This window comes from Panulirus ornatus, chromosome 32 (assembly GCF_036320965.1).
Source record: "Panulirus ornatus isolate Po-2019 chromosome 32, ASM3632096v1, whole genome shotgun sequence".
NCBI lineage: Eukaryota > Metazoa > Arthropoda > Malacostraca > Decapoda > Palinuridae > Panulirus > Panulirus ornatus.
Window position 1 is genome coordinate 18,524,040 of NC_092255.1, and position 72,089 is coordinate 18,596,128.

Below are 72,089 nucleotides of genomic sequence, written 5' to 3' on the forward strand. Positions count from 1 at the left end.
AAATGTATTTGCGTTGGAGTATTCGTTTCCGTCTCATGTCTCACAACAGCAAGGCAGCGATAATCAATTCATCATGGACGGAATACATTTAATTGGTTGAGAATTGTTGATTGCTCCTGACAATGGTTGATACGTGATGGTGCCTCCTCCATGCATGTTTGGTCCATCATCTCAGAGGCCCGCCCATGGAAAGAGTCCTTGTTATGCTTATTTGAGTGGCTACGGTTTGGCTAGGCTCGGCTCTATGTAAAACATTTTCTTCGAGCCGAGTTTTCTATACGATATCTATATCTTTACTGTTGCCTTCGAGGCATTCTCTTGTTCGTCTGGTGTGTGTGTGTGTGTGTGTGTGTGTGTGTGGCAGTGTAATCAATTTGTTTACCAAGTTCGTGTTTTCAGAATGTTTATATTTCTTGTTTAGGGTGGACTCTTGTCTCTGTTCTAGCTCTTCCTGCAGTGCGTATCGACAGATACAATGCTTTCCCATGTAGCACATTTAACAAATCTGTGCGGCAGGTTTAATAAACCTCTGTGAGGCAAGTTTGATAAACCTAACTCGTGTTTTCAGTCCACTTTGCCTCGGTATATCTAGTCTTGTGTTAGCACGAGCAAGGCTCTTGTCATAAGTCAGAGGACACCCTCTTAGGAGCCAGCAAACCACTCGAAGGTGATCCTCTAGGAAATCTAAGGCAAAGAGAGTTCTACGGGGACTTACGCATGTGACAATGAAATTGCCCGTCGCAATCCACTGTCCCTCCTCCCAACCACCAAGCCCATTAACCACCCTGTGCATACGAAGAGAGAAACACGAAGCCGATGGCAAAGGAGGGGCAGCCGTTTCATCTAATCCCTTCTTTGTCAGAAACTGAATTACACTAAAAACATCGACTTATTTGAATAATACGTAGATCTATATTCAATACACTGACTCCCACCTCCCATCAGGGTTAATGGCGTAGTTTCCTCCATCAATCCCTGTCTTAACGCAATGGCATACCTTCCTACGTGCTAACATTCATCTCAGCGAAGTATTCCTTCCATTCGTCCAACTCAACTTGTATTCTCCTTCCCACTCGTTACATTCTCTTTCTGTCATCCTTTCCCCGTCTCTCTTCAGCGTCAGAATTCCCCCGTTTTCTTTTACCCATTCCTTCGCCATCAGGATTCCTTACGTTTTCTTCTAACAGTTCCTTTGCCATCAGGATTCCTTAGGTTTTCTACTAACCATTACTTTGCCACGTCTTTATCTGATAACCAACGTTCTTGTTGTCCCATGATCTTGCCCTACAATTAAATCTTAAAATGGGTTCTTTAATGGCTTGTTCTCTCCCCTTATGCAATTCTATACTCAATCACTCCTGGTACTTCATGACACACAAATACAATATTTTTGGAACTACCATTTCTACAAACATACCCATTATTGCTCTCCGAGATAACGTTCTCTCCTTCCATAAATTCTTCATCGTTCCAAAAACCTTCGCCCCCTCCCCCACCCTATGACTCACTTCCACTTCCATGGCTCCATTCACTACTAAGTACACTCCTAAATATCTAAAACACTTTACTTCCTCCAATTTTTCTCCATTCAATCTCATATCCCAACTAATTTGTCCCTCAACCCTACTGAACCTAATAACTTTGCTCATATTCATATCTATTCTCAACTTTCTCTTTTCACACACTTTCCCAAACTCAGTCACCAACTTCTGCAGTTTCTCTCTTGAATCAGCCACCAGTGCTGTATCATCAGCGAACAACAACTGACTCACTTGACAAGCCTCTCCATCCCCAAACTGCAAACTCGCACCTCGCTCCAAAACTCTTGCATTTACCTCTCTAGCAACCAAATCCATAAACTAATTTAACAACCAAGGGAACGTCACTCACCCTTGCCGCAGACCGACCTTCACTGGGAACCAATTACTTACCTCTCTTCTTACTCGTACACATGACTTCCATCCTTGATAAAAACTTCTTACTGCTTCTAGCAGCTTACCTCCCATTCCATGTAATCTTAAGACCATCAACAAAGTATCTCAATCAACCGTATCATATGCCTTCTCCAGATCCATAAGCGATACATACAAATCCATGTTTTTCTAAGTATTTCGCAACACATTCTGTAAAGAAAACAACTGATCATAACATACTTTACCACTTCTGAAACGACACCGCTCCTCCCCATTCTGATGCTCTGTACATGCTTTCACCATCACAATCAATAACCCTTCACACACTTTCCCAAACTCAGTCACCAACTTCTGCAGTTTCTCTCTTGAATCAGCCACCAGTGCTGTATCATCAGCGAACAACAACTGACTCACTTGACAAGCCCTCTCATCCCCAAGACTGCAAACTCGCACCTCGCTCCAAAACTCTTGCATTTACCTCTCTAGCAACCAAATCCATAAACTAATTTAACAACCAAGGGAACGTCACTCACCCTTGCCGCAGACCGACCTTCACTGGGAACCAATTACTTACCTCTCTTCTTACTCGTACACATGACTTCCATCCTTGATAAAAACTTCTTACTGCTTCTAGCAGCTTACCTCCCATTCCATGTACTCTTAAGACCTTCAACAAAGTATCTCAATCAACCGTATCATATGCCTTCTCCAGATCCATAAGCGATACATACAAATCCATGTTTTTCTAAGTATTTCGCACACACATTCTGTAAAGAAAACAACTGATCATAACATACTTTACCACTTCTGAAACGACACCGCTCCTCCCCATTCTGATGCTCTGTACATGCTTTCACCATCACAATCAATAACCCTTCACACACTTTTCCCGGAATAATCAACAATCGTATGCTTCTGTAGTTTGATCATTCACCTTTATCCTCTTTGCTTATGTACAATGCCAATATACATGCATTCCAGCAATCCTCAGGAACTTCAGAATGATCCATTCATATAATGAATATCCTTACCAACCAATCAACAACACATTCATCACCTTTCTTAATGAATTCAAATACAATACCATCTACAACAGTCGCCTTGACGAATTTCATCTTCAGCAAGGCTCTCACCACCTCTTTTTTCTTCATTAAACCACTCTGTAAATCTCTCACTTCAAAATACTCACTCCGTCTCCTCACTTCATCACTACCTGTTATCACTTCCTTCCTTGTCCCCTTTACCGATATTCCCATTCATTCTCTTGTCTTACGCATATTGTCTAACCCGTTCCAAAACATCTTATTTTCCCAAAAAATTGATAATACTCTCACCTCAACTCTCATTTGCCCTCTTTTTCAACCTTTGCACCTTCTCCTTAATCTCCTGCTACTTTCTCTTATACATATCCCAATCATTGGCACTCATTCTTTGCAAGTATTATCAAAACGCCTCTGTTGTCTCTTTCACTAACAACCTTACTTCATCCCACCACTCAATATCCTTTCTAATCTGTCCCCTTCCACCTTTCTCGTGCCAAATGCATTTCTTGCACATGCCATCACCGATTCCCTAAATACATCCCATTCCTTACTCACTCCCCTCATGTCCTTTGCTCTCATCTTTTGCAATTCTATACTCAATCTCCCCTGGCACTTCCTCACACGCAACCATTTAATATTGTTGGAACTGCTATTCCTACAAACATACCCATTATTGCTCTCCGAGACAACGTTCTCTCTTTCCACAAATTCTTCACCCCTCTAAAACCCATCGCCCCCTCCCCCACCCTATGATTCACTTCCACTTCCATGGTTCCATTAGCTATTAAGTTCACTCCGAGATATTTAAAAGACTTCAGTCCTTAAAAGTTTCTCCATTCAAACACGTCCCAACTCACTTGTCCCTCATCCCTAGTGAACCTAATAACTTTGCTCATATTCACATTTACTCGCAACTTTCTCCTTTCACACACTTTTCCAAACTCAGTCATTAACTTCTGCAGTTTCTCACTTGAATCAGTCACTAGTGCTGTATCATCAGCGAACAACAACTGTCTCACTCCTTGAGCCCTCTCATCAGCAACAGACTGCAAACTCGTCCCTACCTCCAAAACCCATGCATTTACCTCCTTATCAACCCTATTTATAAACAAATTTAACAACCAAGGGGAACATCACATACCCCTATCGCCGACCGATCTTCACTGGGAACCAATCACTCTCCTCTCTTCCTACTCGTACACATACCTTAAATCCTTGATAAAGAAAAAAAAAAAAAACTTTGTTTCTAGCAGTTTACCTCCCACACCAAATACTCTTAAGACCTTCCACAAAGCATCTTTATCAACCCTATCAATACCAGTGTCTTGGGAACAACAGAGTGAGTGTCAGCAGTTTTGGTGCATGAGATCGGGTAATAGTGATGGGAGTTTAAATGCGGTGTGTAATGTGGCAGTTGAGTGTATAATTGGTGTACATGGGGTATTCACTGTGAATGGAAATGAAGAGCTTGGGGATTTGTGGGGTGAAAAAAGACTGATGTTTGGGAATACGTGATTTAAAAAGAAATATACTCAAATATATGTATGTGAGTAGGAGAGATGGTCAAAGGGCATTATTAGATTACGTGCTAATTGATAGGCGTGTAAAAGAGAGACTTTTGAATATAAATGTGCTGAGAGGGGAAGCTGGTGGGATGTCTAATCATTATCTTGTGGAGATGACGGTGAAGATTCGTAGAGGTTTTCAAAAAAGAAGCGAGAATGTCGGGGAGAAGAGAGTGGTGAGAGTAAGTGTGGTAAGGAGACTTGTGTGAGGAAGTAACAGAAGAGATTGAGCGTAGAATGGCAAAAGGTGAAATCAAATGACGTGAGGAGAGTGGGTGAGGAATGGGATGTATTTTGGGATGCAATGATGGCGATGGGTGGAGATGGAATTGGGCCGACCCCAGTTAGGATTTATATGGACCAATGAAGACTGAGTTACTTGCATTATGGATAGGAAATATACTACGGAATATACAAAATGAGGTGCCTCGCCACCTGGATACATTTAGAGGATATTGCAAAAAAGTCGTAACCCGTTATTACCGTGAATTATATGGGCTAGCAAGGTGGAGTACCTCAATTTACATGCAATACAAGCAGGTAAACCTAAACGTCAGCAGTAGTAACCCCTCCCAACCTAAACTATCCTTAATGTCAAACATATCCTAGAATCTAACGTTTTCACACTCCCGAGCTAGAACACCCATAAAGCACACCTCTTATGTACAACTCCACAGCATTTCTCTCGACTCATAAATCAACACTATAATGGTTTCACGTACTTACCACACTTAACGTATGTCTTCGGTGTAGAATGGATCGAGATCACACACGCAAATCCACTGAAGAAGTTGCACAACAGATCCTTACGCCAACACCACAAGAGATTTTTCCGTTACACTGTCATGGCATTCTCATGACGTCATGTTTCACCCCAATGGCGCCTTCTGATTGGCTACTGCCGGATTTGCCTTGGCGGCAAGACATTTTTTTAATTTATTCTACACCCAAAAGCCATGTTAGACTACTCTATTTCATAACATTTATATGTTACAATATTTTTGAAATATAATCCTTTTTTATGCGATATTTTTGTGAGCTTTGATGATGAATAACTTTGTACATACGAGATGAAGGGCATGTCACGTGACCTAACTGAAAGGCGGGTGGAGGGAAACAGCAACAACAGTGTGTTCTCCCTGATTTCGGGATATTTAGCGGTTTTCGGTGTGAAATCTTTCTCTTTACGTTTTTTTTAACGCAGTGAACAACTCTGTCGTTTTCGGAAGTGCCAATCGGAAGCCTACAAGTTCAAATTTGAGTTTAGTTGTCTGCTGAAATTAACACGAAAGAAGTATGCTTGGGTTGGCCGCCATCAACTGAAAATATTTTGAATCTGGCCCAGCCAGGGAAGTGAAAGTTTGCAGAATTCATTTCACCAGTGGTAAGTAGTTGATTTGATTAGTGTTTCTAGTTCAAGCTGTATGTTAAAGTTCTTGAAAATCAGGTTGTCAGATGTATGCTTAGGCCTCAATTCACATGGTCACCACTACATTATGGCCACAACTTAAATAGATTTTCTTGTACGTTAAAGTTTGGCATTTGCAACTCGGTTTAGAGATTTAACTTGGGAGTCCCTTCCCCCTAGACTCGGGGATTATGTATGCATAACATTCTTATTTCCTGCAGTGTTATTATAACCACCAACAACTTATATTATGAGTGAATAGGATTTAACATAGTATTCTAAGTGGGAACATCTCCAGCGTTTGTCCTAATTTGCCACAGTCACTTTGGATGGGTGGGCGGGTCAGCTGGCCTGTGGAGCTGAGCTCGGTTTTCGAGTGGCCTTTGCCTGGGGGTGTGGTTGGGGTAGGCCCGGGGCGGCGGGGAGAGGGGGTGACGCGGGCACCTCCCCTCGCTCAGTAGTAATGACGTATATTTTCATAATCATTTTAAGCCTTCTAGTCTTTCAAAAGAATATATATATATATATGTATATATATATATATATATATATATATATATTTTTTTTTTTTTTTTTTTATACTTTGTCGCTGTCTCCCGCGTTTGCGAGGTATATATATATATATATATATATATATATATATATATATATATATATATATATATATATATATATGGAAAGGATCACAGTTTTGTGCGTGATGAGGTATATTCCCAAGAGTCCACGGGGAAATGAAACATTTTCCCCGTGGACTCTTAGGAATATATATATATATATATATATATATATATATATATATATATATATATATATATATATATATATATATATATATATCCCTGGGGATAGGGGAAAAAGAATACTTCCCACGTATTCCCTGCGTGTCGTAGAAGGCGACTAAAAGGGAAGGGAGCGGGGGGCTGGAAATCCTTCCCTCTCGTTTTTTTTTAATTTTCCAAAAGAAGGAACAGAGAAGGGGGCCAGGTGAGGATATTCCCTCAAAGGCCCAGTCCTCTGTTCTTAACGCTACCTCGCTATCGCGGGAAATGGCGAATAGTATGAAAGAAAAAAATATATGTATATATATGATATATATATATATATATATATATATATATATATATATATATATATATATATATATATATATATATATATATATATATATATATGTTTTATGGTGGAAGTCGAGACTAGGACAAAAGTCCACTGTGAAAGCGGGCCTTAATTGAAAGGGCCACATTTATATCAAGTTTTTCATATCTTTATATTATCATGTATATTCATACCATGTATAATTTTATAAGGTATATTGTTACCATGTATATTGTCATGTATATTATGACCTCGTATATTATTATGAATGGTTCCCATATTCAAATGATACCAAGTATAATATTATCATGGGTAATGTTACCAAGTCTAATGTTATCATGTATATTATCACAGCATGTGTAGTGTTACCATGTATATGTATATGTGTAATGTTGCCACATATATCATATAATATTACGTATAATATTACCATGCATAATTGCGTCATGTATAATGTTACTATGTTACTATGTAACATTATCAGGCAGTTGTGGTATGAAAGAAGGGAATTCTCCTCCTCCCATACGAAACGAATTTACAATGGGGGACGCGTCTTGATCCCCGCTGCCGCCCCACCCCCTTCTCCACCCCCCCCCCCCCCTTCCTTTCCGGTTGATCAATACTGCTGGCAGTAAAGTTGGGACTTGATAAGCGTAAAGTTGATGGCAGGGATGATTGTGGAGGTGGGCTGACGGAGGAGGTCGGTGATGGCCGTGTGAGAGTGATGTACAAGCCCCCGGTCGGCGCCAGTGTCCAGGCTCTGAGTCTCTGGCCGCAGCAATCGATCTATCAAACACACGCTCACGTGGGAGACAGCGACAAAGTATAATAATAGATAGAATAATATATATATATATATATATATATATATATATATATATATATATATATATATATTATATATTTTTATATATGATAGTTATTGAATTTCCTGTACCTGGTGTTTTTGTAAATAACCCGTAATTGAATGTCTCGTAATTCGATACAGTTTTCCATTAGATCTTTTATCATAATGAGTATGAAACCCTCTCATAAGTGTTTAGGCCTAGAAATGTGAAACAACGGTTGGGGTGTGAGGCTGGAAGGTTGATAAGGAAATTTGCTTAGGATTGTGAGGGTAGATGGGGTCTAAGGACTCACCTTCTGTGGTCTAGTATTCCACTGTAAGAGTATCCCATTAATACCAAGCCTGAGAGTACCTTCATTATTAACCCAGTGCATAGATTATGGTAGGTGGATACCGGGATACGCTTATTGGCCCAAGTTAGTATTGAATTATGTGTCTGATGTCAGGTGATTAGTGTAATGTCTTTATTCCTCACTGCGGTCGAGTTTACCTTCATCCGGACCATAAGTAGATTAAAGACAAAGATATTTTGCACTTAGACACGAGACATCCAGACGGTCCACGAATAAATGCAAGACACCATGTGGTAAAGACGGGACGGTGTTGACAATGAAGACCTTACGCTTGCGGGATCTGTACAGACTTTAAACGTTAGAGAGGTTGAAAGCACAAGAGAGCCAGGGAATAGTGTAATATCCTTGTGGCTGTAGAACCAACAGTCAACCATTAACAAGCCATCAGTAACCTAGATCAGGACCCAGAATATTGCGAAAGGAGCAGATGTTAGTTCTGGTATATTCCCCATCACTAGAACTCGCACCCCCATGGGAAGACTTGCGTGAAAATTGACACGGTTAAACATGTGAAAAGAACCAATTTGTGTTTTTATCGTAGTGTAACACGAACCATTGTGCCATGCCGTTATTTTGGCCTCCTGTAAGAGCCCACGTCCCTAGGTGATTATGAATTACTTAAATCCACCATAGCTAGACTATCTTTTTTTTTTTTCTTGGTATCTACGATTTAACATATTTTGTGCTTAGTCTTGGTATCTATGATTTAACATATTTTGTGCTTAGTCTTGGTATCTATGACGTAACATATTTTGTGCTTAAGTCGTGGTATCTATGATTTAACATATTTTGTGCCTAGTCTTGGGATCTATGATTTAACATATTTTGTGACTAGTGTGTCCTAGAACTGTCAAGGGTGCATCGGCTACACCGTAACACTATGCTATCAACGATCACCCCTTTACAACATTACCGTTAAGTATTCACTTTTTTCCCCCCCTCAAGGACAATGACAGTTAGTTTTGTACATTGGATTGTCCTTGGCTTCTGGCTACTGCTGGTGTGGTTTGGTCATATATATATATATATATATATATATATATATATATATATATATATATGTGGTTACATCTTGCTCTCTCCTTGACGTGGATCCATCTTGCTGCCCTGACCTTGATATATTTCTGTTTTCTTATCTTTAGCTAGTATGTTCTGGTTTTATCTTGCATATGTGTACCCATACCTTGCATGTTATACCATTATCTTTAATTTGTATGTTTTGCATTATTTTCTCTATTATATCTTTGCCTTAGATGTCCTGCCATCTGTTTATATTATATGCTATGTTATCTCTCATGTCCTGCCATTTCACTATTTATTATACCATTATGTCTAAAGTTATTCTACATCATTGGATATTATACATTACCGTAAATGGCCTACTATTAGCCCGTATGTTTTGCCATTACCATGAAACTCCTTCCATGATCTTATGATATATCGGGACCTTATGTGATATACCAACATCTTGTATTATATACCATAAACTTGTATGATGTACCACCAAACTATGATATACCATGATCTTATATGGTTCAAGATCATCTTAGGTTGTACTGTTCTTCCGTGTTCCATCATTACCTTGTGTATATATTGTTATGCGTTAGCGCTATCTTGTACATTCTTATATAAATTAGTATACTTGACCATTACCGAGTTGCCATGTTCGACCTACCATTTTCTCGTGTATTTTACCATTGTTTTTGGTCTTTCCTTATACGGTCTACCGTTACCATGCATAAGCTGACGACACCGTCGTCAGTTGGCAGTGTCATGACTCCGAGCGAGAATGAGATTAACCTGAACAGACAAACTTAGAGATTAACTTGAACAGACAGAAACTTGATGAGATTACCCAGAACAGACCGTAAACTTAATGAGATTAACCTGGACAGACCAAACTTGGTGAGATTAACCTGAACAGACCAAACTTGGTGATATTAACCTGAACAGACCAAACTTGGTGATATTAACCTGAACAGACCAAACTTGAGATTAACCTGAATAGACCAAACTTGGTGAGATTAACCTGAACAGACAGAAACTGGAGTGATTTTCTAAACCGCCTGGTCGCTTCCCAAACTCGTGGCTAGACTTTGATGAAAATGTTGAAGTTCACAGCTGATTCGTATTTCACCCAACTTGGACTTGTTGTTTTTCTTCCTAGCGTTGACCTTGGCGTTTACCAGGCTTGGAGATAGGCTTTGTCTTGAACCCTGTTGTTCACTGGTTTGAATCCTGGCGTTACCTGGTTTGAACTTATTTATTTAGCTTGCTTCGAACCTTTATTATTCTCCACGAGCTACGCCTACTAGCGTTAACCCACGGGACTAAGATTGTAAATAGGATGCTTGGGCGTTAGGCTTCGGAGAATATGGTCGCCTGTATTGTATACCACAGCAGCGCACTTACTGACACTTTTCTTTGATGTTGTAGTTTCTTTTAACCATATCCACACCAGACAGTTTACGAGGTTAATGAATCAAACAAAAGGTTATTCAAATTCGGTTTATTGTGCCAAATCAACAGCATTACATATGTACACGTAAATAACAAGTGGATAAGACTTCGCCCTACAGGTTTGGGTCTAACAATCATAGTCGAGAAGTGTGTCAGAGGTCTACGCTTTACCAGGCAGGCCAAGATGGGACACGTGTAAGAGGAAGAACACCCACTTACTCAAAGAGGTTTTGACACGAGACTGAGCTTGCGCGTAGACAAACTGGAATCTCGTCAAGAGATTTTGCCATGAGGGAAGTTCAGTGCGCAGAGACCACGTAGCCTATTACAATCTCTACCCGTTCAGTCTCATGTGGTTCTTGCCTCGTACAGGAACTATAACAAGACACTATACACAGTGAGGATCCTTAACACTAGATGGGTGAAACTTGGGACACTAGTACTGGATGGGCTATAGCAGTTCGTCTAGCACTGCTATAAACCCACATTCTCATATGCGTTGATATATATATATATATATATATATATATATATATATATATATATATACGAAAGAAATGGCCCAACCCCCCCCCCCCCATACACATGTACATACAGACGTCCACACACGCAAATATTCATACCTACACAGCTTTCCATGGTTTACCCCAGACGCTTCACATGCCTTGATTCAATCCACTGACAGCACGTCAACCCCTGTATACCACATCGCTCCAATTCACTCTATTCCTTGCCCTCCTTTCACCCTCCTGCATGTTCAGGCCCCGATCACACAAAATCCTTTTCACTCCATCTTTCCACCTCCAATTTGGTCTCCCTCTTCTCCTCGTTCCCTCCACCTCCGACACATATATCCTCTTGGTCAATCTTTCCTCACTCATTCTCTCCATGTGCCCAAACCACTTCAAAACACCCTCTTCTGCTCTCTCAACCACGCTCTTTTTATTTCCACACATCTCTCTTACCCTTACGTTACTTACTCGATCAAACCACCTCACACCACACATTGTCCTCAAACATCTCATTTCCAGCACATCCATCCTCCTACGCACAACTCTATCCATAGCCCACGCCTCGCAACCATACAACATTGTTGGAACTACTATTCCTTCAAACATACCCATTTTTGCTTTCCGGGATAATGTTCTCGACTTCCACACATTTTTCAAGGCTCCCAAAATTTTCGCCCCCTCCCCCACCCTATGATCCACTTCCGCTTCCATGGTTCCATCCGCTGACAGATCCACTCCCAGATATCTAAAACACTTCACTTCCTCCAGCCTCTCACCATTCAAACTCACCTCCCAATTGACTTGACCCTCAACCCTACTGTACCTAATAACCTTGCTCTTATTGACATTTACTCTTAACTTTCTTCTTCCACACACTTTACCAAACTCCGTCACCAGCTTCTGCAGTTTCTCACATGAATCCGCCACCAGCGCTGTATCATCAGCGAACAACAACTGACTCACTTCCCAAGCTCTCTCATCCCCAACAGACTTCATACTTGCCCCTCTTTCCAAAACTCTTGCATTTACCTCCCTAACATATATATATATATATATATATATATATGGGTACATGTACGTGAAAACTGTACCGTATAAGGATAGGTGAATTACGTGTTACTATACATGAGTGATACCTGAATATTGGTAAACTACGTGCAGTGTGATATGACAATATTTGCACAGCAAGAGTGCGAACTGACACTCAGTAAAAGGTGATTCTCAAAACGGCGTTACGCCATGCAACTTTACACACGCACACACACACACACACACACACACACACTTAACGTTAGTAATGGTTGACTAATATTTATTCTAATATTTTACCTTTGGCTACGATCATTACTGACAGCTAGGAGGCTCGGTCAGTATTGGGAAGACTTAATGATGTCTGTCATTCTCTCTGGGAAGGCATCACACAGACTACGACGTGGTACGGTGTCAGTGGACTGACTGGGAAACATCAGTCCAAATCACTCATAAAGCGGTGTTGTCTGCAGCACTATCTAGGTGAGGTACTAGGTGAGAAGTAGCTAGGTGACACACTAGCTAAAACACTAGTAATGTGGAGCACAAGGTGACCACTAAGTGCAGGGCTGGCCATCCTGGGGGACTGGCTGATGCAAGGAGGTGCTCGGTGACGGGTGGCGTGGTGATGACCCACCGCACGGGAATATGGTCCCGAGGGCGTGGGAAACGTGTGTACACTCGTGACCACCTCCCCTCGGCTGCTGGGACACAGTGCAAGTCCGGTGTGGTGGGTGAGGGTGGGCCGCGGGACTAGTGCACACGCCCACACATGAGGCTGGAGGGGTCGGTGAACTGAGGGAAGTAGGCAGGGTAGGTGGCGGTGGTTGGCGGCATGTGGGACTTGTCAGTCATAGCGGGGGCTGGGGTGGCCATGGCGTGGCCTACGTTGTAACCCTGGCCGCCCAGTAAGCCGCCCAGCTGCTCCCCGCCCAGAGTGGAGAACCCGGTGTTCCACCCGCCCATGGACGGAGACGGTACACTCTTAACGGTACTCCAACCTGTCTCCGTGGTAGGGTGTGGAGACGGCCGAGTTCATGGAAGATGTCATGGAGGCGGACATAGAGGGCATGGAGGAGACAGGGTAGGTCATGGCAGCCATGGGCGAGGACATGAGGGCGTGGGAGTTGTCCGTGGTGAAGGCGGCGGCACTGCCGTAGTCGTACCCGCCGGAGCTCTGCCAGGCGCCGGTGGCTGTAGGGATGACGGGGTCATAGGTCAGTGTGGGTACTGCATGAGGCATAGGCAGGGGACTGGAGTGGATAATAAACCAATACTACTGATAACAAGATGCTTCTGGTAGACCTGGATATTATCTATCGGTTATCTGTGATAATGTATGTGGGGAGGTGCAGCAGCCCGGGACACTTACAGTGGTATGCAGCAGCAGCAGTTGCAGCTGCGACAGCTGTGTGATCGGCTGCAGGAGGGGCGTACTGGTTCATGTATGACGAAGCGGCTGCGGCTGTAGGCACAGCGGCAGCAGGCGGCATAGTGGAGGAGAGCCCCGCCAGCTGCTGGCTGCTCAGGTGCTTCCTGAGCCGTGCCCGACGGTTGCTAAACCACACCTGCACCCGCGCCTCCGTCAGCTTGGCCCTGTTGTGAATAGCCATCTCATTACTACTACTGCTGCTTATGCTACTACAGCATCTCACTAGTCTTGTGTACATGTTACTCCTACAAGAGAAGTTCTCATCCCTGAACTGGTCAAGACTGATTACTGGGACGGGAAATTACCGGGACGGGACCCTCAGCACATCACTGACAGGTATACACCCTAAATATACCCAATAGCCTACGAGTCTAGAAAAAAAAAAGTTGACATCATGAAACACTGCAGTGAGTGAGAGACTGATTCACAGGGGGGCACCCTAACATATCCTCATGATCCATAAGTGTCAATGAGGAACACATTTAACCATTATAATGATCCTTCTGAAAAAGACAATATCAAGACGGTGTCTGGAAACAAAATTCTGGGAGGGGACATTGCCAGCAGACGAGAGTATGTACCGCTGAGGAACGTAGCATTAATATGTCCGACTAAATCATACGAAGGTCGAAGGAGAAGAAGAAGAAGAAGAAGAAGAAGGACGCTTTTAAGACGTAATGATTTAACCGACTCATTTGAGAGAGATCACCCTAGATACCCACGACCCAATTGGAGTTTTTAGTGAGGGATGACACACCCCAGAGCCATATAGCCAAGTTCAGAATACTCACTTCTGGGCCACTTCCTCCCTGGTGTAGACGTCGGGGTACTGCGTCTTCTCGAAGGAACGCTCCAGTACCTCCAGCTGTTCGGCCGTGAAGGTAGTCCTGGAGCGACGCTGCTTCCGCTTGAGAGGGATTCCCGGTTCGCTCTCGATGTCGCTGTCGTCAGTGCCAGCACCACCTGCCGGAGAAGAACCCGTGAGCCGTGCAGCAGCGACACAGGGAGGACCACGGGTAAACTGAACGAGAACATCATAAAAACAAGGAGCAAGCAAACGTGAACAAAGAACAAATAAAGTAACACCTTAGACACACCAAAGTAAGATGACACACACACAATACTGCCTCGTGATGGTTCTTTCACAATTTTTATAACTCGTTTGTTCATGATTTTGTCTCTTGTCACTGATGGCGGGACAAACTTTTTATTACCAAAAACTCCAGAAAGTTCCAGAAAATCTTGCTGATTCATCCATTACCGCAACTGCTGGGAAGAAACACCGAAAACGTTCGGATGTCAGATATATTCCTTACAAAAATCCTCACATATTTCCCACACCGAGACACTCGTACAACCCCACACACTATTACAAGGACCAATGTCACGAACCAAACATATTTAAGTAAGATGTGCCAATGTGGTCTGCTGTCTAAAGTTGAAATTAAACGTTGAAGTTTTCAGACACTTTGGTCGTGCTCTTAAACCAGAAGATTTTTCCCTGGAGTCTATTCACACGTTTTCAATTTTGCATAAAGAAAAGACTAGAAATATTACACGCATTAACGGTGAAAACTGATAAGCACTGCTAGATCCTTGGCGGTGACTAGTAGGTAGCGCGGTATCCGTCGTGATATCTTGTATCAAGCCTCGCTCCCAGTGTTCCTCATTTCCAACCTTTAAATTTGATTTAACAGGGGGATGATTCATCAGGAGTCACGCCATCTAATCCCACAGAAGTCCAGAGTTCGCGACGTGCCTTTAGGCCTACATAAACACGATAGGAAGTGATTCGTAGTTCGCGATCATTCGAACCGTTACGTCTTTCCTTCCGTCTGCCGGGACTTCCTTGCCCAACGCCTCCACCGCACTCAACACGTCCTTAAAAGCTTTGCTTCCTCAGGTTATGCCTTTGAGGAGACACAGGTGAGTCACTGTGCTGGTGTTGCTGGGAGGTCGTGGCCACGTCTTAAAAAACAAGCCTCTGCTCGCTCACTCCTCCACATGAAGCTTGAAGTCGTGACCATCTGAGTGAAGTTATGAGGGTAGGAGGAGGGAGGCCTGGTTAAAAGCTGGACTAAGGATCTTATATTAATTTAATTACCAGGGGCTCAGAAGGAGCAGCTAGGACAGGCGGCCTCCAAGGAGGCCAAAGATCCTTGTTGATACCGCGTGGCCTCGATCTGCCCCTCCCACTTTACCTTTCTTGGATCCAGTCATCTGTAATCCTCTTACCAAAGAATGAATTTTTTTTTCGCTCGTAATTCCGTAGTGCACACATGCATCCACTAACTTAGGCTGATGTATGTATATGTATGAACTGCCGGCAACAATGTAATATACTCGCACACATACCGTATTAAATTATAGAGTATGTTATTTGGCGACTTGCTGTCAACGTCAATCACATCGTTGCTTGCTTAGAAAAAATGAAATCACGAGCAAGAAGAGCATGCAACATGAGGACGTGGTGTAGGAGGAGGAGGAGGAGGAGGTGGTGCGCGTGAGGTGGCCGCCGCCTGGCCAGGCTCGCCCGCGATAATTTACGGCTCGTGTTAAATAATGGGTGGTCCTATAAACCCGGGCGATCCTGGGGTGAAGACCGATATTCATGGACTGTTCTTTATGCACGTCGTCTTGCCCTCCAGATGCTCACCAAGGGACACACACACACACACACACACACACACACACACACACACACACACACACACACATACAAGGGGAACATACCTTCGGTACATATCTACACACGAGTTTTTATGAACTTAAAAATATTTGATAACCTGCATAGCATTGTGCCTGTAGATATACGTAATACATACTTTTCGTCGAGAGAACTAGTATCGACAAGTTAATGTTACTGACGATCAGTACAAAGAAATAAACGAAGTAGGGTCGCAAGTCAACTCCAGGGAACTGGGCGTCCCTGCCCTTCGCTAGCCTGCAGGTTGGGGTTTAGTGACTCTATGAGTGATCCCCACAAGCTGCGTGGCTGTATATAGCACTTAATATACCAAGTGGGATTAGAGTTCATTTTCATTGATAAGAATATATAAATATGACATCCGAAGGAAACTTTTTAAGATCCAATATCGTTATGTTTCCCATATATATCGAAGCCTAGCCATATCGTTATGTTTTCCCCCCCGTGTCTCGAAGCCTAGCTGAAGCCCATATGACCGTTGCTAAGACTGTCTCTCTCTCGTACTTCCGAACGTACGAGAGACTCCATGTCGCATTAATATCAACTTGAAAGTAAACTGATTATTTGATTATTACAAAGCTCTCTTTTTAAGTTTTCCCGGTGCTATCCACTCTTAACAACAGTGAGATTAAACTATATATATGTGGACTTTAATGCCTTTCAAATATTCAAAACCACGCTAACTCTGAGTTAGTCATACATTATAAATTCTACGAAACAGAGAGTTGTAAAACTGACACCAGTGCCTCTAAAGGAATACGATTACACCAGGTAATGGGAAGGTATAATACTGGAGCCAGGCTCCTGCAGGAGCCAAGATGCATTAAGCTCCCAGAGCACGACAGTATGACTCTCAAGGCTTTGCCAGGGCATCGTACCCTTGGCTCGCACCACCACCACCACCAAACTCCATGCATGGCAATATTTGGGATCTGTAGGTAATTCTTGAGAAAGCCCACAGACTCACAGACAGTAATTCATTGCTTGAAATAACTGCGTAAACCTTTTAGCCTGAATAGGTTTTCATATATTTTTTTTTCTGCTGTTTTAGGAAATGAAATACGTACGTCTGGCAGTGGCGTCTGCCTTGGCTGCTGATGCTTGACACTGGCGCTTGAACGGGCGGGTCGTGATGGCGCGGCCGCCGCCGCCCCTACACGCACCTAATGGCCCGGTCGTGTAACTATTAACGTCTCCTTAGCTTTACATCGCTAAACATCCTTATTTCACCGCGATGACACCTTTACTGCAGGAACCCCCGCTAGCCAGGCCAGGCTTAACGAGGCCGGCGTGGTGGGTCCTCCGGTGCCCACGGTGGGTCGCCTTGCATGCTGCAATCCCACCCACCTCATGCAGGCCACCCACTCGCCCACGCTACCCACTACCACTGGCCTCTCGCCCACCATTTCCCCACCCGCAAGCCTTAACAACAACGCCAAACACTGGCCCACTTTCGCCCGTTATTAGAATAGGTTTTGCTGAGTTGTGCTCTCGTCCACAGGGATTTTCTGTCTTCGTATAGTACTGCCTAAACCACGGTTGTCATCCTGGCTAACTATCACCACCACAATCGCATTCCTAGCAAACTTTCACCGCAACAGTTGCCATTCCAACAAACTACCACCACAGCAGTTGCCATCCCAGCAAACTCTCACCTCAACAATTGCCATCCCAGCAAACTATCACCACAACAGTTGCCATCCCAGCAAACTTTCACCGTAGCAGTTGCCATCCCAGCAAACTACCACCACAACAGTTGCCATCCCGGCAAACTCTCACCTCAACAATTGCCATCCCAGCATACTACCACCACAACCATTGCCATCCCAGCAAACTACCACCACCACCACCAAACTAGCAGCCTATCACCACCACCTCCACCTTCACAACCCCATTATTATGGTCGCCACTCCAACAGAATGTCACCAGCACAATCACTCTCATAAAATATCACCATCATGATCGCTAAAGGACAATCCCATACCTCAGTCAACCATATCATCACAGGCCACAGTGATCTTGACTCCACACCACCACATCCCAATATGTCAACACAGTATCACTTCAGCCACCACCATTTGAAACGTTACTTCAAATACCCTTCCCTGACCCAGGAAGTTTATCACCACACCGAGGCAGGCAAATACAGCCACCATCATCCCACTGTATCAGCACTTGTCACCATCGCCCAGCCGCGCTACTGCCAGGTCTTCATCAACCCTCAAACACTACCGCCGAGTCACGCTATGACTACGACCAGCTCTCTCTCTCTCTCTCTCTCTCTCTCTCTCTCTCTCTCTCTCTCTCTCTCTCTCTCTCTCTCTCTCTCTCTCTCTCTACACACACACACACAATATATATATATATATATATATATATATATATATATATATATATATATATATATATATATATATAATGACATACAAGTATATAAGTTACATTTCAAATACCAGAAATGTAGACATATGTCTGCACAATATGGATTAGCCGTCTTTGCATAGTTTTTCTATGTGCATGTTCCCTCTTCCCCATACAAGCAACGAATGTGACTGGACATAATTGCTACCTAATGTAGGACAGTCATTCTTATAAAAACCCTCGGCAGACATGCTAATCGTACGAAGCAAACGCTGTCGAGCACAGTTCACGCCAATGATATCTGGCACGATGCAGACTCCAAGGTAAAGCTGAGCGAGTCTACACATCCTGGCGACGCTCCTTCCTAACGACCATCATTATACTGGCTCTCTTTTTTCCGTGTGCAGGAACCCAATGGTGGAATGGCGTGATGCAGCGACCTCTTGGCTCTAGCAGGTGGGCAGTGGTTGCATAAGAAATACAATGTTCAGCGTGAAATCAGGGACATACGTATTGATAAATAAATAAATATATATATATATATATATATATATATATATATATATATATATATATATATATATATATATATATATATATATATATGTCCCTGGGGATAGGGGAGAAAGAATACTTCTCACGTATTCCCTGCGTGTCGTATAAGGCGACTAAAAGGGGAGGGAGCGGGGGTCTGGAAATCCTCCCCTCTCATTATTTTTTTTTTTAATTTTCCAAAAGAAGGAACAGAGAAGGGGGCCAGGTGAGGATATTCCCTCAAAGGCCCAGTTCTCTGTTCTTAACGCTACCTCGCTAACGCGGGAAATGGCGAATAGTTTGAAAAAGAAATACATATATATATATATATATATATATATATGTATACAACTAATTGATTTCAGTGTTTTTCTCCCCAGACATTTACATGATTTATGCGTTTCATCTAGATCCCATTTGTGTGATATAAACATGATTTATGTACAATTTATGTGACATTACATATCAAACCGTGCGACATAATAGTCAACACCACACTGGCCATCCCCACACACGGGACTGTTCAGTTCAGAGGGTGAGCTTCAAACTATTTAGTGAAAATCCTATTGAGAAATCATACGCGTTAACGAACTTATTTCGCTGTGAAACCCAGAGTTAGTTCTTTAAGTAACTCAAGGAAGACTAAAATGCTCTGTTCAAAGTCCGAATTCAATTCAGAACTATGAAGGGAAGACGTACACTATACGTTATAGTGATGTGAGAGTCAGTATTGCCCAACAGGTATTTATGGCGTGATCGTGTTTCGTTATCCCCCCTCATGCCACCCAAAATTTGGCGCGTAAAATGTTTGACCGCGAAACCTCTAACGTCACGCAACGGTTGATGTGGCTCACAATGGCGGGAAATTAGGGTTAGGAGGCGGGCCCCAGTGCGGAGAATGTGGCAAGAAGATTGACTTGGAGAGACAAGGAAATGGAAAACAGAATTCAAATTTGTGTCCATTCCCACTGGATGGCAGGATCGCTGACCACAATTAATACGACCCTTGGTATGATGATGGCCTGGCCTTTGACCTTTCCCTAATAGTCATATGGCCTGGCCTCTGACCTATCCTTAGCAGTCAGATGGCCTTGCCTTTGACCTATCCCTAACAGTCAGTTCGAAAGTAAGGCCATCATAGTACCAAAGGGTCGCGTTCAAGTTAAGGTAGTAAAGTTTAATGCCAAGACGTGGGCAGTATTGTACAGGGATGATAGAACCCAGAGTGCTTGTTTGAGTACACAACAGGGAGAACTCACTAACAGGCGGTGCACACTGCGAACAGTCTGTGCCAGTAAGGTCAAGAGTTCGGGTAGAGTAACCGACCCACAGTGAAAGTAATTCTTCGTGCAGGCACAGTAGATCAAAGTGCAGATCCAGTAGCCCAGAGCACGGACGGTGCAGAATATTGAGCAGCTACAAGAGGAGGTTGCGTAGAATACAGGTAAATTAGCTCAGAGTGGAGGGAGGCGAAGCCCGCAGTGGGAGGAATTGAGGTATACACCAGGCAGTCCCCAAGTTAGGTACGGTAGACACGCACACAGAACGGGTAAGAGAGAGAGAGAGAGAGAGAGAGAGAGAGAGAGAGAGAGAGAGAGAGAGAGAGAGAGAGAGAGAGAGAGAGAGAGAGAGATACTGCCTAGATTGAGCTGGTCGATTACAGTAGCCAGAGTCTGGAGAAGTTACAATACCCACCCAGCCTGGGGTAGCGTAGCGATGGGGCTGGAGGAGGCCAGCACGGAGATTGGGCAGAACAAGCCAGAGTGAGGATAAGGGACTCACCAAGGATGCCGTCGATGCTGTGGTCCTTCCGGGGGTCGTCGTCCCTCTTGCCGCCCCGCAGGATCCTGCTGATGGAGCTCACGGAGGGCGCCGACGCCTTGTCCACGATCCCCTCCTGACGAAGGGAGCAACTGAGAGTTAGGAGGCTGTACTAAATCAACGTTTAAGAGAAAGAAATCCGAACTTCAGTATTTTTGAAATTCACGTAAAATATGTTAACGTATGTAAATATATATATGTATATATATAACAGTCGTGTAGGTTAATTCATGCACAGCTACAACATTAATGACACAAAACTGGGATTTAAACTTGCTTGTAATATATTATACAAATTACTACCGGTTCATATATATATATATATATATATATATATATATATATATATATATATATATATATATATATATATATATATATTCTTTTTTGTCCACGGGGAAATGAAACACGATAAGATCCCAAGTGCACTTTCGTGTAATGATCACATCATTACGGGAGATACAAGAAAGAACGAAAGCGCACTTAGGAGCTTATCGTGTTTCATTTTCCCGTGGACAAAAAAGTATATATATATATATATATATATATATATATATATATATATATATATATATATATATATATATATATATATATATATATATATATATATTCGGCATTGACGTCAGAAGATAGTAACCCTAGTTTCTAAAACAGTTAGAACCATCTTGGACGACGACCACCGTGGAGGATAACAGCCCAGCCTCTCACCCTTAGAAAAAGTCCCAGTTCTCCGTCCCCCGAAGGTCTCCAGTTCCAGCTCTCAGCCTGAATGACAGTCCCAGTTCTTAGCCTTCGTGGGGTGCCAGGCTTAGGTCTCCACTCCCTCACCGTGCGTAACAGAACCCCAGCTCTAAGCCCCTATCTAGCCGTTCATAGTGCCCTCCTATCTGCCACCGATCCACATCCACTGATCTGGTCTGTCCGCTCGCCTATCCTGGCGTACACAGCCTTGCCGTCTAACCCTTGCTACTTGTGTAGTTTCTCACTTGATGGTCTTGAATCTACAAAATCTGATTTGATGAATTTATGTAATTATTCTTCCGTTATCCATTATTCTTATCGTCAGGCTGTTTAAGTTTAATTTTGGATACTAATATAAAATTTTAAGACCACAGTAGAGTATCTGTGTTGAAATTTCTCGCTGCCACTCTCAAGAATAAATGTCCGTAGCCAAAGAAATATGCGAAACATGTTTCAAACATTTTTTTTCCCCTCAAGTCTGAGAAACCCAGCTACTGTTACTTATGAATACCGAATTCCCCATTCAAGTTGGTCTACACTCAGACGTCACAGGCCATTGAATCCCCCTCCAAGTTTACATCTAGCCATCATCCACCCGACCTCTTCTCCTCTCTCTCATATACACACATACATACACACTCCAGTTGACGACAAAGACGTAGAACCATTTCCGATCGTCCGGAACCTATTTACGATGGACCTCAACCTTTTATACCCAAGGATGGTGGTGTGCACCCAGACACCCCCACCCCTACATAGGACGGCCGACACCGACGGCCTGCTGACGCTTTGTCGCTCCTGACGGTGACACGACAGCTCCCCCGCCCTCTCCGGCTGTCAGGAGACATCACGCCCGCGCCCGTCGCCCACGATCAACAATGTGGGTAATTGTGGTCGAGAGATTAAGCCGTTGATAGTACTAATGTGGCCTCTTATTGTGGCCACGGATTAATGGAATGTCTCGTCTCGTGTCTCTCCCTCCCTCTCCCTCGTGTGTGGGGGTGCGCTGTAGCTTCCTGAATGACCATCGCTGGAAATAATAACTTCCGTAACGAAAATAAAAAGAGAGTCGGGAATACCGCCAATTTCGTGCTTCTAACGTGCTACTTAACACGATTATGTATCTTGCCTTATTATACACGATACCCTTCCCTCCTCCTCCTCCTTCCTCTCCCCCCATCTCTCCGATGTCACAGATTCCTAGAGGACCACCGGCCAGCTCACTCTCCTAATCCCTGTCTTCAAATCGGAAAATCTCACCAAACTTGACTTCTTAATCGCCCTTTAATCCCGTCTCATTCCTACTGGCGGCGGGCGAGAGCTTAATGCCCGGGTGTCCATCAAGATCGCGGATGGCCCATTCGAGTCGAAAATGGATATATTATGTCGGGGGCTCCTGTAAATCCCGCTCAAAGGACGACGCCAGGTTGCTCGACTGACCACAGACTTTCTATCATCTTGGCAGAAGAAATTCGTGAGACTGACCTGCCAATTCATTTATAAAGATAGAAAAAAAAGATAATCAGATCAATAGATATATGAAATATATAGAGGATCTCTCATTGTTTATGGGAGAAAATCTGGACAAATTTGCAGCTCTGTGTGTGTGTCATGGTAAGCAGTGTGGGATGAGCTGCAGGGGGGTGGGGAAAGAAGCCGGGGTGAGGGAGACAGTCGCTGGACGGCGGAGCGTGACGGGTGTCCTGTGGACGACGCTGACGTTTACCCCGCCTCCCTATCATCACAGATTATCCCCTCCTGTTCTGACTCCTTGCCCTCCTCGTCTCGCCCTGACCTCTCTAGCTTCTTGTTCATGCTGGAGGCGTGATTTCTTAAGTCTCCTGCCAATAAAGGGAGCTTAACCTTTTAGCCTATTATTGGTGATTTAACTCCGGATAGCCGCGGCTACGTGACCCCCATGCAGGGGGCCAAATTCGAAGCATCCTACTCTCTCGGCGACCTGCTACCTAAGTAAGACCGGACTCTAAGCCTCCGACTGGTGACCTGCCTCCTAACGCTCCTGTGATATATGCTCCATGATATATATATATATATATATATATATATATATATATATATATATATATATATATATATATATATATATATATATATCATGGGATTTCCCAGAGCTTCACTACATAGCGCACAAATGCCTCAAATGAATATACACTCTACTACGAGCTGTGCTTGTATCGCATATACATTATATATATATATATATATATATATATATATATATATATATATATATATATATATATATATATATATATATATATATATATATGAATGTTGGAGGGTCAGCTCCAGTGACCTCTGTGACTTTTCCTTAAGAGGATTACCTAGTTGACCTGGGACAACCGCATTAAGCCCAAGTGGTCAATAATTTGCTCGAGCTTGTCTCCTCCCCCGTGTAAATGTCCACTTAATTGCCGTGGGATTGGGGAGCCGCAGGTATTTCGAAAAATACCGCTCGCTCATAGAGACATCATGCATGTGAATGACACCGTACTTACATCGTCAAGGACTAATACAGTAGTGATGCGGCGCCCCTTAGCCCTGTGGTTTGGCCCAGCGGGTCCTCTTTAAACCCACCCCACTACACAGATGAGAACCGCGGCGACGGACTCGAACCCTTACCTTGATGAGTCTATCTCTAATCTCCCACGAGAAGACGCCTGGGTTCTCCTTCTTGTACTCATCGATGCGCTTCTCAATATCGGGGGTGGTTACCTTGGGCTTGGATCCGCCGATGACGCCGGGCCTGATGGAACCCGTCTCCTGGTAGCGGTTGAGGATCTTGGAGACGCAGCCGTGGGAGACGCGGAGCTGGCGGGAGATGACGCACGGACGCACGCCCGCCGCCGCCATCTCCACGATCTTGAGGCGGATGTGGTTGGGCAGCGGCCGACCGTTGATGAAGACGCCGCCCAGCTGGTTCACGCGCCCCTGACCTGTGCACACACCACCAGCTACTCTGAGGTTAGGCAGTTTTACCATACTTATCTACTAGATGGTCCAAAGACCGACACACGACCCATACTCATCACTGTCTCAGTTAAGAAAAAAAGAATCGCAAAAAATAATTTTAAGCTTGATCAATTTAATTTTTTTAAGAGAAATTTGGTAGTATTGGTTTAGAAATAACCAGCGGATGAGTGGAATAAATCAAATCTTAAAATTAGCGCCAAGACAATGGAGTCCTGTTCTAGACTGGTATGTATATATATATATATATATATATATATATATATATATATATATATATATATATATATATATATTAAAACGGATGGTTTTACAAAGGAAAAACTTTGAGTACTAGTCTCACAATCTGTATAGTTTTATATCGTTAGAATATGTATTATGTAAATCCTAAGATGGTTCATAAATCAAGTTAAAAGAAATGTGAATAATATCTATGATACAGTGAATATGAAAAATATTTGATCCACTTCATCTGTGAAGAGCTTCAGAATTAGATGGGGATGAATCCCCACACAAAGGTTAGCACATTAGTACCCCAAGTTCAGTTGATTCCCACTCATGGCTAAGAAAGCTCTATGAAAGAGGACAAGTCCCACTCACGGCTAAGAAAGCTCTCTTTGAATGAGGACAAGTCCCACTCACGGCTAAGAAAGCTCTCTGTTAATGAGGACAAGTCCCACTCATGGTTATATGAGAGCAGACTGCTTCTGTATACCTGACTAGCGAAGATATAACATGTTCATTGATCTGCAGGCAGCCCAGGGATTTAAACCAGACCGTAAGAACTGTTCTAAATGTTCCACCTTACGGTCTCATAACATTATTGTACATATAGTGTCCCAGGAACGCGAAGAGAGGAGGAGGAGGAGAGGATATTTTCCTTCACACCAGACTTTACTTTTATCAAATGAGGATGAAATAGACTTAGACACCAAACCTGTTCTAATGCGATAAATCGTCACTAACCTTTTCAAAAACATATCTGTGATGGCTGATATTATTTGCAAGAGTTAAATTAATAGTCCATATTACACCTTTGCAAAGCATGTTGATTCCTATATATATATATATATATATATATATATATATATATATATATATATATATATATATATATATATATATTCTATGAATTATAAGCAAATGCGAAGCGCTATTATGACAAATTTATCCACCGACAATGAACTCTGGGTAATACAGCGAATATCAGCAGTTCGCCGTTGGTGTCCCACTAGCGGTAAACATACATCGCAAATCACCCCGCCGTTGGATCTAGCTTTGATCAGTCGATCAATGTGATCATGGGTTGTGTGAAGTCCGATCCCTGGGCGTAATTGCTGCCCGTAACCATATGTTTGAAGTAATGAGTGACCGGGCTGGCGAGCGATCAGGTCACATCAGTCTGTCTTGTGAGCGGAACTACACCCGGCTGACCGCCTAATCCCGAGCATTACCGCCCCGCAACGCTTTATTTGTGCATGCAATATCGCAATCTGTCGGCGTGCCTGCAGTCACCCCGGGGGTTTTCATGCTACAGGAACTGGTCCCCGGCCGTAATTGGCTATGCATGAAGAACTTTACACGATCGCCGCCACGGAACACCAAACACCGCCGATCCGTAAGCTCCCGACAATTAGGTCCAACCAAAAAAAAAAAAAGGTTAATTTGCTCCGCAAAATCTTGAATCATGCTGATGAAATTCTAATCACCCGCATTTTGGGTAGCATCCTATTGTATCCAGCACAATAGTGCCTAGTCAAAACTTACCCTGGAATGGATACCCAGAGAAGATAGGCCTAATGGTCATCTCGGCTCCTCCGCGCGGCCGCGCAACAGTATCCACCGAATCTCTGAACACTCTACGGAGGGGTGTGTGTGTGTATTGATGCCAGTTCCGTGCGAGCACTTCCGACGCTCCCCACTACCTCGTTGGCTCGTTAACAAGCTACAGCACTGTCCGCGGGAACCTTGTATGGACTACACCACCCACAAACTCAGGTGTCAAACTACAAGGCGGTACACTAGAACCTACACTTTTTGGTTTCTCAGACTCCGCCCACCGTCCGCTCTCCCATTGGCCGCCCCGACCGGCGGCACCTTTGAAGCGGGGACGAACGCCGGCGATTGGTGGGACGTGTGTGAAGGAGGTGACGTCCTGGGCGGGGACAGCGGCGGCCAGCCTCGCCCGACGACGTGGGGGGTATAGCATCTCTTCCCTCCACATTCCTCTTGCTCAAAAGGCTATGGATATGAGACGTTATTTGGTTCCATTGTTAATATATCGTGGTGTTCTGTCTTCTATTTTGCGAAATGTACCGAAACGTCGATGAAGCACTGGCTCTCTCTTTGTTCGATTTCGACTGCGGTATCTCGCTTAGCATCATAAGCTTCTTTGCGCCAGAAAAATTGTGTAAACAGAGAGATGATATTCGTAGAATTTAGGGGAAAATTCGACAAGAATTAGGAAATCTCTCATGGAAATGCTTGGTGGGCATAATGCCCAGCATTCTCGGAGAGGAGAGAGGGGAAAGGGGGGTCCTCGACCCCCTACTGAACTCTAGATCCCTTTTCACAACGAAGGATAATCTCGAAGGATACCAGCTGAAGGATATAGATATTCTAAAAGCATCAAGTGATCACCATACATGCAAAATTTGGCACAGAAAAAAATGAAGCGACATTGAGAATATTTAGAGCAGGGCATTAGTAACCAAAGAGATCATTAATGCCAGTTGGAAAACAGTACTGAGATGGCAAAGCTGAAGATTTTTAATAATTCCAACATGAAGATAACCTCACTCCTCGAAGAGGCGAGGTGGACTCGGTGTCGGTCGATTTACACACACATTTGGCGAATCTCAGATTGGGTATAGATTTGACGTTTGTTCGAATGGAAAATCTCCTTGAATGCACTCAACAATCGGGGAGGGAGTTAGGGAGGCAAACTCAGGCTTAGCCAACCAGAAACTGTTTTAGAAATTACATGACTAAATCGTTAGTAATTTCTGGGGTGTTGTCTACAGCAGAAGAGAAGGAGAGTTTTGGATTACTGTGTAACTTTAAAGATTAACTGTTCCTTATCATGCAAGAGCTTGTGGTGTTGCGCATGATCATCATCATCTTTGGTGCGTGGGCACACACATACACTCGCACACACACACATATACATATCCTCCTCTTCCATTTTACATATAGAGATATTAGCTTCGCACTGGCGTCCATTATACTCCAACTCATATGGTGATGGCTCATTGTTCCTGTTCGTTAGTGAAGCTTAAGTATATGATCTTGCGTCCTGTTGATCGCTAAGAGCATTTCAACCCATCCCATTGGCGAACGAGATAAGCTGTATCATAACAGTTGACACAGATGTAACACAGCAGCAGTTAAGCTACACGCACTACTCCTGGGTTCTCGATGATGACCCCCTCTGCATCATCTCACTAACCTCCGTATCAGAATGACGGAGACTCGCGTTGCGACGATCCATGGAATGTCGCGCCTGTCGTCATTTCCATCTGGTGCCCATGATGCTTGGAGGGCATTGTGTGTCCTCCCTCACAGTGATTGTGAGGGACATCATTGCATCCCTGCCTCACACTGAGGGACACCGGTATCTCTGCTTCACACTGAGGGACACTGGTACCCCTGCCTCACACTAACTTAAGATACACGCTGCATACCCCGCCTCACACAGACTGTGAGGTGTACCGTGCACCCCGCCTCACACTGGCTGTGTGTTACGTGTACCTGAGACCTCTGTTGTCAGTAGTATAGCGAGGCGACCTCGACCGTCGTAAGGAACAGTGAGGGAGGATGTGGGTGAACGTGCGACACGGAAAGAAAATGTTACATCAGACCTGTCTTCTTGCATCTTGATGGGACGACACCCGTCTTGAGATTTAATGGACTTTGTTAGGGAGTGTCTGGCCACGTCTTTCTCACAAGAAAACCTGTGTTTTTTTGAAGTATATATTTGACTAAAGCCCAGATAATAACATTTACTTACGAACATACATTTTTGGTCTATATGGCTTCAACAGATAATACCTGATGATTTCGTCTGGTGTAAATGACTGGCTATACAAACGGCACAGTTTATCAGCAGGGATGCGAAGTCCAGGACGTGAATGGTTAACATGTCAACTCGTAACGAACTAAAGCATCTGCCTGTGCTAATGGTCAGTATATGTGCTAGTGGCGGTACCGGTACACCTGATGAGCAGAAGATGCCTCATTTGTTCCAAAGTCTCGGTGACGGACACTAGAAACAGTGAAGGGATGACTAAGCGAATCATATTCGTATGTATGAAATGTTGATCACGGTGCACAGTATGTGGACTTGTCCGCACGGCCAGTGATCCAAAGGCTAGGGCAAAAGTGTACAGGTACTGTTTGTTGAAATGAGAGAATGTGGTAGACTTGGAATACGTCATTATCATCATAAGATCACAGGGACACGATCATCACCAGATAGATGAAGGATCCAGGCTTGTAAAGGATGGTCCTAACAGAACAGAGGAGAGCGCTAAATAGACTTAGAAGCTCCAGTGCTTGGCTTATGTGCCTAAATTCTATAATCCAATCCTGATGGAACAGAGGAAATTGTATACTTCAGGACGACAGTGCACTCCGCTCTTCATAATGTTCCAAGTACACATGCGTTTCAGACTTTGCATATTTATCTTTGATTCGTTTATCATGGAAATTATTAAAGATTCTTTTTTTTTCAGCTAAGAAAGGTCTTGAAGCAAGTACCATACACGAGAGTGAAAGATAGTAAGGTATTAGAAGTATGATGAATTTGATTGGTGGTTGTACCTTAACAATGACGGCCTTAATGACCTTTGGTAGTCGATAAGCCCGAACACCAAGCCACCAACCAACCACAGTCGTTCATGCAAGAGATCAGTTGACCCCGCAACAAAATTTCCTTTTGGCGAGAATTCCCGCCGCCATTGAACCTCATACACTTAAGCAATTTTCAGAATTGGAAGGAACAGTTTACGTAACTTGCTTGAGAAATATCCCCAAATTTAACCGTATCTTTCCCTCACTTAGGAACAAGACGGACGACTGAGGTGGTCTTCGGCTGGTCACCGGTGTGATCCGTGGACTTCGTCCGTCCGTCCGCAAGATGTGTTACGACCAAGAGGCCCATCGCTTCCCTGGATGACGCCCGCCAGAAACACATCACAGGTACTCATCTGTTCCCATGCGTTTGTGTCGATGTAACAGTGATGGATGCCACTCTGGGAAAGTACTTACACCCTGCATCATCGGGCTCCATTGTGTCGGCAGGATTGAAAGAATGGCCCGCACGTCTGTCATCAAGTGCGACAGACCCAACCCATTTATAGATGGTCACAAACACGACATTCTGCAGACATATGGACCCCTCCCTCATACTGTTACTTACCCAGATTATGTAATGGAATCTGTACCTCCCCCTAATATTAAATGGGACCTGTATATTCCCCTAATGATGAATACTATAACTTCCTCTGAATAAGGTAATAGACCGATCCTCTACCTTCCACCTGATGTTGTAATGAAACTCTGCATCTTTCCCTTGATGTTGTACAAGAACTTCTGTCTTTCCCTGATGACATTATGGGACTGTTAAGTACCAAGAAAAGATGATGAGAGTAACGATCATGAAACATTTTAGTGGTTGATGAGAGATAGTTAGTAGATATATTGCTTCGTATATTTAGTTATTGCTTCGTATATTTAGTTATTGCTTCGTATATTCTTCCTCTGTAGTTTAAACCACTCACCGCTGATGATACGTTGTGGTACAGGTGGCTTAAGATTAAGCCAAGAATATTCTTCTTGATGCTTCATTTTGTCATTGTGAATGATTATCATTGTATACAAACAAGCCAAATAACACTCTCGAAATGAACAGAAACTTTGAAAAATGTTTGCATTACTTACAAAAATTTTCCTGAGTGTAAAATCTTTTGCAGAATAACATTAATTTCATTGAACAATAAATCATGCATTATTAAGGACAAGTTTTCGGATCACCCAGTCTTTGTCTACCATCATGAATAGATATACAACAACAACAACAATGAATGAAGTACTTCGTTGTAAATACATTTAGTGATGTGTATACTATCCTCCGGGGACTATAGTCAAAGTCTGATAGTTTCCAACTATTTTGCACAATTTCAATGGTAATCTTTGGTATATCAGAATTCGTTTCACTCTGGTTAGTTAAAGTTAGGGTAGTTAAAGTTAACTAGGCTTAGGTTAAAGGGGAAAAAGTGGTAATCGTTATTATAACTTAACTTTGACATCCTGGTAAGATTAGGTTAGCGTAGTGTGGGGTGGACAAGGTTAAGTTAAATTAGGTTAGGTTAGGTTAGGTTAGCCAAGAAACTTTTTACTACATTCAAAACCCCAGTATACATAAACACCATTTGATTTTCAATGCCAGTTATTTTGGCTGTATGTAATTGCTTTTCATACCCTTACATCAGTAGTGAAGGAGGTGCTGTAATGAATGTAGTAGCGTTGCATTCACATGAACGAAAACTCGTAACAAATTACTATAAGAAATCATTTTTAATGAACCAGATAGTCTTAAGTTTACCCCATGTCACAGCTGAGAGGCGACATCATCTCCCTCTTCCGATACCGACTAGGTGTACCGTAGTACCCTTACACTGCACTGACGGAGGTGTAACATTTACCCTGTACCGTATTCCCTGCGCCGTAATGACAGAAGGCTGACCGTCTACCCTGCGCATTATTGACTGGGTGTTGGACCCTACATCACACACCGTCATGACTGGGAGGTGGAATGTATTGACTGGAAGTTGTGCCGTACACACGGCACCGTAATGAGAAGTGAGTACACCATATATCCTACCAGACTTCATCTGGAGGGTGTAGTACACCATACCTCGCGTCAGACTGAAGAGCCGTAACATAAATCCCGTATAGCGCTGATCATGATGTGCGCAGTGTCGGACCCCACTTCAAAACTGACTGGAAGGTATATCGGTACCTCCAACATGGTAGTGGCTAGATGTACCCCTATTCTCCACAACACAGCGACTGCACAACACGGCGGTTTTATCTCCCTCATAAACTTGAATGTCCGTGACGAATCATCCAAGCGTCTCGCCTCCACAAAGGATGCTTAGGATCTTCGAGGATATAGTTGGTTCCGTGAGCCTCGAAGTGGGAGGTGATGGAATGTATGAGACCGTCCCGGAGGAGTAGTCATGGGAACAGCTGCAACTTGTTCACGGGCGCTTTGCCACGCTGTCATCATTCCCATCAATGGATCCATCAGAAGTCATAACTGGGAGCAAATCACCCTATAATGTCCTGCTCTAACCACAGGAAGTATGTAAAACATGTCGTATAAAAACAAGAAAAGTATAGCCATACGAAATTACCTCGGGACTGAATGTCGAAGTGTTGCGTTGTGTCATAACTCACTCCATCACAACGCTGGTTTGTATATATATATATAGATCTCTATCTACGTTCCATTGATGCTGTGACATAGTACAGGATTAAACAGTTCAATGTCTTCTTTACACCCATCTCTCTTTGTCTCATTACCATAAGCGTTGCTTGTATGATATTTGTATCGTTATTTCGTCGCACATGAGTTATGGTCTGTCAAGCAGATCCAATGACTGTTATAGTTAGGCTGTTTCCCTTGCCTCTCCCAGCACACACACACACACACACACACACACACACACACACACACACAGAGCAAAAACCAGAGCACAGTTGGACCACTCCCGCCCACAGCCGCCCTTCTCTCCCTAAACCTGTAGCACTACCTACCCTCTGCTACCTCCTGCCCCTCACGACTATTTTGCAACACAAACTAAATTGCTTTACCTGATAACTCACCGGAGGTTTGTTACAGATCATCCCATTATGCCTGAGATAAAGATGAATCCTCCTGACGAAGAATGAGATTCCTCGAAGAAGGTTCAGGTTTGGTGTGTACGTACCTTCCCGACGGGCGACCCAAGTTGTAGGGGGCGAGTCCTCACCGTGACGTGGCAGTGGCAGGTATGAACATCCAACGCCATCACTGAGGTCATGAACGTTGAAGGTGTTACGAGGGACGGTGGTCAGTAAGGAGGGATGATAATGTGCGGAGGTTACCACCACAAGCTGGAGGAGCCTGACATCTTCCACTATCACTGACAGCCTCAGTAGGACCTAGTAGTGTGTTGCCGGTTGCATGCCTCTGCATGGTGCAAGATTACATACTGCGACACAGATATCGTATATGAGACTTTTAGAATGAGAATGTTGTGCAAAATTCGATTATTAGACGTTGTCTTGAAGTTCTCCGATACGTACCTAAACCAAGGCTGAACCAAATGAATTAAACAGCTTCAAGTGATATTGTATTTTTGCTACAAATGGTGGTAGGTTGTTGACAGTAACCGCCCAGGGAGATGCCTTGCACCCTCCGTGTCAGTAGGGTGTAAGACAGCAGCTGTCCTATAACGTAAGGGTGTTGAAGAGATGCCCGGAACCATCTCACACCCTCCGTTTCAGCAGACTGTAAACAACACCCGCATGGGGGAGTACTTCCTACACTTCCTGGCTTAGGCGCGTTTTGAAGGGATACCCTGAGCGTATCGTACGTCGCGTCAGTAGGGATGATGGCAATGGCCCTCATTAAAAAGGAAACTATGAGGCAAGATTCCATGCTCTGTCCTTGTATACACCTACACTTTTCCTTTCGTCTCCCTCATTTTCAAACCATTTTTTTATTTTTGCTCCTTTTTCTCCTTTTTCTCCCCTTTTTTTTTTTTCTCCATCGCGCTATGAGTAGAGGGTCTGACAAAATGAAAACGTGGTGAAGGAAAAGGCATCACTCGTAGATTTACATGAAAGCGACAGATAATAGAAAATATCTGGCCACAATATTAATGATAGGCTTCCTCAACTACACGGAGACACCGGTGGTCGACTGGTGATGATGATGATGATGATGATGATGATACACTATCGGGTGTGGGATGACGACAGCAAATTACAGCGTATAAAGTTATGAATAGTGAACCCTCCCTATCCCCCCATCCCCCCCTTGAACCCTCCATAGCCATCCCCCCTTGATCTTCTCTCATGCGTTTTTGATGTCTACGTCATCAGACACCTTTAAGCTCAAGCAGTCTATGCTGTCTTAAATCAGTCCCCGATTCTACGAAGTACTGACATGTATGTACGTCAGTGTCACTTCAAGTCACTCTCTATGTTTCAGCCGTGATTTCCCCTGAGCGAATTCTGGACTTAAAGCAGTGATTCATCACTTCACTGTGAGCACTGTACTGTATGGAACACTGAGGGAGAATCTGTTTGGGAGAAAATGTTGAAAACAAACATGCCATTCACAGTTCGATGGTCGGCCGGGGTTAATACACAGTCGGCAGACACTGGTGGAATGCTGTGGGTGCCATTTGGGTCATCTGTTATCATAGAATATACATAAGATCCGTTTGCATAAAAAGATGGTGTTATGAATCCGAATTCATGAACAGAAAACGCATTTAGACTAAGCCATATATTAGCCAAAAATGGTTGCATATCAAAAATTATGGTTTTCAATATTGTCATTGTCTTTAATCGTAAAATATACGTTTATTCTGTTAGCATTAAAAAAAAAGTAATATGTATCTGAATTCATGTGCGGAAAATGCATGTAGACTTAGTTGCATATTAGAAGTTTATAGTTTTCAACATTAGCATAATCATTCTAAAACTGTAATAACTATACTGCGCTTGTTATGGTCAGGAAGTAATGACAACGGGTTATATTACGAATCCAGGTGAAGTGATGCACTGTAGAAACGTGATAAGGTAATTTTCATTCCGGTTCCCAGTTTCTCAGTACGACAATCTGAAATGAATCTATAAGTCCCTAACTACTCAGGGTCAGTATAGATGAAAAACAAACAATAAACCACAAACCTGTGTAATGTACTTTAGAACAGTCACATTAGAGTATAAACATACAAGCATTAGTCAGCACACATTTTAGATAATATATTAGAATATAAGATACTGTATTTACCAACTTACGTCTTGTTATGAAATGGGAGGGTTTCCATACACAGTAGAAATACCTCCGCCTTGTCAAAGACAATTTGATACGATATAGGGTCCTTTCTTTTATCACAAAAAGATTTTGATATCACCAAAAGATATAGCAATGATGATATCTAATTTCTATACACTAACATGAAGAACGGACATAGTATTTGCCCCTGTGGTCCTTTACTTTCCCCGGCAAAATTATACGTGGTATCTGCAGATCCGACTGGGGCACAGTGTGTGTTTGGACAGTGCAGGAGTGTGACGTGAAACTGTCCTCAGAACGAGTAAACTCAAAGGAATACATCAAATGTAAGTGATGCGAGTGAGACTGCACGTGTGAGCTTTGTGATGAGTGGTAATAGACACGAGAAAAATGGTGTCACAGTGTTGTGTTTGGTCAATAATTTCACTTAAAGATGTGATAGGACTAACCTTACTCTCTAGAACGATATACGTGCCTCGATATTTTTAAGTGCATAGAAAGTAGCATTCACCTACTAACGTATAAGACTTTGGGCTTTATTTTCAGTGAAACACCGCTGACTTGATCTCTCTTCCACACCAAACTACTGGCTGCTAGTTTAGCCGACAGTTTTGATCAAGGTAAGTGTACAATAATTGTTATATTGAGAGGAATTTTAGCATTTTCTCCTTTATGTTCGTAGACTTGAGACATTTCTGTATGAGTTTGTGAAAAGAAAATCAAGAAATTTAGACACTACAAGTGTAAATATGGCCATAGTGCCTCCCCCTTAATAGGCAAACAAGCACTTAAGTGTGTGGTTGATTTGTTTACTTTCTGTTGAAGGCACCAGTCCTGGACAAAAGGCCACATGAAGGCCGGGCCTTAATTGAAATATAGAGAGACTCATGAAGTGGAAAATGACAAGAAAAGGCAAAGTATTTACGAATTTTTGAGAAAGTGAAAGACCTGTCTTTGGAAATGATTAGAACATTGGTTGTGGTTAGTGATCCTGTCATGCTTCAGGTTATCATAACATGATAACATAATTTGTGGGTATGAACCAGTTCCCCCTCTGTTGGGTGATGAAATGTGAATGATTACCATCACACGCTGCCATAGTTTGTGGACTTGAAGAACCCCCACCCTTTTTTTGTGTGGGTAATTGAAGTGATGTTAGAAAAGGATGTGAATCTAAAATTATTAGAAAATGGATATACAACAACATAACACTCTAGCTGAATTTTGGCGACTATGATGTTATAGAAATCAGCTCGAGCTGTTCCATTGAACGTCCCTGAAGCTATTACCTACTCGAATTTTTCTTATGGTGACCTCAACGGAAGTTCACAGTCCTCCTTACTAACGCCGTGATAGACTAAGAAGTTCGGAAACGTCAAGATGGGTATGGGCAAGTGCGCAGTGGTGTGGCCATGAGGGTGTCTCATGTTATCGCGGAAAGTCTGGATAGGCTTCTTCGCCAGCACTGACGCTTCCTTAACGTAAGCAGGAGAGTTGAGGGAACAGCTAGGAGACACGAACGCTTTTATACATGCGGTATTTTGTAGTTTAGTTAGGAAATGATAAATCTTTCCCACGAACAATATCAGTAGTGTTGAACGTGCAAACGACGCGAATTTATTCATGTATTTTCCAGACGTTAAAAACGTTCCAGCATGTTTTGCTTGTCGTTGTTATGAGGTATTCGGGTTCTGCGTTTATAGGAGAACCACTGATTTTATGCTTTTTTTTTTATTTTAGTTATTACATAACTCTTTTTCCCAGAATATAAAAGTGGCCTCGTCCCCCTCTACAGAGTATATAAAGAGTTGAGGTATATATGCTATGGTTGCACACACAAGAGCATGTGATATGTACAAGAAAAGATATTCTTGGACTGCATTGCGGACTTCAACACGTTGTATTAGATCCTCGGCAGAGGTTTTGATAGCAAGATATGAGATGTTTAGATTCTCCAACTGTTACTAGTTGATGAGGTGGAGATATGTTCTTCAATATGTACTGGCAAACCACGAAACTTTTCAGATAGCGCCAGAGGACTTTATAAAACCCATATCAAAACGTATTTTAGGATGACCTCTGCCTGAGCACTATGTTCTCCTCCTTCCTTAGGTGAATTAGTTCTGTCCTTACCTGCGGTAGGTAATTCTCAGTCCGCATCCTACGCGCACAGGCTATCTTCATGCTGAGTATGACATGAGACATTCAAAGAAAAAAATTTCTCCTCATATTCACACTTGGAGCGGGGCTGTGAATCATTGAAAATAGTGGACAACGAACAATATCTTAAGTGTAACGAACTGTGTAGCTAGCGTCATCTTCATCTATACGAAACTAACTAGAACTTTAAGGTGTTGATATCGTATATCTAAATGTTAAGTCTCTTACTTACCATCGTAATATAACCTCCACTTACAACCTAAACTAACCTGAACTAGCCAGTGAAGTTCTGATATCATAACATTGACTATCAGTACCATAGACAGCAATAATACTGCCCCGTTCCGTTTTGTTTATGTTGGCATCTGATACATTTAATCCCAATCAGTGCGATGCTAGATCAAAAGGATTTCCTCCAGTATCGCAACGAATAGTCGCACATGAATCAGGAGCTCAGCTTAATGTAATCAAATGGAAAGGCCCTTTGTAACACGAGTGATCTGAGAGTATAGACCGGTTGGGAACAGTGTATGATCACCACTTAATAAGAAGACCCCGGGGCTCAGGTGATACGGTCAGGTAGACAGACGTGGGTCGAATATACAAGAGATCTGTATCAGAATCATCATCATCTTTGTTGAGTATTTTGAAGAGTGGTGTTTGATTCTCGAACGTTGGTGGTTTTCATACGACTTGAACAGATATAAAAAAAAAAAAAAAAAAAGATTGAAGGATGTGTGCGTAGAACATAGATTAGAATATGTCATTCATTTCAAACACAGTTTTTGTTTGATTTCCAATGAGACTGTCGGCTGTATGTGCACACATCCTCTTCTCGTGTATAGCATGTTCATCATACATTTCCGCTCTGATGTAAGCGCTAATTAAACTTTCAAATTTTATCAAACAAGTCCACTAGAAAAGGACATTCTAAAGAGTACTTATTGATTTGATATAAGAAATAACCTCTTTTGCGAATGGTAATGTTTACAATTTTTCGTTTTGAATGCAGTCGTTCATTCGGTCAAGTTTTAAGTATAAGAAAGAGTACTTAAAAAAAATGTAGCCATGATATCTGGTATTAATATATTGATTATAATAAGACTAATGACTGATTATAAACCATGTGTATACACCAGTGGTGTGTTGGTTGTTGACCAACACCATGGTCCTATTTACACATGAATGTAAATAATATTTCGTTAAGCATTGTAGCTGTTGCTATGGACTGAGGAGCTGTAAGCTTGTGTCGCACCATTTGATTTTCCATGTTTAAAACGGTCTGCTGAATGAACCTATCTTCGTATGAAATCCTGTGTAGATAATGCAGATATATTCACGTTTTGTTCATTTCCACTATATTCAAATCTTGGATATCAATCATTTTCGGTAATTATTCTCGAATATCATTGTGTCATGTATCAAAGCGAAGTATTGACCGATGTCTATAGTGATATGGATTGACTTTCCAACCTCAGATGTCTATTACCTATTGACTCTCCAACCTCAGCTGAGGATAGTGTTTCATCATTCAATCCTCATTCTCGTCAGTAATCCGGATAATCATCTTTCTTTGATCCGAAAGTCTACTCAGTGACTTCCTTTACATAATGAAACAGAAATGGAATCTTAACCGAAAGTTTACGGTGCGCGGAATTGCGCAAATACAAAAAAAGTTAGTTTCTATGGACGCTGAACTCGAGACATTTCAGCCATCAGGTCACGAATATATAATGTGCACGTTAGGTATGTGTTGTCTCCCCACCCCAATGTGTCGTGGTGACTTCATCGCCAGGGAAAAATAATGATCTTAGATCATCTCTGTGTGTGTGTGTCTGTGTGTGTGGGGAGGGAGGAGGAAGGGATGGGTGGGGATGGTGGCTGTTCACCCCACTGTACCTCGCATGAATCTACCCCGTTGGCTGAAGGTAATGCAGTAGATTGTTCCCCCCAAATTACAGCGGCGTGCATGATTTGTCGACAGTATATTTCAAGGAGGGCGCTGTCGTCGGGGGGTGGGTTCGGCCTGGCCAGTCGTCTTCCTGACGTAGAATTAGCGTCAAATACAGTTTGTGGTTATGGACATAAACACTCAAGCTTTTAAGTGATTCGATTATGCTTATTATCTTTAAAAGTTCCAACGTTTAGCTTTTCAGTGGTTCAACTATACTCTTTATCTTACTTAAAGATCGAAAGTTAAGCTTTTCAGTGGTTCAACTATCGCTTATTATCTTAAAGTTCGAACGTTAAGCTTTTCAGTGCTTCATCTGTACTCTTTATCTTAAAGATCGAAAGCTAAGCTTTTCAGTGGTTCAACTATCGCTCATTATCTTAAAAGCTCGAAAGCTAAGCTTTTTCAGTGGTTCACCTAGGTTCATTATCTTAAAGTTCAAGCGTTAATTTGGCATCAGTAAAGCTAGCGCCACAGCTTCTACATGTTTAGCCGTATAGCTTAGTGTGATCCCTTTTTGACTCTCTATCTGGACGTGTCCAGACCACCAGTGTGTTGTGATCCACTGATACCGTCTCCAGGAGGCTGCTTCCTCCTTGGTCATCTTGACCTGCGTGTTGGTCAGTGGCATGGCTCTGCCCTCTCAAGCAACCGGCATGTTTTACTTCGTCGGTCAAAAAATGGACAAAACCGGTTTAAAACTGGTTTTATCCCCCCCCCCCCCCTCCCTCCCCGACCAGCGTCGACTGCTTGTCGTCCATATAGCCTTGTTCAAAGGACAGCTAAGGTGGTTATTTTTTTTTTTTTTTTTACTGAGGTGGTGAGAGGCTTCAGTATCCACCTGGTCCAAGAGTCTGTCGGATATATACTTTGTGAACTGGAGACTTTTCGTTAGCCGAGGAAATTCACCAGTTAACCATATCTCCTTCAGTATCCACCTGGACCAAGAATCTGTCAGATATATACTTTGTGCACTGGAGACTTTTCGTGAGCCAGAGAAATTCACCAGTTAACCGTATCTCCTTCAGTATCCACCTGGACCAAGAGTCTGCCAGATATATACTTTGTGAACTGGAGACTTTTCGTGAGCCGGAGAAATTCACCAGTTAACCATATCTCCTTTAGCAAGAAAGGGTGAACAACATCTTGGTTAATTGTATCCTTTCATTAGTCCACCTATACCTCGATGATGGACGGTATGGCAGATGTGGTTCCATGAACCGTCCAAGCTATAAACTCCAAAATTCCACAAAACAGCTGGAGAGTTTGTGGTGTAGCGATGCATGGAACATGAAACGCTAAGAAAGGATCTTCGATGATTGACTGACAAATGATGATAAGGAAAGTTATATAAAGTTCTTACTGACTGGGAAAATATACTGACTGAGTGTTGAGCAATTATTGCATTCTCTGGACTCATTAGGGAGCACCGTAATTAGTTATATCTCTTACAGTCTAACTCATCATGGTCCAGCACCACCACACGGACATGACTAGACTCCTCACCTCGTATAAAAACAAATATTTTCGTGCCATTGAGCTTCATTTTGTACTACTGCGCATCAGGTTCTAGGAGGTAGCCTGAGTTTGGTTTACGCTGTAGGAGCACACCAAGCGCTGCCTCTTTACTCTTCTCGTCCTTGGATCGTCCGACACTTCTCCATCAGTCCACGAGTGCACATGTGAGCCAGACCCCGCAGTTGGCATGCCGTGTGGGTGAGGCCAAGGAGGAGGGAGGAGGAGGAGGAGGAGGACATTGTTGATAGTGCAAAGAAGATGGCGGATGAGGATATTCACCCAATCAGAACAGTTGCCAACGCTGCCTCTCTGGAAGATTTCCAATCCATGCTCCATGATTCACGGGAGGTGGGTATGTTATGATCGTCATCCTCACACTCTCACAGCATCTTTTGCTCTCCTTTTCCGGGGTTGATTTCCCGTGATCCCATGTAGGGTAACTGGATATGGCATCAGTATCTAGTAGAATTCCTTTAAGAACGTGTATTTACCTTGCACGGAGCATGGAAGTTGGATAGACAGGCTAGAATCATGACCATAGCGAGGACATGTGGATGACGGATGTATGGATGGTCGTGTGTGGACAAAAGGACACGCACCCTTAGGCTGGGTTCCCACGGACGTATATGACGCAACAGACAACTCTAGGAACGTCTATTGTGTGTGGTGGACGTACTACCAGAGAGGACTGGTGTTCACCATGACTTCCTATGTGTATGTACCGTGCGAGGGGACGCTTACGGACCTCGCCGGCAGGAGTTGCCGCCGTCCGTCCGTTGGTGCCTCAGAATATATAAGCTCATGATCTGCTGCTGCAGGAGTGGATGTTTCCCAATAGGGGAAGGGACAGAGGTGCTCAGCAGAAGCGATCGAAAGGGACATCAGTAACAATATGCAGATTTACAGCAAGACGGGAGCTGCCAGTAGGCGATGTTGTCCTCGCGAGAGAACCATGTGAGGCATAGTTCTCTGACGAATGACGATCGCGAGGAGTTCGATGGTGACGCTGTGTGGCTGGCGTCGAAGACTGAGTGAGTGTGGGGTGGTCCATGCTCGATCTGCGCTTGATGGAATTGCTCACCCAAGACCTGGCCGTAGACTAGTGAACTTTACGAACTTTGACCTCGTCATCTAGAAGATACAGTATGACTCAGGGGCGTCACTGACCACTCCCCTGAGGGAATGTGGGCCCTGACGCAACCGCCCAGGTGTGAGCTTTTGGTAATGAGAGGAAAAGAAGAGCCTTTAAATGGACAGACATGGCTTATGTCCTCCATCAATCTCCAACAAACCGTCCTCGTCCTCCACCACCAACGCCATCACCACCACCACTCTCACCACCCTTACGGCCGCCACCTCCCGACACCTCCACCCATCTAGTTGACCACTGTGGATCATAAACCTACTTTCGACGTGACCCCTCCCGCCCATACCGCCATCCCACCTCGACCAGAAATCCTAACCCACCCTGCTTCACTCACCCCCATCTATCCCACCCTTCGTTGTGCATCCCACCTACGTTTTCTTTTTTTCTTTCTTTCCCTCCTCCACCACTCTTCCCTCCCTTCCTCCCTATCTATCCCCGCCCCACAGTGCATCCCACCTACTCTGTCCCCACGCTGTCCACACCCCGCCCGCCTCGCTCGGACCATGGGTCTGTGTGGTCTGTGGGTCTGTGCAACACTCTCTCTCTCTCTCTCTCTCTCTCTCTCTCTCTCTCTCTCTCTCTCTCTCTCTCTCTCTCTCTCTCTCTCTCTCTCTCTCTCTCACATACACTACCCACCTGTCCCACCCACTCCCCAGCGTCCTGTTGTGCCTACAGCCTACCCCCCCACCCAGACTGTACAGTTTCCCCCGCACACTGACTGTTTTTCGTATTACTGACCTCGTTTTTCATTGACCTTCCTGACCTTGTCCCCCTTCCTGGTTGGTGACCAGAAACCGACGTTACGACCCTGGAGTATGTATGATGGCCTAGCCTTTGGCCTGGCCCTCAAGGTTCACTTGAAAGGCCGAAGGTCGTCAGATCGTGCACAAGTGTCGTAATTTCGCACTTAAGAGTCCTGTCCTCGTAGTTAAGGGTTTACCGTCGCACTGAAAGATGTTTTCCTCGTACTTAAGGTTGGCACTGTCATACTCCAAGGTCGTACCGTCGTACTTAAGGATCATATCTTCGTACTTAAGGGTCGTACCGTCGTACTTAAGACGTCGTTAGACAATGCCGAATAAACCAACCCCCTCTCCCTTCCATTCCTGTGGACAAGGGGGAAGCTCGTTGGATAGATTCAATTAGGCCTTTATGAATGGATGATAGACTAAGACAACAGAGATGGTGAGGTATAACAAGAATAGAAATATCATCGCATCAACGACTGATGTTTGACGACCATTCACCCTCCCCAAAAGGGCTGAGCTTCTAAACATGATCTAGCTAGGGAATGATATCACCATGTTGGCTGTGGCTGCTCCATGTCATCACCACATGCATCAAGGTCATTACTGAAATCACCAGCTCTAAACCTATGGTATATAAGATTACTGAATCACCAGGCTTACCGTCCCGACCCAAGGGAACAAAGATCACCACAACTGACGGTTCTAACAACCTCGTTAACACCATTTAGGCTGCTGGTCACCACGCCTACTACCGCACCATAGCCAAAGATAACACGGTCACCAACATAGCCAAAGATAACACGGTCACCAAGACTCCGGCGATAAGCAAGATAACAGAGATAGCCAGAATCATCAGATACATCACAAGTTAACCATCATCATCATCATTATAGTCTCATATATGATTCACCAGGCTCACCATGATCAGTGTTCACCACACTTCACCGAGATAGCCAGGGTCACCAAACACGACAAGATCACTAAGGTTATCACTCTTACTTTAAAGGTATATAAGGTCACCAAAGGTCACGCGAAGTCCTTATGACCTTACCAGGGTCATAGTGCCCCGTCATGTTCTCCAGGATCACTGTATACTCGACAAGATTAAGTTCATCGTTGTAAAGTTCAAGACCAAAAACTCCCCCAGAGATCATCTTGCTCAACACACACACACACACACACACACACACACACACACACACACCAGCATCGCCCAGGTAGCCTCTCTCTCTCTCTCTCTCTCTCTCTCTCTCTCTCTCTCTCTCTCTCTCTCTCTCTCTCTCTCTCTCTCTCTCTCTGATGGATGCAGATCTACACACACACGTACGACATAGACTCAGAAAGATCATAGACATATTTTTTTTCCACAATGGCCATACGTCTGTTACATACGTGCTCGCCTTCACCCATAACCTCACCCCATCATCGCCTACACCACAGGAAGTCCCTCCCTCCCTCCCTGCCTGCCTGCCTGCCTGCCTGTCCGCCTGTCCTCCCTCCCTGCATGCCACCCTGCCAGCCCTCATGAAGCGAGGGCGGCCATCCGTCATACAGGTGTTGGGGGCCCCGTCATTACCAGCCTCACGGAGGCGCTGCTTCCCGTGTGATTGTGGCGGCGCATGTGATCATTCTCCACAGCTCCTGATGTATTAATCTCGACCCGGCGCACAGACCTGTGTTACCTGATTTTATCGCTCGTAATGACTGCTATCGCTAAGAAAACGCAGCGCCGGTATTAAACGCGCGAGGCGCTTCAAGAGTTCGGGGATGCGGGTGGTTTCGCCCTGGTTGGGAGAGGTTCCTCCGTCAAGCAGGGTACTCACTCGAACTGCCAGGACCAAGTGGTGTGGAGTGACTGGCTAACTGTTCCTGCCTGATTGTAATAGTCTCATGCATTCTGTGACTGAATTATATATGTAATTATTCATAACTACCTGTGGTATTATGTTGATGTTGATTATTACTAATGATATTAGATTACTTAACGTCGTGATTTTCTTTATTTGAGTATCAAAATCGTATCTGTCATCCACTTACGTAACATGGATCCAGGTGTTTAAGGATTAGCAGTGTGGTGAACTCTATATAGAGGACCAGGCGTGGAAAGTGCATTGCCCTAAGACACTCTTTCCCGTGACCCTGGTTCATGTAGGAGTAGATGCAGGGGTGTTGTGAGGAGTGGTCTCTGATGGTGTGGTACCTGGTGATGGCGTCAGGTATGGTGTGTAGGTCGTGAAGGGCAGGGGTGGTGTAGGGTGATGGTGTGTAGGTCGTCGATAGTGATGGTGTTTGGATTCGTGTGGGGGCAGGGATGGTGCGTGGTGATGGTAGGTCTTGGTGATCACTTAATTGAGAAGGTAAAGAAGGGGAATGGAAGAAAAATAATATAGAGAGAATTGGGGACCAAAAATGGGAAAAAACAGAGACATGAAAAACAGGTATAGAAGTAGGTGAAAAAGTGAGAGAGAGAGAGAGAGAGAGAGAGAGAGAGAGAGAGAGAGACTATACCTAACGAAGCAAATCGACTGATTCACTCACCTTATGCCACAGAGGCGACACAGACTCAGCTGACCAGCGGACAGACAGACGTATGCAAGCCAGCACCGAACTGCACAGAAAAGTGGAGAAACAAGAGACATTACAGACAAACACAGACGCAGTAGTGGAACCTCTGACGAAGGAGCAGATATGCCACTGAAATACGGGCATAGAGACACAGGAACGGAGAGACAAGTAGGAGAGCGGCTGCCTTGGCCACAGCCGGGCATGTGAGGCAGCCCTGAGTGTGGTTGGTGTGTGTGTGTGTGTGTGTGGTCCAGCCAGCCAGGCAAGCCAGGCCAGGCTGTGCTATTGCTACAGCAACACCCTTACTTCCAGCCCCTCCAGCCACGATGTCCTCATCTCCTCCCTCGCTTCTCGTTTGTGAACTGATAGAATACAAGAGCAATGTGTGCGGGAAACCAGAACAGGAGGGTGTCGAGGCGTGCCTTGTACTGTGACTGTGTTAGTGTGTGTGTGTGCGTGTGCGTGTGTGAGCGTCGGAGATACATGGGGTGTGGAGAGGCGATCCCCCCACCACTAGGACCAAACAGTCGCCCCCATGAAAACGGTGAGGCAGTCCAACCATGGTGGTAAAAACTCGCCCCCTTAATAAGAAATTGGGATGTAAAATACATAAAAGCCTCAGACGATTCATCGAAACTCTACGTCGTTCTTTTAGCATTTAGAAATTTAATTCGCTATAGTTTTTTTTTTCTTTCCTTTTAAGTTATTCAAGGAATTCTGTCCTCGATTACCTTTCGTCCAAGATGGGAAATGCTTGAGATGAGGAATGACTGCACAGACCATGTCCCACCATGGGAGATGGTAACTATGTGATGATGAGTTACGCTCTTCTTTTTCAGTCATACAATCCTATAGGAAGCCCTTTTACGGGGGCCTCCTGTAGCGTCAAGTCTACGCTAAAATCAGTAGCAGGGAAATGACGGTCTCCTTTAACAGAGAAATTCCTGGACGAGATTATTGTGCTTCATATGCTTTGACGACGACAGAGCCTCGTAGCGTCAAGTCTACGCTACAATCAGTAGCAGGGAAATGACGGACTCCTTCAAGAGAGAAGTTCCTGGACGAGATTGTTGTGCTCCTCATCGTGCGTTGACGACGACGTAGCCTCGCAGTAACGCCATTTCAGCCGAAGTCTGGTAACTTTTAATGTATGACGTGTATCGGTATACGTGGGGTCGTGTCAGGTCATATGGGACGACCCTTCAGTACGCTGTGACGTCACAAGTTACCACGTCAAGGGCATGGTTGTCGGTGAGGTTGATGACGTAACTGGTCACTTGACGTAGTAGGTGTTGAAGAAATAGAAAGAAGATAGCTCGCTTGACCAGCTGTACGTGTGATCTTTGCAACTTCGAAAATTTGCTTCGGCGCTTTCGTGTATTTCAACACATCTTCAGAAGGAAATTGTAACAAATCGCAGATGGAGAAGACTATACAGAGACACCAGTGGATGTTACCAGGATCACATCTCACACGGTACTGAAACAGGCAGTGAGGGTGGTATTGGAACCCCTGTGGAGTCAGAGGACACTCAGGTAACCAACCCGACCCTACTTGCTACTCAGGTCACTACGGAGCGGAGGGCTGGAAATCCTCCCCTCCAGTTTTTTACTTTTCCAGAAGAAGGAACAGAGAAGGGGGCCAAGTGAGGATTTTCCCTCTTGGGCTCAGTCCTCTGTTCTTAACGCTACCTTGCTAACGCGGGAAATGGCGAATATGTATAAAAAGATGCACACATACACACACACACACACACACACACACACATACACACACACACATACACATATATATATATATATATATATATATATATATATATATATATATATATATATGTGTGTGTGTGTGTGTGTCTGTGTATACTTGTATGTGCGCATGGTTATTCATTTGTTTACTTTTGCGTGTGCATGAGCGTATATGTCTTCCAGTCATACACGACATTAACCCTTCATCTCAAGCGTCAAACGAATTGGTTTCCAACTCAAACTACTTTCCCGAAATACATTCGCGAGTCTACCCACTTATGAAGACTCCGCCCCCCCTCCGTGCCAACCTTCCGCTTCCACACGCCCACCATTCATTCCACGGACATTCCACCCTCTGAGCCTCATCCTGGCCTCTCCACCCACCTCACCCAACGCTCCCCTTGCGGTAGTCACGTGAGCCAAGGCCAGGCTGGCAGTAATCCCCGGCGCGGAGGCTCTGCCATGATGATAAGCCAAGAGAATGGGTAGATGATAGGTAGGATCATCGGTGAGCATCGTGTATCAGTGTGTTCACACTCCCTTCATCTCTCCGCTTCCTGCAGGTGCGGCTCTATCCTCTGTCCTACTGTGGAGTATACAACCTCACCGCTTCAGGTCGTACAGCGTCTCTCAACGGATGTAAAGAATTCTCCTTCAGATTTCAGAATCTTTAGGGCGTAGGTGCGGCTCTTGGATATGATGACCTGGTTTTTTTTTAAATTCGAGGCTTAAGGGCCATGTCAGAAGTCTCGTACCCAAGGAAGGGTACCATCGGTGCTCAAGAATCGTACCGTCGAGAATCAATTGGCTAATCTTTGCCTTAAAAACCTCCATCAGTGCGGAGGCTTAATGCCCCCCCAGCAGACGATGAAGATATGAGATACGATACGAAGATAAAATGTTTGAAAACGATAAGTTACAGAAGATGATCATTGTCTTGCTTGTCTGCAGGACAGATGAATATTTTCATTTTTTCTGGGTCACTTTGGGCGACAAGTTTTTCACAAATAACTTCGAAACATCTGCAATAAGAATTGGATTAAATTGGCCCTCAGCTACGAGTCCATTTCATGTTGGTGTTATATGTCAATACCACTTGTGTTACATTGATATACGCCTTTAAAACCAGTAAAGAAATTATTCTACTGTATTTCCAGCTATGAATAAAGAAGAAATATACTGAAAATATCTATGATATCGAATGTATTCGAAGTGTACGCATATGAAGGAAATAAAAAGCATGTTAAAAGAAAGAAATTAAAGGACCATTTGTTGGAAATTTTTTTTAGGAGCCATTGACCCGAGGGCTAGAGCTGGTAACTAGATCTCGGACAATCAGGAAGACCAGTAGGTCATATTTCAAGCACGTCACACACACAGTCCCGGGTATGTTCACATCAAAGATGGTTAGAGAAACTATATCTTGATTTCTTCCCCACAATCTGATCGTCCACTATTTAGATTTGCGTTTGTGTTCGTTATATTTCGTTGAAGTTCTTTTTTTTTTGTCGTGCGTGAGACGTTACTTAAAGCCAGCATCAACGCCACAGCTGAGTTCGCAACCCAGCCTGAGCCTTCGCAGGAGCGTCAGTAGAAAGTCTAGGGGGAGAGAACACACACACTTGCGTCCTCCCACTGGCGTCTGACCCGGAGTGGCAGTATGAGGGAACTCCCGGGTGGCTCCTACCCTACACGCGTGGTGTTGTTCCCTCCTCCATCTTACTGCTCATGTTGCTGCTGCTGCCCGTCGGACTCTAACAACCTTTAACCCTTGACCTCGGTGGTACGACCCCTTGACTCCCCTGAGCACGATGGCACAACCTCCTGAGCATCATGGTGCGACGCCTGAACACGACCTAACGCCCACACTGAGCACCACCGGTCCATAATGTCCTGGCCATTTAGCTCCATCTTAAGGGTCAGATCGGATGTCATGTCATCATACTGGTTCCTTGAGTGTTACTGAGTCACAAGGTGTTACTGATTCTCTGAGTGTTCTAATATCGAGTCAGGTGTTACTGATTTTTTGAGTGTTACTATTACCGAGTCACAAGGTTTTACTGATTCTTTGAGTGTTACTATTACTGAGTCACAAGGTGTCACTGATTCTGTAAGTGTTCTAATATCGAGTCACAAGGTGTTACTGATTCTTTGAGTGTTAATATTACTGAGTCACAAGGTGTCACTGATTCTTTGAGTGTTACTATTACCGAGTCCCAAGGTGTTGCTGATTCTTTGAGTGTTACTATTACAGAGTCACAAGGTGTCACCGATTCTGTGAGTGTTCTAATATCGAGTCCCAAGGTATTGCTGATTCTTTGAGTGTTACTATTACTGAGTCGCAAGGTGTCACTGATTCTCTGAGTGTTCTGATATTGAGTCACAAGGTGTTACTAGATGATGAGTCACAAGGTGATACTGATCAATAGTGACGAGGCGTTGATACTGATGATAAATCACTCGTGTCAGATTCTTATACATTCGATCCAGATACAATACGGCTGGGGCATAGTGATGTGACCAGTGCACGTGTGTGTGTGGTGTGAGTGTGTGTGTGTGTGTGTGTGTGTGTGGTGGAATAAGTATGAGGGAGTCCAGCAGGTGTGGGAGCGCGTGCTTAAGCCGCAGCTTTACATGTGACTTTTTTTTATGTCCGGTGAGGAAGGTGTTCATCGAGGAACCCGGTCGATTTTGTCTTCATCGATATCTTCCAGGGGGAAGTGTTGGCATCCACAGACCACCGAGGCAAAAAAATGGTCCTCCATTATTCTGCGACAGAATTAAACTGGACAGATTCTGTCTCGGAGTCAGGTGACGGGTGCGACAGGTGGGCGTGTTTAAGGGGTGTTTCCCCTCTGTCATCGTTGGAAGGAGGATCAGCAGTTCAAAAGGCTGGCCATTCACGTTGCAGTTATTTTTCTGAAGTTTGCCTCTATGGTCTTGTGACCTACCAGGGCTCTGGTGGTGTATGTATGTGACTGGATGTGTGGGTATATATGTGCTTGTATGTGTGACTGGATCTGTGGGTGTATATGTGCTTGTATGTGTGACTGGATGTGTGGGTATATATGTGCTTGTATGTGTGACTTTACGTATGTATTATAGGTGCAGATTTATCTTATGACTCTACAGGAAGCCATGGGATCCCTTAGACGAACTCGCCAGGACTTCTGCGTTATCGTTGAATATTCCAAGGACCTCTTCCACGATGGGGTCCTGGAGGCTATGATCCTAGGCCCTCTTATTCAGGAGGTCCTGCAGCCTCAAAGCTACGCGCCACTCAGCATCAGGGACAGGATGGACGCCTTTGAAGCGACGAGATCTTTCGTGCACTGACGATGACAGAAACCTCCCTGAAGGTGACTCTTTCCCCCCCTCGCCCGTTGTAACCTTAAGCAGGCAGAGTCCGGTAACACCGCACTCCTACAATAAGACCATACAATCAAATGATTAGTCTAATACACCGCTCCAAGAAGGGCTCTTGTTTCTTTCATTCCTGACCTTTGACTTGACGAGACTGCTCAGGTCCCAGGAATGGCCCTGCGCCACACGCCTCTCACTGAACCACACTCCTGAAGGCCACATCAAAGGCCACATGTATACACAAAAGCCTCTCCTGCCATGTGTTTGCTCTGCGGTGGCTCCAAAATACCAGTCGTATCTGTACTCCCATCGTCTCCCTCCTCCTGATGGGGATTACTGTCAACACTAACATGGGGATTTATTTGAGGGTTAATTTGTCTCTGACTCCGGCCGTCAGAGATTAGCAAGGGGGATTAGCGTAGGGATTACACAGTGATTGGATCGCTAATCCTCTTGTGCGGCGGGAATGGGATCCCATTTGTCCAGGTGAGTGTCGAGGAGATGAGCGGCTGCTGACGGTCGGTGTGGGACAGTACCTGCACCAGATGAGGGCACCTCCTCGCACGAGGGTGCTGGAGGTCACATCGAACTCTACACCGTTTGCAGTCAGCAGGACACGGTAACTCCTGTAGCTACACGGGCGACAGTCAGGCCTCCATCAGTACAAATGAGGAAAACATTTGATACATTTTCTATACCAATCTCAAGTCGAATTTCTGATTTTCTTCGACGATAATACTTCATCTTAAAAGATACTTCCATGAATAACCTCGAAGACTGATCAAGTGGTCAATACGTCAGTATCTGTGTTGCCCAAGTGGGTGGAAGACTCACAGTGGAATACTTCACACAGTGTGAATACTCTGACCTTAATTACTGTTGTAGTTATGGGACGTAAGACATGGTTAAAGTGGTGGATATAGGGGCGCAGAGGCCGTGGGTTAAGCGGTGGTTAGGGTGCAGTGGCCATGGATATAGTGGTTGTTATGGTAGTCTTGCTCACAGTGGTAGATAAGGCACAGTTACCATGCTCCAGGTGGTGGTTATGGTGGCTTCCATAACGATGGTAGTTTAGCCATTGTTTCTGTGGTATGGTAGTTCGAGGAGACGTTCGTGCGGTAGAGGTAGTCATTAGTAAGGTAGTTCCCTAACTATGATAGTTACGGTGACGTAGGTGTGGTTACAGCCTGGGTCATCATGGTGGGTATCCGCTTGAGGCGTTACCATCCGGTTGGCACCGGTGGCAGGCCCAGGGGCGACGCCCTGCGCACCACCACCATCTGTGGTGCCCAGGCTACGTCGGCTACCCCCTCCCACACCGCCCATTAGCGTGAGCCCCACGCAAAAAGGTGTCGGAGTCCGCACCTCCCCGGACCACACACCGCCAGGCATACGGACCACACACCGCCAGGCATACGGACCACACACCGCCAGGCATACGGACCACGCACCGCCAGGCATACGGACCACGCACCGCCAGGCATACGGACCACACAGCATCTGGCATACGAACCACACACCGCCAGGCATACGGACCCAGCCACATAGACTTCACACCGCCAGGCATACGGACCACGCACCGCCAGGCATACGGACCACACACCGCCAGGAATACGGACCACACACCGCCAGGCATACATACAGACCACACAACGCCAGGCATATATACAGACCACACACCGACAGACATACATGCCTCAAACCACCTGGCATGCAGACTACACACTGCAAGGCATACTGAGAACGGCAGAGACTTTGAATTTACCCCCCACTGAAGAGAGAAGAATGAGGGGTGACCTGATCATAACCTTTAAGATTTGAAACCAGCCTGATGATGTAGACTATGAGCAGTTCTTCAAAAGACGCAAGGATAGAACAACCAGACGCCTCCGTGATATGAAGTTAAGTGAAAAACTAGTGAAAAAAAAAATGTAAAGAAGTTTTCCGATGGTACATAAGTAGTGGGTAGATGGCGCGAAATTGAAGGAAGAGACAGAAAACACAGACGAGGGTACAGTAGTTTAGAAATTCGTACAATCGTAAAGATATGTTCAAGAGAACTACCTCACTTCCCGTACACTACAAACAAATAGGCAATTACCATCGCCAGTCATACAGACCACACAACAACAACACCGATTGCCATACAGGCCACGCACACGGACCAGTGATGCCGGGCATACAGACCACACACACACACACACACACCTCTACCTCGTATCTCGGACTGCCAAAGACCACCACACACACACACACACACACACTCTACCCTCACCCATCACGGGGTTGTCAGCATGACCCAGCGACGGGTGAGGCGAGATGGGTGTAGGTAGGGGCGTCGGGCGGGGTGTCATCATGACGGGGTTGATCACGTCCTCTCGAAACCTCCCTTACCCAGGACACAGCGCACCTCCCTCCCTGATATCTCCCAGGTCTTGATCTTCCTCTGGGACTTCTGGGACCCCATATCCTCAAGTCCTCCACCCCTTCTGTGTTCTGTAAAGCCCCCTACTCGCCATCCTCCCCCCGTTCATGTCTCCTCCCCTTTGGTCCCCTGGGGCCGCAGGAAGCCCCACCTCCTCATCAGCCGTGCCCCTAGGCAGCCAGGGATCATAAGGGTAAACGTCCGCCTCATGATATCCCTCATGATTCGTCTCCGCCCCTCGCCATACCTCTCCCCTCCCTCGCCTTTGGGCTAACACTATGATTGGGAACTGATAAGGAAAACTAGATCTGTTACACGCAGTTTAGTCACCCTCCCAAGGGCCTGTTTTACCCATCGTATTTGGCCCAAACACGTCGTGAATCCTCGCAGCCTTTTTCCGCTCTGTTTGAGTTCGACTTCCCGAAGCGCGAACCTCAAAGACCTTGCTCATGATAGTCCCTCAACTGTACCTTCTCGGTGGTTCATGCTTGGTGTCCTTAGTGTTTACAAATGTCTTTCGTCTCACTCGAACAACATCACTGTCCTGGATATGTGTGTGTTCGCAGTCTTGTTGTGTATCTCTTGTCGGGAGCAGAGAGAGAGAGAGAGGAGTTCGGGTGTGGGAGCGTGAGGATATATGGTGGTGTATCGCCTGGTGTTACACTCAAAAGTTCGCAACGTCTCGCTTCGATGTCGTACCGTCGCAGCCAGGGATCGCACCGTCGTGTTTAGAAGTCGTTCCTTCGTGCTCATACGTTGTACCATCACGGTCATGGGTCATACTGTCGTGTTCAGGAGTCGTACTGTAGTGCTCGGAGGTCTAGTGTTCACCAGTGGTACAAGTGGCCCTCGGATCTTCACCTACCTGGACTTCGAGTCCTCCACAGGGTCTCCCGAGGCCGTAAACTCCATGGGAAGGATGACAGCCTGTTAACAACGTTCATATAGACTTCGTCTTCAAACGTAAGGTGTTGAATCCTGGTACAGGTGAGGTGGGTCCGGTGATGGACGTGGCTCAGCTAAACTCCACAGATGTCCTAAACAGTTGCCCGTCTTTCTCCTTCCTCCCCCTCCTCCGTCTCACAGGATTAACCCACCTGCTGTAATCTTCCCTGTCAATTACTTGCTTGTTTGACGTTTTCCCATTTTTTTTTCCACGTGACTGAGGCTTACTGGGTGGAAGATGGAGGCGTCATACACACGCCATCCCCCATCCTTCCTTCTCCTCCTACCCCCACCTCCCCTTCTCCCTCTTCTTGACCTCATTGGGGTCTACAACGCTCCCTCGGGACGCCAGGTGAACCACCTCACCGCTGACAGGTCGTTGCAGTGATTTCTGCTCTTCTCAGTTCGTCAATCATCATTTCATTTTCACAACCACAAACGAACAGAGAGTATCGGTCGATGCGCATCGCTGAACGTCGACAGCGGTAGGTTATTCAAGATGTTCCAGCACACAAGACCATGTTGAGCAAACAGTGATGTATCAGTGATGTAGACAAGTTTGTGTTTTCCTCGTAGGACCCCATGCTGGCTGCTCCTCCTCCTCCTCCTCTCTCCTCCTCCTCAGGCCTGGGCAGCCGTCGTCCGCGCGCGAGAGAGAGAGGCGCTGAAAAGGAAACCCTTCAATTATGTTTGGGGACATTAGGGTCGCTCCATTAGACGCCTTTTTATTAACACGCTAATCCCTCTGATTTAGACTGACAGCCGACGACTCCAGCCTACGAGGGTTGGAGGATGGTGAGGGCGGCCCTGGAAAAGAGGGCGGTGGGTGGCGAGGCTGACGTATTCATCGTAGGGCAAATACTGAGGGGTGTATTTATCCGCCTGGGTGGCCGGATGTGACCTGTTTACAACCTTCTAGGGAAGATGTATTGAACGGAGGAAGGGACAGACACCTTCCCAAGCTCTCCTTCACATATGATTTGCTCTAATATTTGCATGCGATCGTCTGCCGGAGTCCAGATTTCAAGCCTGTGCATATTATGGTAAGGTTTCCGACGCTTCATTGACAACAGATTCGAGAGCTGACGAGATAGTAGTGTAAGGCATCTTGATGTTGGAGAGAAGCTTTACGAGATATTGGTGCGAGAGTTTTCACGAGATAGTGATTCATTGCTTCACAGGGAAGTCGTTCAATGGTTCGTGACAGAGAGAAATTAATACAGTGTTTCACTGCTTCTTAGGGAAGTCGTTCAATGGTTCGTGAAAGAGAGAAATCAATAGAGTGTTTCAGTGCTTCATGGGGAAATAGTTCGTGAGGTCGAAGGCCAGGAGTCTCTCCACATAAGCCCCGAACAGGGAGAGGTAGTGTGGTGTCAGAGCTGACCGCCCAGTTACAGTTCAGACAGTAAAATGGATACGTTTTGCGGTCCTGTTGACGATCTTATCCTGCGACACACTTAGTCCTTGCACACATTTGCATACAGCAACAAGCAGTACGGCCAAGTCCCCGGTGCGCTTTTATATCCAGCAACAAATTCGAGTTCAGAAGCACAGACGCGACAATAAGGTCAAAGTCTATCAGTATGATGAAGTCTAGCGACACACTCAACTCCGGGAAAAGTATTAATTTCAGCGGCATTTTATAAGTCCAGTGACGCACTCGAACTGACTTCAGTGTGCGTGTGTGAACAGGAGCTGCCTCGCTAGGGCGAATTGATTTGTATGCATTTGTATTGACTTCTAGTGTCACCAGCCTGGGACGCTTCTTCTGCGATGAGTTTGAACCTCAAGTCTAGCATCATACCCAGGCCTAGTTATTCACTCGAGTTTAGTAACACGTAAGTGATAAAGGCATTCACACTCTGTGAAAAACTCATGTTCGTCTATATGCTCCACCCTAGCAACAACCACACATAGATTCAGAACCATTCTGAGTCCAAAGATACAGTAGGAACCAGCTACAGACCCTGTGACAGTCAAACACAGACCCTGTGACACAGTCAAACACAGAACGCACTCAGGTTTACTGATCAACTGAGTCCAAAGATACAGTAGGAACCAGCTACAGACCCTGTGACACAGTCAAACACAGAACGCACCCATGTTTACTGATCAACCTAAGTCCGTCATCATACTATCAAGTCTATCAAGTTCAAGTGCAACGAAACACACGGAATTCCATTAATAAACGTCCAATAGCACTATCCAGCCCAGCGGCAGTCAAGTCCATTTATGCATTCCCAAGAAGACGATATCATAGTAATACACTAACGTGCAATGACACACTTAAGTCCAGCGATACGCTTCAGATAAGTGGAACATAAGTGTGACCCTGAGAATGGTGAAATGAGGTCCGGGGACACGTTAGGAGTGAGACAGGTTTTTCATTCCTCCACAATTCATGAATACTTTCTCTTGTCTCTTCTTTATTTTTCCCCCTTTCACTGATCTCTCTTTATTTCACTGAAGGCCCGGCCTTGATATGCGCGTTTGTCGGTGATTGGAGCCTCCTACATGGAAAAAGAAATGTAACACAAGTGTATTTACACTCTCAAGTCAAGTGATATTCTCAAATGCAGAGACAATTGAGTGTAGCAACACCATCAACAGACCGTCTCGCTCGTGTTCAGTGACACCTTCGCGTCCGGCAGCAAATTCCCACATACATGCGTCGGTTCACTGACGCGTAAGAGCAGCAAGACGCCGAAATTTGGCTCATTCATTGCCTGAAGCCTCTATGGAGAACTGGTCAACGATGCTGAGTATGATCTATGAGCCAGGGCTCGGATCTCGGCCTGGGTAGTCGGTTCACAGCAGTTATCCTTCATTTTGAGGTGGGTTGATAAATGGGCAAGTCTAGGGATACGGTAGAGAGGACGCTGTCCACGTTTCTCCTGCGTGTCGTAGAAGGCGACTAAGAGGAGCGGGAGTGTGCGGCTGGGAATTCTTTCCTCATGTATCATCAATCTAAGAGCAAGGACAGAAGAAGGAAGACAGCGAGGACTTTGCCCTCAAAGGCTTGATTCCTGACGCTGCATCGCTATGGCGGGAAAGGCGAGCGCTTATGAAGGAGACGAAGATATCAGATCATACACCTTTGGGTTGTAAGCAACAACCAGTCATTCAAACGCGTCGGTCTTAACGCTTCGTTACTGCTGAAATGTCGACGACTACAACAACAGCAGCTGCTGACGCTTCTGCTTCTGGTAGAGCCGCTGGAAGCAGATGGGTGTTATATACCACCACAGGTAATGTCGTCGTTCATCTCACAACAGACTCGCACACACGATAATTTCACGAAACAACAGTGGAACCCGCGGCTCTGACTGAGACCCTTCAATGACCATCATCCACACGCGAGGAAATTGTTGATAATCTCCCGCTATGATCGTCTCAAGAACTCCATTACAAGGACCAGTTTGTAGCGGCACCAGGGTTGGAGCCTGTGATAGACGGCCGCCAGACAGGTCATTTGAGGTCATTAGGCGCTGGGGGAGGACCTGACCTTTAGGCTTGCAGGGCTCATTCCTTCCGACGGAAGGCACAACAGGGGAGGTCTTGCCAGTGGGTGGCGCCTAGGGCACGCCATCCCACCCTAGGGGACTTCTATACTGTAGCACTGGCAGGAGGCGAGGCGAGGAAGTTACGTCAGCGTCCCGCCATGTCTTGGAAGCCTTGCTGTCGTATGCTCTGGAATAAATTGATTTTCAAGCAAATTTTTTTTTCTTCAGGCGTCATTCTGACGTCTCTTTCGTCATGACAAGCTTTCTATATCTTTCTTGATTTATTCATCTAACTTCATCATAAAGTTTTGGTAGTGATGGGTGCGGGTGGTTGGTAGCCAAGCCTTGGAAAGGGTGTAGATGATGTTAGGAAGAAGGAAGAAGAGGAGAATCTGACACTCCTTCAACGTATAACATCTGTTGTTCCTTTTGGAAGGAGAATCGTCGACCAGATTTCCAAAGGCTGTATAGGAGATAGGCATCTGGCCACATGTTCAGCTCGTATACTGTGATGTCTACCAACAGAGGTGCAAGCTCAGCGTGTCCTGATTTCGGCCATATGACTACTGTGACCATAGCAGCAGACAGAAAGGAAATGAAGTGAAACAAAAAAAAGACATAACACAGAGTCTCACAAGGCCATCCTAAAGCACAGACATGCACTGAGGCACAGCCTATCACGATACTGTGGTGCGACACCACAGACACACCAGAGCCTCACAGCACGTTGACCTAGACATTTGTCACCGCCTCCCTGTGTGACCATCGCCAGAGCTCGTAAACCTCGCCAGAGCATCATCCACACCCCTTCTAAGCCAAGCCTCCCCTAAGGCACACCTGAGCGAGGGCCCCGGACCACACCTGCAGCTCCACATATGATATATTCATCTCTATTAATTGAATCGTTAGACCTCAAGCCTTCTAAATACCACCACTTGCCTTGCTAATTATCCCAAACAACCCTCTGCACCCCTGCTCTCTCTCTCTCTCCTCTCTCTCTCTCTCTCTCTCTCTCTCTCCTCTCTCCCCAGCCACCCGCCGATCGTGTACCTCCCATTCGCCTCTGTGGCCTCGGGCGAGCACAGGCATTAACACCTCCGCACCGTCCTATAGAGACTTATTGTCAGCGGTCCTGGTGGTCCCCGTCGCTCCTCCGCCGCTCACACCTGCTAATGACGGCCAATTTTTGCGGTTTTCATTTTGTTGTGGTGAGATTGGGCGCCCCCGACGCGTCGGGTCGTCAAGCTATGGGACCTCAGATACACCTGATGATGCTCACACATGACCTACATCTCCCAGGTGTTACTTTCCGTGGGAGACATACTTGTCTGGCCATTGTTCGACCTCATAGCCTCACTAAGTGAGCAGTTTCTTGTGACCATTAATTCATATGATGGTGCAGATGACCCATCTAACTTATGTATTCTGACACTGGGATCCCGACACACACACACACACACACACACACACACACAGCAAGATGACGTATGATATGGAAAGAGTAATGTCTTCCAGCTGGCTGCAGGTAGTCGCCCCTTGTGCTGTGTTGATACTCTGAGTCAGACGTTCCCTCAGCTGCGTATGGCTATTCCAGTACCAAGAGCGGACGTTCCTGATAGGAGAGTGTTACACGAGTACAGTCCAGCCAGGGTGTCTGTGAGTCAGGGACACACCACACCACTACAGCCAGGGTCTCAGTGAATCAGGAACACGCTACGCTATAGACGAACACGAAGGGGTATTCGTGAGTCAAGGACATTTCACCTCGCACAGTCTCAACCTCCCGTTAAATTTGAAGTAGAAATCAGCCACTAATACTTTTAATGACCGCAAAACCCAGAAGGAATAGAACTGTCCTTAAAGGTGAACATACCTGGTACCTGACGATGCATAAGGGTATGGATACTCTGGATGGCCCAGCAACAGCTGCAGATACCCTTGATCAGGGAGATACAAGTTGTGAACGAAAGAAATTCCGTAACTCTATCGTTTCGGACATATATCATGAGGTTGTGTGTGTGTAAATGTATGGAATATGTGCATACATGAGGCGTATAAGCGGAGGCTGCATGTGTATACGAGGTGCATTATGCATGTGAAGGATGCATATGTGTAAGTGCTTATTTATGTGTTCACGTTTGGTGTGTGTATGATGCAGAGCAAACATAGGCAACGCATCACACGTAAGTATGTGAACTCACACCATTACACGTATCGCGTACGTACGTACGTCCTCTGGGTGAACTGTGGAACCTCAGAATCCTCCTGGCTTCCTTAGTCTCGGACGCCTGCGTCAGGAGGCCACAAACAAGAGATGCTAGGCGTTGCCTTCCATCTGTGTGTAGTCTGACGTGGTAGTCCTGAGCGCTTCCCTCCTTGAACCACGCCATCAACTGTGGCTCTCGCATCCATCGGTCTGCCCCGACAAGACGTCGCCTCTAAGTGTCTGTATCATCACCTCTTCATCTCGCCATGAGCGAAGCAAACGTAGCTTGTCCTCTCCCCTCTGATGCCCCGAATTGTCTTGATTTCCCGTAGAGAATTGGCTGTGTACTTAACGATTGAGGCTGTGGGTTCATTCTTATCTATAACTCTCCTCACTAACGGACAGGTCATCTGGGAATGAATTTTACATTTGGATTTCACGTTACTATAAGAATTAGCGTTCTTATATATATATATATATATATATATATATATATATATATATATATATATATATATATATATATATATATATATATATATATATATATTGCATTCCTATGAGTCTACGGGGAAAATGAAACACGATAAGTTCCCAAGTGCACTTTCGTGTAATAATCACATCATCGGGGGAGACACAAGAGAGAAATATAACAGTCAGTTGATATGCATCGAAGAGACGAAGCTAGGACGCCATTTGGAGAGAGAGAGAGAGAGAGAGAGAGAATCACGTCACGATCCCTGTCATCAGGACTGTGAAACTACACTGCCTCGTCAGGTAACCTGAGGCAGAAGATGTTTACCTGAAGAAGGGGGAAAGGATGCGAAACTATAAGAAATGAATCCAAAGTCAATTTAGTGAATGGTACATTTCATCTTCGTATCGAACTGGTTGAATGTCTCTCGTTAGTGGACCTATGATCTGCTCCGGGGGTTCAAGTAAAGGACTGTAGCTGGCTGGACAGTTTTCTTAGATTCTTTCTGTAATCGAGACCAAATAATGTTGTCAGTGTTTGTGTTTGGGTGTGTGTTGAACCGTGGACACAAGATTCACAGCGATGCTTACTGACACTGACGCCCATCCTATATGATGTCTACTTACAGTTTTACCAGATCTACTGACACTGTGAGCGTCACCCCCTTTTGCAATGTCCTTTTTCTTAATCAGACCTACTGACGCGTATGCCCATCTGGTGATATCTACTTGCAGTTTCGCCAGATCTACTGACACTTTAGCCTATCTGTCAGTATATCATGCAGACGATGCTGCTTTAGTGCAGACAATGCTGTGTCATAACATCGCGCAGGCAATGCTGTGAGAATATTATGCAGACGATATTGTGTCAGAATATCGTGCAGGCAATGCTGTGTCAGAATATCGTGCAGACGAAGGTGTGGCAGAATATCGTGCAGACGAAGGTGTGGCAGACTATCGTGCAGACGAAGGTGTGGCAGACTATCGTGCAGACGAAGGTGTGGCAGGATATCGTGCAGACGAAGATGTGGCAGAATATCGTGCAGACGAAGGTGTGGCAGAATATCGTGCAGACGAAGGTGTGGCAGGATATCGTGCAGGCAAGGCCGTGTCAGCATATCGTGCAGACGATGTTGTGTGCGCTGGTCATCAGCTGTTATCATCCAGGGAGAGAGAGGGAGGGAGGGAGGGAATGAATCGTCGCCTCGGGTAATTAATTAATACTTGGCAGGGAGACCCCTCCTCCCTGAAGCTGGCTGACCTCTGACCCCGGGAGAATGGGGGGACGGGGGGGGGGGGGCGTGGCTGGTCCTCTAGGGTAAAGCGGGAGGGGTAGAGGCGTGGCTAGGTGTGGGGAGAGTAACTAGAAGGATAGGGGGGTGTGGCTGGTAGTGGGGGAGTATAGCGGTAAGGGGGAGGAAATTGAGTGTCCAATTGTGGTGGTGGGGAAGAAGTGTATGGTACTGGTTGACACACACACACACACACACACACACACACACGGATCTAGTGACATGTAGAGGCTCCGGGAGAGGGAGGGAGAGGTTCTGAGGTTGGTTCTACCAGGTGGAGGGGTAGGTGGCCGTACATACACACCCACAACATGACGGACAACACCAGGAAGTATGGCGACCAGTCAGCCACGTAGGCAGGCCACAGGCCGGCGTCCTTCAGGGCTGGTGTTAGTCGCTACCACCTCCACCTCCATTTGTACTGTACAAATAAGACTCGTGTCAGTTGGTGGGAGTAATCTCTGTAACCCCAGTGACTCTGAGCGCCCAAAGCCTGAGCCTCCAGCAGCTACTCAGGACACAGTACTCAGTACACCCGAAAACTAAGCTTTTACAAGAAACGTGTTTTTTTTTTCTTTTTTGCAGCTGCGCACCGCGCAACTGCGCCTACAAATGACACTCGTGTGTCTTATAGATATATACACATTCCATAGTAACTCATTTTAAAGCTATGCGCCTCAATCACTTTGAGAGCCACGCATGTAAGAGACATACATCTTAAAACTACGTGTCTTACAGCCACGAGTCCTCCAGCTAGAACATTTGCCTATCATGTCCACGTGTGACAGCTTGAGCAGCACACTGGTCTTATTTACCAAGTTAATGACATACACTGAGGATGGGACACAGTGAGAGACGTCTTCATTATGAACGTATCATTGCAGCTGGAATTGCGTAAGCCGTAAGGGTATGACGGAAGCATTAGATCTGTCCACGTTGGAAGTGGGACGAATGACTCGTGACCAAATGACAACCTTCTTTCAAGCTTTTAAACCACCTCGGTGATAACGGCGGATAACAGGTCTTCGAGAGAGGCAAGCCTCGAAGGGACCAGAGGCATGGCAAACTATGAAATCAAACGAGAAAACGTTTCAGACAAGATGCCAAGAAGATAACTCTCCATCTTAAGAGTAGGAGATGTATGGAATGAAACGAGTGACGGAACTGTAAATGTTGTAAATGTGGACGTTAAGAGTAGGGGATGTATGGAATGAAACGAGTGACGGAACAGTAAATGATGTAAATGTGGAGGTGGATACGGGAATTCAAAAAGGTATATGATAGTAGAGACTGATCGATAAATGAGGTCCCATGAGCGTAGAACTTCCCCCACACGTACGTTATCAAAAAGTAAACCCACACACACACACACACACACACACACACACACACACACACACACACACACACACACACACACACACATATACACAGTTAAGCAGACAAACTAATCAACAGATACAGAGCCAAGCGAATCTTATTTCCAATCACGCGTTTCGTTCCTCAACTTCCTCTTGTTTTCTTCGGCGATTCACCCGCTGATGTTACGTTCCATACTCGCGCCTTAGATCATGGTAATCTAAAATTCTCCCCCCCCCCCCCCGCGCTATTGTTTCTAAACAAATTAAGATATTGTAAGAAGAAGAAGTAAGAACCCCCAACACAAAAGCTTACAAAACAAAAGCTGAGGCTTAAGCTTAAGGACATACGATATTGTAAGAAGAAGAAGAAGTAAGAACCCCCAACACAAAAGCTTACAAAACAAAAGCTGAGGCTTAAGCTTAAGGACATACGATATTGTAAGAAGAAGAAGTAAGAACCCCCAACACAAAAGCTTACAAAACAAAAGCTGAGGCTTAAGCTTAAGGACATTATTTCACTTGACATCATCGGTGTGTGTGGGGGGGGGCGGCATGGGAGAGGGGGAGGGGGAGGACTGTGAGGAAATTAAAGGAAGAAAGAGAACTTGTTGGATCGGGGGGAGGAGGGGCGGGGGTAGACGGGAGGAGGGAGAGAGAGAGGGAGGGAGGGAGGGAGGAGGGAGAGAGAGAGGGAGGGAGGAGGGAGAGAGAGAGGGAGGGAGAAGGAGGGGAAGGTGGAGGGGATGGCTGGTAGCCCCGCGAGATCAAAGGTACCGCCGTCACCACCACCACCTCCCTCCTCCTCCTCCTCCTCCTCCTCCTCCTCCTCCTCCTCCTCCTCCTCCTCCTCCTCCTCCTCCTCCTCCTCCTCCTCCTCCTCCTCCTCCTCCTCCTCCTCCTCCTCCTCCTCCTCCTCCTCCTCCTCCTCCTCCTCCTCCTCCTCCTCCTCCTCCTCCTCCTCCTCCTCCTCCTCCTCCTCCTCCTCCTCCTCCTCCTCCTCCTCCTCCTCCTCCTCCTCCTCCTCCTCCTCCTCCTCCTCCTCCTCCTCCTCCTCCTCCTCCTCCTCCTCCTCCTCCTCCTCCTCCTCCTCCTCCTCCTCCTCCTCCTCCTCCTCCTCCTCCTCCTCCTCCTCCTCCTCCTCCTCCTCCTCCTCCTCCTCCTCCTCCTCCTCCTCCTCCTCCTCCTCCTCCTCCTCCTCCTCCTCCTCCTCCTCCTCCTCCTCCTCCTCCTCCTCCTCCTCCTCCTCCTCCTCCTCCTCCTCCTCCTCCTCCTCCTCCTCCTCCTCCTCCTCCTCCTCCTCCTCCTCCTCCTCCTCCTCCTCCTCCTCCTCCTCCTCCTCCTCCTCCTCCTCCTCCTCCTCCTCCTCCTCCTCCTCCTCCTCCTCCTCCTCCTCCTCCTCCTCCTCCTCCTCCTCCTCCTCCTCCTCCTCCTCCTCCTCCTCCTCCTCCTCCTCCTCCTCCTCCTCCTCCTCCTCCTCCTCCTCCTCCTCCTCCTCCTCCTCCTCCTCCTCCTCCTCCTCCTCCTCCTCCTCCTCCTCCTCCTCCTCCTCCTCCTCCTCCTCCTCCTCCTCCTCCTCCTCCTCCTCCTCCTCCTCCTCCTCCTCCTCCTCCTCCTCCTCCTCCTCCTCCTCCTCCTCCTCCTCCTCCTCCTCCTCCTCCTCCTCCTCCTCCTCCTCCTCCTCCTCCTCCTCCTCCTCCTCCTCCTCCTCCTCCTCCTCCTCCTCCTCCTCCTCCTCCTCCTCCTCCTCCTCCTCCTCCTCCTCCTCCTCCTCCTCCTCCTCCTCCTCCTCCTCCTCCTCCTCCTCCTCCTCCTCCTCCTCCTCCTCCTCCTCCTCCTCCTCCTCCTCCTCCTCCTCCTCCTCCTCCTCCTCCTCCTCCTCCTCCTCCTCCTCCTCCTCCTCCTCCTCCTCCTCCTCCTCCTCCTCCTCCTCCTCCTCCTCCTCCTCCTCCTCCTCCTCCTCCTCCTCCTCCTCCTCCTCCTCCTCCTCCTCCTCCTCCTCCTCCTCCTCCTCCTCCTCCTCCTCCTCCTCCTCCTCCTCCTCCTCCTCCTCCTCCTCCTCCTCCTCCTCCTCCTCCTCCTCCTCCTCCTCCTCCTCCTCCTCCTCCTCCTCCTCCTCCTCCTCCTCCTCCTCCTCCTCCTCCTCCTCCTCCTCCTCCTCCTCCTCCTCCTCCTCCTCCTCCTCCTCCTCCTCCTCCTCCTCCTCCTCCTCCTCCTCCTCCTCCTCCTCCTCCTCCTCCTCCTCCTCCTCCTCCTCCTCCTCCTCCTCCTCCTCCTCCTCCTCCTCCTCCTCCTCCTCCTCCTCCTCCTCCTCCTCCTCCTCCTCCTCCTCCTCCTCCTCCTCCTCCTCCTCCTCCTCCTCCTCCTCCTCCTCCTCCTCCTCCTCCTCCTCCTCCTCCTCCTCCTCCTCCTCCTCCTCCTCCTCCTCCTCCTCCTCCTCCTCCTCCTCCTCCTCCTCCTCCTCCTCCTCCTCCTCCTCCTCCTCCTCCTCCTCCTCCTCCTCCTCCTCCTCCTCCTCCTCCTCCTCCTCCTCCTCCTCCTCCTCCTCCTCCTCCTCCTCCTCCTCCTCCTCCTCCTCCTCCTCCTCCTCCTCCTCCTCCTCCTCCTCCTCCTCCTCCTCCTCCTCCTCCTCCTCCTCCTCCTCCTCCTCCTCCTCCTCCTCCTCCTCCTCCTCCTCCTCCTCCTCCTCCTCCTCCTCCTCCTCCTCCTCCTCCTCCTCCTCCTCCTCCTCCTCCTCCTCCTCCTCCTCCTCCTCCTCCTCCTCCTCCTCCTCCTCCTCCTCCTCCTCCTCCTCCTCCTCCTCCTCCTCCTCCTCCTCCTCCTCCTCCTCCTCCTCCTCCTCCTCCTCCTCCTCCTCCTCCTCCTCCTCCTCCTCCTCCTCCTCCTCCTCCTCCTCCTCCTCCTCCTCCTCCTCCTCCTCCTCCTCCTCCTCCTCCTCCTCCTCCTCCTCCTCCTCCTCCTCCTCCTCCTCCTCCTCCTCCTCCTCCTCCTCCTCCTCCTCCTCCTCCTCCTCCTCCTCCTCCTCCTCCTCCTCCTCCTCCTCCTCCTCCTCCTCCTCCTCCTCCTCCTCCTCCTCCTCCTCCTCCTCCTCCTCCTCCTCCTCCTCCTCCTCCTCCTCCTCCTCCTCCTCCTCCTCCTCCTCCTCCTCCTCCTCCTCCTCCTCCTCCTCCTCCTCCTCCTCCTCCTCCTCCTCCTCCTCCTCCTCCTCCTCCTCCTCCTCCTCCTCCTCCTCCTCCTCCTCCTCCTCCTCCTCCTCCTCCTCCTCCTCCTCCTCCTCCTCCTCCTCCTCCTCCTCCTCCTCCTCCTCCTCCTCCTCCTCCTCCTCCTCCTCCTCCTCCTCCTCCTCCTCCTCCTCCTCCTCCTCCTCCTCCTCCTCCTCCTCCTCCTCCTCCTCCTCCTCCTCCTCCTCCTCCTCCTCCTCCTCCTCCTCCTCCTCCTCCTCCTCCTCCTCCTCCTCCTCCTCCTCCTCCTCCTCCTCCTCCTCCTCCTCCTCCTCCTCCTCCTCCTCCTCCTCCTCCTCCTCCTCCTCCTCCTCCTCCTCCTCCTCCTCCTCCTCCTCCTCCTCCTCCTCCTCCTCCTCCTCCTCCTCCTCCTCCTCCTCCTCCTCCTCCTCCTCCTCCTCCTCCTCCTCCTCCTCCTCCTCCTCCTCCTCCTCCTCCTCCTCCTCCTCCTCCTCCTCCTCCTCCTCCTCCTCCTCCTCCTCCTCCTCCTCCTCCTCCTCCTCCTCCTCCTCCTCCTCCTCCTCCTCCTCCTCCTCCTCCTCCTCCTCCTCCTCCTCCTCCTCCTCCTCCTCCTCCTCCTCCTCCTCCTCCTCCTCCTCCTCCTCCTCCTCCTCCTCCTCCTCCTCCTCCTCCTCCTCCTCCTCCTCCTCCTCCTCCTCCTCCTCCTCCTCCTCCTCCTCCTCCTCCTCCTCCTCCTCCTCCTCCTCCTCCTCCTCCTCCTCCTCCTCCTCCTCCTCCTCCTCCTCCTCCTCCTCCTCCTCCTCCTCCTCCTCCTCCTCCTCCTCCTCCTCCTCCTCCTCCTCCTCCTCCTCCTCCTCCTCCTCCTCCTCCTCCTCCTCCTCCTCCTCCTCCTCCTCCTCCTCCTCCTCCTCCTCCTCCTCCTCCTCCTCCTCCTCCTCCTCCTCCTCCTCCTCCTCCTCCTCCTCCTCCTCCTCCTCCTCCTCCTCCTCCTCCTCCTCCTCCTCCTCCTCCTCCTCCTCCTCCTCCTCCTCCTCCTCCTCCTCCTCCTCCTCCTCCTCCTCCTCCTCCTCCTCCTCCTCCTCCTCCTCCTCCTCCTCCTCCTCCTCCTCCTCCTCCTCCTCCTCCTCCTCCTCCTCCTCCTCCTCCTCCTCCTCCTCCTCCTCCTCCTCCTCCTCCTCCTCCTCCTCCTCCTCCTCCTCCTCCTCCTCCTCCTCCTCCTCCTCCTCCTCCTCCTCCTCCTCCTCCTCCTCCTCCTCCTCCTCCTCCTCCTCCTCCTCCTCCTCCTCCTCCTCCTCCTCCTCCTCCTCCTCCTCCTCCTCCTCCTCCTCCTCCTCCTCCTCCTCCTCCTCCTCCTCCTCCTCCTCCTCCTCCTCCTCCTCCTCCTCCTCCTCCTCCTCCTCCTCCTCCTCCTCCTCCTCCTCCTCCTCCTCCTCCTCCTCCTCCTCCTCCTCCTCCTCCTCCTCCTCCTCCTCCTCCTCCTCCTCCTCCTCCTCCTCCTCCTCCTCCTCCTCCTCCTCCTCCTCCTCCTCCTCCTCCTCCTCCTCCTCCTCCTCCTCCTCCTCCTCCTCCTCCTCCTCCTCCTCCTCCTCCTCCTCCTCCTCCTCCTCCTCCTCCTCCTCCTCCTCCTCCTCCTCCTCCTCCTCCTCCTCCTCCTCCTCCTCCTCCTCCTCCTCCTCCTCCTCCTCCTCCTCCTCCTCCTCCTCCTCCTCCTCCTCCTCCTCCTCCTCCTCCTCCTCCTCCTCCTCCTCCTCCTCCTCCTCCTCCTCCTCCTCCTCCTCCTCCTCCTCCTCCTCCTCCTCCTCCTCCTCCTCCTCCTCCTCCTCCTCCTCCTCCTCCTCCTCCTCCTCCTCCTCCTCCTCCTCCTCCTCCTCCTCCTCCTCCTCCTCCTCCTCCTCCTCCTCCTCCTCCTCCTCCTCCTCCTCCTCCTCCTCCTCCTCCTCCTCCTCCTCCTCCTCCTCCTCCTCCTCCTCCTCCTCCTCCTCCTCCTCCTCCTCCTCCTCCTCCTCCTCCTCCTCCTCCTCCTCCTCCTCCTCCTCCTCCTCCTCCTCCTCCTCCTCCTCCTCCTCCTCCTCCTCCTCCTCCTCCTCCTCCTCCTCCTCCTCCTCCTCCTCCTCCTCCTCCTCCTCCTCCTCCTCCTCCTCCTCCTCCTCCTCCTCCTCCTCCTCCTCCTCCTCCTCCTCCTCCTCCTCCTCCTCCTCCTCCTCCTCCTCCTCCTCCTCCTCCTCCTCCTCCTCCTCCTCCTCCTCCTCCTCCTCCTCCTCCTCCTCCTCCTCCTCCTCCTCCTCCTCCTCCTCCTCCTCCTCCTCCTCCTCCTCCTCCTCCTCCTCCTCCTCCTCCTCCTCCTCCTCCTCCTCCTCCTCCTCCTCCTCCTCCTCCTCCTGCGCCGACCTGCTGGTCGACACTTGGTGCTCCCTTCACCTCCTACCTTGGGTCAGGGCTGACACCATATTCAACTGTTTATTGCCACAGGTAAATGTGATACCTTTTTTTTTGCGAGGTGGGAGAGAAATTAGGAGGCGAGATGTAATTAGAATATTAAGTCTGCAAATAACACCGTATCAGATTTACGGGACGATAAAAGCGAGCGGTCTAGATTGTGGAGAAGAAATAAAAAAAGGAGAATATATTAAGAACTCAGAAATGTAGATTAGCTGAAGTGGAAATTTTCATTGTGATGAAAGCAATATAATGGCTTCATAACTCATCAATTACAGCCACATTTATAATGAATTTCTAAAATCTCCAGATTCGAAAGAATTATAGAAACACACGAGACAATTCGTCGAAAGGAAATTCCACCGTTTCAGGTCCTCAACTGAGGAGCGAATCTGAGTGAGGGAAGACAGGTGAAGTCAGAATGTGATCTTCCCGAAGAACAGCTAAATACTCTGGCAGTCTCACTGACGCCTTTAAGATAAAAAATGAAACGCTGATCCCAAGCTTAAGAATCTAGTAAAAAAAAGTCAGTCAGTCGAACTTAGGAATAAGCTGCCAATTGATATGTGTTGGAATGATATAGAAATTCAGATACATCTCGATAGATATTTTCTGTAATTAGGATATCATAAGAAAACCTCAACAGGCGACCTCGCCATAGACCCTGAGGTGGTTTAGTTACGTGTTGCCTACATCGATCCATCACTGGTCTTGTGTGTGTGTGGGTCTGTGTACGGTCCCTCAGCTGGCCTTTACACTCTTTACTGAGCCACAGTCCTGGAGGCTCTACCTGGCCTCGGGGTAATGTTACGAAGGCCTCTAGCATGCTAGGGACGTTGGTTGAAGGTTGGTGATCAGTGTAGAGTACAGATTACACCTTCCAGTTCCTTACTGGCACAAGTGATGCTCCCCCAGGAACGCTCGTTTAACACTTTCTTTTTTTATCCATTCTGTACTATCCTTCGTGTTAAAGACTGTTCATCTTATAGTCTCCTTTCGTCTGCATTAATTACCAGCTTTCTTTTCTTGTACCTAGTTAACATTACTGACAAATCTCTCGAGAATATGGAACAAGAATGATGGATGATGGCTGAAGCTTAAAGTAACCTTACGTTCAGTATAACCACCTTAAGTTTAGTAACATCATTAAGATTAGCTTCAAGGTATCGTCACTAGTGAGAGAGAGGTGAGGTGGTTCAGTAAACCCCCGACGTGAACCATCTCTCGTTTCTACAAACATGAATGATCTTTTATCAATCTTGCTCGAACTAACGTGTGATGGAAGGCGGTGGTCCTCGACCACAGTAATTACATCTAACCTCCATCAAGCAAGATGTAACGAAATTTCCAACTGCTTCATGTGCGCTAAGAGGTCAAATCTCTATGGATAAAGCAGAATAAGATAGTTACGAAATCCTTAAGAAATAATGAAGCCATTTTTTCACTCTAATCTCTTGACCAGTAAAAGGAAACGATCAGCGTAGCAGAATAGAAACTGGAATAAATGTTTAGTTAATTACATGAGGCCTAAATTACTCTGGGATGAAATAACTAATTAAATAACGTTGGTCACAGAAAACGTAACGAGAAAAATGATTCAGCAATGGAGCGACCAGTCGAGAATATGTGTCAGTAGGAGAGGATGTGTCATTATCGTGATCCAGAGGGGCCAGTGTCCGCCACCAACTGCCACTTGCATTAATCTCAGCATTTGAGCTCTGGAACCCCAGAGGGAGGACGTACCAGAATGAGATGGGATTAAGGGCATCGAGAATTCGCTTGAAAGAAGAAGGAAGATGATGAAGGAGGAGGAGGAGGAGGTTGTAGAAGACAGAGAACACGAGGTTAGGAACGGGTGGAGAGAATTGATTGAGAGGTTACAGATTGACTGACTACCATATGTCGACGTGCGAGTCTGGCGAGAAAGGAGAAGGGAACTGGGGCAACCCGGGGGAGGATTACATCACAACCTGCTGCTGCTGCTGCCGTGGTTGTAGCAGTTGTTACGACTGCACCCAGATTGGCGTCGCAGGTGTGATGGGTTTATGTTGTCGGCGTGTTACCACCCTCAGAAACCAGCACCTGGCGCCACAGTACCTGGCTCACCAAGCGATACATGGTGTCCATGGCCTCACAGGATTATATGTGCTGCCTGGTTTAGAAATACCTGGCCTACCAGTGATGCATGCTGTCCATAGCCTTACAATGCTAGACCTACTAGTGTTGCCTGTAGTTCCTGGCCTCAGCCTGACCTTACCTGCACTGTTCAGTGTGGCATGTTGTCCGCGGCTCCGGCCTGACCACACCTGCATGACCTCGTGATCCTCACTCACGTCCACCAGTTCCTCCGTATCCGTCGTCTTTGTTTACACGGCGATCTATTGCGTCCATCCACAGTGCACGAAGGCAAGGTTGGATCAGTGACTGGTGTCAACGAGCTTATTTTAGAAACTGTATTTCTTGTAGAGTCTTAGATCATCCCATGATGTTTTGTGTACTAAATCCACGAGACCCTCAGCTCGATCCGGTAGCTTATATAATACCTCGTTCCTGTACACAGGGACTGACCCAACCACCGCCTCTATGGTGATAATGTACTTACCTTCATCACTAACTGTGGGGCTCCACGTCTGAGGTGTCATGAGGTCTTATATAACTTCATTGAAAATGTATGTACTTGACGATGTCTTGTTATCTGTATCATACGCTTTGCAAGGATCATGTACTACACAATTGATGGAGCCAGAATTGTATCCGTATCACCTTCATCAATAACTTCAATTATCTATTCTCACTTTGAGGAGTGGCTCCGTGTACCTTACCCAACGGCAGAAAATGTAGGATTGTGAGACAGTAAAGGTATAGAAATGATTCACTCACGCAACGCATGCCCATCACATGCCTCTCATCACACAGGACATCAGCACTTTCATCAGATTTGCTGAAACATGCAGCTTTTACTTGGCAGTAAACCTTTCAATGCTGGGGAAATTTAATTTCTGGCTATCCACGTGAAGCAAGTCCAAGACTGAAGAGTTTTCCTCATCGTCCAAGAAAGGCACACCAAGTTTTACTGATCAAATTTAAGGTAATGAAGGGGATACGAGACCCCGCCCTTAATTATGACCCCTTTGCACGCCACCGAACCGGTCCGTCAGTCTGTCAATTACTCTATTCGAGAGCAAGCACACGAGAAAGGTGCTAGCCAGGGGGAGGCCGTAGTAGCCAGTGCACTCAACATGGTGTGGCATCACTAACACCACCTCCACCACCACCACCACCGTCCTTCCTCACCACCAGTACCGCCGCCACCACCGTCCTCCCTCACCACCAGTACCGCCACCACCACCACCCTCCTTCCTCACCACCAATACCGCCACCGCCACCGTCCTCCATCACCAACGCCATCACCAACAGCTGCAACGGCAGCTGACCACACACCCAACCCTTTCTTCTCTCTCACCTCCAGGTTATACATTCACTGTAATATATATATAGGGATATATATATATATATATATATATATATATATATATATATATATATATATATATATATATATATATATATATATCCCTATGAGTCCACGGGGAAAATGAAACACGAAAAGTTCCCAAGTGCACTTTCGTGTAATAATCACATCATCAGGGGAAACACAAGAGAGAAATATAACGGTCAGTTGATATACATCGAAGAGACGAAGCTAGGACGCCATTTGGTAATATATATATATATATATATATATATATATATATATATATATATATATATATATATATACATATACTTATTATAGAAAATGCGTTTTGGTTAGTATTCTTTCAATGCAAGAGGCAGTAAGCGTGTAGAACGAGGGGCTTCCCCAGCACCAATGCAGAGGAGACGTGCAGCGGGAGGCAGCCTGAGCTGGGGCGTGCCAGTGCCTGCCAGGGTATAGGATTGGTGGTGGTGGGGTAGTCGTCGAGCGCTCGAAGACCCCCCCTCCACCTCTCGCTTAACCCCCCTTCCCCCCGCCATAAATCAAGACATACGTCAAAACGGAGAGCTGTAAAACGCGGCGTACGATGTCCCGTGACCAATGAGATCTTTCCTTTATTTCTGTTAATTCTAGAGTAGATCCTTCCAGCGAGGCGATGTGTTAAATGCAAAACGCCCGGGCGTGGCAACGAGCCAG

At 46.4% G+C, this 72,089-nt stretch overlaps 1 protein-coding gene and 1 long non-coding RNA gene across 2 annotated transcripts; one reads left to right on the forward strand and one right to left on the reverse strand.

The window, feature by feature from the left end:
- Positions 1-5,628: 5,628 nt before the first annotated feature.
- LOC139759304 (uncharacterized) lies at positions 5,629-33,217 on the forward strand. Its single transcript, XR_011715039.1, has 3 exons — positions 5,629-5,905; positions 29,877-30,014; positions 32,722-33,217. It is a non-coding gene; the product is annotated as an uncharacterized lncRNA (long non-coding RNA).
- On the reverse strand, positions 12,241-26,807 carry LOC139759089 (protein gooseberry-neuro-like). Its single transcript, XM_071681044.1, is given in 7 exon segments — positions 12,241-13,242; positions 13,244-13,419; positions 13,598-13,821; positions 14,449-14,620; positions 21,042-21,156; positions 24,468-24,799; positions 26,583-26,807. Coding segments are annotated over 7 exon segments (1,323 nt in total). The 5' UTR covers positions 26,623-26,807; the 3' UTR covers positions 12,241-12,978.
- Positions 33,218-72,089: the final 38,872 nt, after the last annotated feature.